Source organism: Zootoca vivipara, chromosome 14 (genome assembly GCF_963506605.1).
Source record: "Zootoca vivipara chromosome 14, rZooViv1.1, whole genome shotgun sequence".
Lineage (NCBI taxonomy): Eukaryota > Metazoa > Chordata > Lepidosauria > Squamata > Lacertidae > Zootoca > Zootoca vivipara.
Window position 1 is genome coordinate 31,161,429 of NC_083289.1, and position 72,089 is coordinate 31,233,517.

Genomic DNA, 72,089 nt, shown 5'->3' on the forward strand with positions numbered 1-72,089 from the left:
TTCATACTAGTTAATGGGAGTTACAGAAAAAAGCTACCTCCTTATATCAGGTCTCCATCCTCACCTTGTCAGTTCACACCATTGCCTTTAAAGGAATAGCGGAATAGTTTCAATGCCACCAAATAGTTTCTCAGCCAACTGCCGCTTGCCTTGCTTCTGTCATACAACCATTCCAAGTGGGTGGCCCTGCCTGCCTGCCAGGCTCTTCTGCCCTCCTTAGTCTCGGAGTTGCTGCTTGCAGAACTCAGCAGAGAGGAAGCCAAGGACAAAACTAGAATTGGTTAGCTCTGCCTGTCATTGGCTCTGGCACCACCTACCGATGGCCTCCTGCCTCGCATCCTACCAGCCCCAACGGGCACCAGCCAAAACTGGCTCCTAGATCAGGCACCCCCAAATTCAGCCCTCCAGATGTTTTGGGACTACAAACTCCCATCATTCCTAGCTAACAGGACCAGTGGTCGGGGATGATGGGAACTGTAGTCCCAAAACATCTGGAGGGCCAAGTTTGGGGATTCCTGCTAGATCAAACTTGCAGCCCTCCAGATGTTTTGGACTACAATTCCCATCTTCCCCAACCACTGGTCCTGCTAGCTAGGGTTCATGGGAGTTGTAGGCCAAAACATCTGGAGGGCCGCATGTTTGACATGCCTGTGCTAGATGATGCAGATACATAAGAAATTACTCTAGCTGCTGGGGCAAACTTTGCACGTTGCCTGCTGCAGTCCTACAGCACAATTGGATGTCAGAGCTAGATGGGCCACCACAGGCCACCACCACTGTTCATGTCCTGAAACTGAACTCTTCATCCTGCAGCTCAGGCGACTGGTGTCAAGATACATGGAAGAAGGGGGCACCCTCACGGGCCCATTACTTGACATGCTGGGGGGGACATACCTCTGCTTTCTGGACGAAGATCAGCTGAAGCAAATAAACCCAGAAGCAATTCGGTAGGATGCTGCCTTGGGTGGGGCGGGGGGCTTTACTGCTAGAAACAGATATGGAAAGTTCTGACTCAGAGCCCAGGGTATTTCTTTTCCTGGACGAGAGCATTCCCCACAACTATGGCTTCAAACAATTGGCATTTGCAAGGTTTTCTGCCTCCAACCGTGAAGGCCTCCATCATGGGTTGCAGCCACTGACAGACTTGTCATTAAAATGCCAAACCAAATTTCTTCTCCATCCCTTGTCAAGATACATATTTTTTAATGGAAGGAGTTCACTTGTTGAGCTCACAGGCAACTATGTGATAAAATGCACCCCATAGGAGCCATTTCATGCCCTCTCAGCCATGGGAGACTTGCTTTCTCAGCAGAGAGACTCCTGTGTGACTGAGACAGCGTTTCAACGATCCAAAGTTCTGGCCAGGGGTTGACAATGTGGGTCTTCTCAGTGGAATTGGCACCTTGCCTGATCCCAGGGTGCCACCTTCATAGATGAGACCCAAGTTGCCAGCCCTTCTACTCAGGCATTTGAACATGTGGTTTGAGCATCAAGGCAAGCACACAGGGGCTGCTCCTGGAAAATGGGCAAAGGTTTCAAGGTCCCTTGAACCAGCTATTATTTTGTGTCAGCAGCTAAGTTGCCTTTCATGTCGATTGAAGCTTTTAAGCAGTTGTTTTGTCCAGTCTCACCCCTTGTATTTTACTTTGTGCAGGCATGCTGAGAAGTTAGATATTTCTTCCTGTTCCCAAGGCAAGAAAGACACCCTCTATGAAAAAGCACGCACAGCCTTTGCCAGCCAAAATGGAACCAGCACATATTATCCCCTAATTCAGCCATATCTAGGTGGGTACCTTAATTTCCCTGCAATTTTCCTCCATTCCACCATGGGCAATTAATTCCATAATTAAGGGAATGCATTCCCAGTTTTTCTCATATTTTTATTTTAAAGGCAGCCTTTTTATTATTAAAAAAGTGGTTTTTGGGGTTTCCATCCCACCTTGTTAAGTAAATGAGCTGCTCTGTTTCCCATTTCCTTTTCCTTTTCCCTTTTTAAGGTGGAGCACTTGCTGAGGACCTAAAAAGGCTGGCTGGATCTCATGTGGCGATGGATATTGCCACCTTTGTTAATCTGAAGCCAGAAGAGCTACAGGTGAGTTGCTGCAGTTGGCTGAACTGTGTGGATTCTAAAACCAGCCTTGGGCAAGACTTTGCCACATCACCATTTCCCCCCATCCATTCCATCAGTTAGGAAGTTTAAGCCAAAACGTGGAACTATTTGCCAGACCAACCTTCCCCATACTGGTGCCTTCCGGATGTTTTAGGACTACAGCTCCCCATCAACCCCAGCCAGGACAAGCTGATGGGGATTGTAGTCTAAAATGGCCGTGCTGGCTGGGGACTGATGGGAGTTGTAGTCCAAAACATGGCTGTCCTGGCTGGGGCTGATGGGAATAGGGTTGCCTTTAATTGCCCTGCTGTCTTTTAAGTCTGGAAACCTTAAAGAGAAATCAGCTTTGCTTGGAAATTAAACAAAGGGTCTGCTGGTTTCTCTTTAAGGTTTCCAAAGAGAGCAGGGCAATTAAAGGCACAGAAGTCCTGTCCTCTGGCAACCCTAGATGGGAATTGTAGCTCAAGACATCTTGAAAGTACCAGGTTGATGAAGGCTGTGCTAGATTCTTACAAGCGTAAAAACATTACAGTGTTATTTGTTTATTAATTAAATTTGTGTGCTGTCCTTCATCCGAAGAACTCAGGGTGGTTCACAGAGTATAAAAAATACAAACTAAAAACACAAAATACTTAATAAAAACAAGAACAAGCCAAACCAACCCCCCTCCCACAAACACATATAAAAGGACAATTAAGCAGAATTAACCATTACTTACCCTTTTCAGGGAACACTGCAGGGGGTGGGTGAGGAATAATTCCATGATAAGGGGTGCAGGGTCTCTAACAGAGGGTTCTCATTCTCACACCACCCTCATCAAACTGTAATAGGAGAGGCTACGATAATTGAAGAGTATTGGAACTGATGCTGGCTTGTAGTGTAGACCCAGGGTTGCATTTCTTATGCTTTTAAAGTGGAGAGAAATAAGAGCAGACTAGAAAGGTCATTTTCTGGGGGAAATCGTAATTAAAACACAGGGACCTGCCCGAATGAGCAAAGGTATCACAAATGTATTGCAGAAACTGAGCGTCCAGGATGTGAAAGGGTTGCTTGGTGTAAATTTGCCTGATTTGAAAGAAGTTGAGAATGATCCTTCGGTAGCCCTGTGGATCAAGAGCCATTTTCAGTCTGAGCTGGACACTCTTGAGATTGGTCTGAGAGGAGGGATGACCTCTCTGTCCTCCACAGCAACCAGCACCACAGTAGCAGATGCCTCCGAGTCTACAACACCCATTGACACTCCAACAGCTGATCCTCCTACTTCTCCCAGTACGGGGTCAACCTCATTTGCCACAAGTGACTCAGTGACCTCTGGTGACAATGCAGCAGTGTTCTCCAGCAGCAGTGCTGCTATGCAACCCCTTTCAACGCCACTCTTTGAAACCAGCACTGCGGCCAATGAAACCTCTTTTGTCTCCACCAACATCACCCGCACAAGGATCTCCATAGATCCCAGAGTTGCTTTCTCCACCCAAGTCCCAGCTATCTCATCCAGTGTCACAGCTACTTCAGATGATACCACCAGTGGAACATCGGCCCCCACCACAGCAAGAGATGTCAACGCAACTACCTCTGGCAGAGGTTCAGCAGATTCCAGCGGCACCAGAACCGATAGCACAACTTTTCCTACCATTCCGATAGACTCCACCATTGCAGTTTCCACCAAAATAATAGCTACTTCCTCCAATGTCACAACTGCCTCAAATGATACTGCCAGAGGAATACCTGACCCTACCTCTGCAACAGGCATCAACGTGACTGCCAGCACCACACCAGCCTCCAACACCACCACGATCAATGATACAAGTCTCCCTACCACTGCAACGGAGACCAACCTGACTGCCGCCACCAACACCACACCAGCCTCCGGCACCACCACGATCAATGGTACAAGTCTCTCTACCACTGCAACGGAGACCAACCTGACTGCCGCCACCAACACCACACCAGCCTCTGACACCACCACGATCAATGGTACAAGTCTCCCTACCACTGCAACGGAGACCAACCTGACTGCCGCCACCAACACCACACCAGCCTCTGACACCACCACGATCAATGGTACAAGTCTCCCTACCACTGCAACGGAGACCAACCTGACTGCTGCCACTAACACCACACCAGCCTCTGACACCACCACGATCAATGGTACAAGTCTCCCTACCACTGCAACGGAGACCAACCTGACTGCCGCCACCAACACCACACCAGCCTCCGACACCACCACGGTCAATGGTACAAGTCTCCCTACCACTGCAACGGAGACCAACCTGACTGCCGCCACCAACACCACACCAGCCTCTGACACCACCACGATCAATGGTACAAGTCTCCCTACCACTGCAACGGAGACCAACCTGACTGCCGCCACCAACACCACACCAGCCTCCGACACCACCACGGTCAATGGTACAAGTCTCCCTACCACTGCAATGGAGACCAACCTGACTGCCGCCACCAACACCACACCAGCCTCTGACACCACCACGATCAATGGTACAAGTCTCCCTACCACTGCAATGGAGACCAATCTGACTGCTGCCACCAACACCACACCAGCCTCTGACACCACCACGATCAATGGTACAAGTCTCTCTATCACTGCAGTAGAGACCAATCTGACTGCTGCCACCAACACCACACCAGCCTCTGACACCACCACGATCAATGGTACAAGTCTCCCTACCACTGCAATGGAGACCAACCTGACTGCCGCCACCAACACCACACCAGCCTCCTTCACCACCACGATCTATGATACAAGTCTCCTTACCTCTGTCACCAATGTGACTACGGTCATCAGTGCAACTGTTTCCCACACACCTGCCAACAGCACAAACCACACTTATAGTGCAAATGCAACCACAGCTGGTGCCAGCAGTGGAACTTCCACTACGCCTGGCATGACTGCTACATCTTCTGAAAAGCCTTTGGCACCACCTAAGCCCATGCCAAATGCCACAACCCCAGCACCCACCAGTGCATCCACAAAAATGAAGGAAACGATGTCAACTGCTTCAAGCAAGACTACCGTTCATGTCCCAGAAGCATCCCCTAAGACAGGAGTCTCAACAGGGCCCGTCTCACCTCAAACCACAAGGAGAGCCACCAGCAGAACACCTTCAAGAACGAGACCACCATTGCAGCCAACACCAAATGGCTACATCAATGTTCAGCCACTAAGTGGTAAGTGCCCGTGATTTAAGTATCTGCTAAATATCTATCATGTCTAAGGGCCTTAATAGCACCTCGATGGTGGAATGAGCTCTGTAAAGGGACTAGACTGATTTATCTGGGGGAAACCATTTCTAAATTATGAGGAAGGGCCATGGCTCAGTGGTAGAGCACCTGCTTTGTATGCAGAAATTCAGTTCCCAGAATCTCCAGATAGAGCTCAGTATGTCCAATGCCTAAAAACCCTGGAATGCTGCTGCTAGTCAGTGTAGGCAATACTGAGCTGGATGGTCTGATGTGGTGCAAGGCAGATTTCCTCCCACTGAGAAGGCTGTGGCTGAACAGACTTACCTAACAACACTAGGCATATTAGCAGGGGAGGGTGGGAAAGTGCATTCAAGTTCATTCAAAATTAGATATACATCATCTTTCACAGAACAGCTCTTGTGTTCTTAAAACAACATCCCTTAAGGCTACATATGTGATATTTGGCCCAGAAAAGGTTGATTTTGTCCCCCTCTGAGGCCTAGTGGGTCTGTGGTATGGAGGCTCCTCCAAAGTGTCTGAAGCTTAGAACAAAACCCTAGGTTATGAAATCTGATCTCTATTTTGTACATTATTTTTTTGCATAATCCATGATGAGGAAAGGGCATTTATAGTGTAGAATTTCCAGTCCTCTAGCAAATCTGAGGATCTTGAATGCAAAAACAACAGTGGCTCACTTGAATTACCCCTCTGCTTTCTCCATCTAGCATCACCTTCCAGCTTAACCTCCAGCTGTCTGCTTCTGACGTTGTCCCTTGCGGTTGGAATCCCACTTCAGAGGAGGCTTCTCTGAGAGTCTTGTTGCAAAGGCAAGAGCTCCGAAGTTCTACAAGGGGAGCCGTTTGGAACCCATGGATCAAACGCCAATGCTCTCTGGACTGTGGGTGTCTTCTGACTTTTATGTGCATAGTAACTGCCCTGTGCCTAATGCAAATTTTGCCTGCTGCAAAGCTGCTGTGTTTCTCTCTACCCTCATTTTGTTATGGCGACACTTAAACACTCAAGGTAGTGCTGAGATCCAGCACTATCTTTCCTGTCCTCTACAGTGTGCAAGCTGGATCCTGGTCTGTTGAGCCTCCTGGAACAGCCGTACCCCTGGATTCCATTCTGGGCCTATATTAGTAACCAGAACTGCACCATCAGCACCTCAGTTTGGTTCCGAGCAAGGGGAAGCAAGAAGACTGGTTTGCTCAGCCCACCCATCAGTCAGCGTGAAGAGTTGGGAACCTAGCAGAAAGCAAGCTGCTTTCTCGGCCCCTTGGCTACTAGCCATGATGACTGTCTTCTCCTTCTCTACTCTTGGAGACAGTCTGCCTCTCTGAATACCAGTTGCTGCAAATCACATGTGGAGAGTGGACTCCTGTATCACTTAGGCCCTGCTTGTGGGCATCCTATAGGCATCTGGGTGGCCACTGTGAGAACAGGATGCTAGACTGGTTAAGTGGCCAGGCTGTTCTATTCAGAGACCCAGTTCTGTTTCATTCAGTTCACATTTAAAGGCAAACCTACTTAGTCTGCACTTTCTGAATCAATGCAAAAACTGAAACGCAGCCATCCTTTGAAATTTGCACTTATCTGAATTTTGCAATCTAGTGCTCCAACCGACTCACGTTTACAAAAATGCATCTCTTTTGGAGAGTTGTACATTAAAATGAAACTAACAATAAAAAATGCATTGTATTAGGGAAAATTGCTTGCAAAACATGTGCATGAATCAAAGCTGCATAGAAAAATGTGTTTATTAGGATAAATGCACAAAAAGTACATTAGTTGTGGTTTTTTTTAAAAAATGGCAAATTTCTGTAGAAATGTGGACAATTGAATTTAAGATTGAAAAAAATGAGAACTGAGAGAACTAAAATTGGCATGTCCCTTCTCAGTTCTTCCTTTCCTTTTTGGGCAACCTACAGCACAAGGTCTGAGTCCCAACCATTTATAATCGCACAACCTGAATTTTCTGGCATGTGACTGAATCTCATCTGAAAACAGAAACTGCTTGGAAGCATCCAGTGTCTTGAATGCTGGGGGAAGTTGATAATCGTGCAGCAGAGGCACTACCTTGAAAGGAAGGAGGCATCTTAATCCTATGTTAACCCTAAATAAGAACTCTGTATATTTTGTGCTATACTGCATATTAGCAATAGGTATTTTCATTGGGTTTGGCTGGAGCATGTTGGCCAAAGTTTCAGGGAACATCAGGTACCCATCACCAAAACCAGAAGCTTGAGAAACTTGCAGTGGCTGATTAAAAAAAAACAGATTTCTCCCCAACTGATGAATTCAGATGGTGGGAATTTTGAGTGTGTCCTTATTCAAAACTGCCATGATCCAGACTCCCTGGCTTCTTCAACATTAGTCACATTGAAGAACGGGAGACAAATGTGATTCAGTTTGCATTTAAAGATGAAGCCACTTACTTTGCATTTTGCAAAACAATACGCAAACGGAAACACAGCCATCCTTTGGAATTCACTTTTCCAGATTTTGCAAAGCAGTTCTCCAGCCAAGTAATATGTACAATGATGCATAAACAAGGGTAAAGTGTGAATAAAAATGCATATATTATCAGAAAAATAACGTGGAAATGCGAGGGAGAAATAGCTTTGCAAAAATATGTATGTTCGGATAAATTAATATTACGATGCTGAAAAAATACTTTGGAAAAATAATTGCAAACCGATATGGAAATGTGGGGAACAGAACTTGATTAGAAAAATGAGAAACTGATGGAATCCAAAATGACAGATATCATCCCTCCCTCATTACCACTGAAAGAGTTATAGGTTCTGATGAAAAGCTCACCCAAAGCTCTTAATTGATATAATTTCTGGACTCCATTGTATACCTCTCTAAATCTCATGTTCATTGATCTTAAAAAGTCCAGCTGTTTCCCCTCTCCCTCCTAAATTGTTCAAGTTCCTTAATGTCACAAAATTGCTTTCTGTGGAAATGACTTTCTGTTTAATTTTAATAACATGTTAAAAAATAAATTAAAAAAATAGGTTTTAATTTTGAGCGGCTTTGATGTTTACACATTTTTTTCTTCCTTTTTTCCTTTGGAATGTTGGGGTGGGAGGCAGAAGGGCTAGAGAGTGGGGGAAATAAACTGAATACAGTGGTACCTCTACTTACGAATTTAATGCGTTCCAAACGTACATTTGTAAGTAGAAAAAATTTGTAAGTCGAATCCCATAGGAATGCATTGGGAGAAAAAAATCGTAAGTAGAAAAAATCCTATCTAAACCACATCCAAGATGGTGGACGGAACTCCATTCGTAGGTAGAAACATTCGTAAGTAGAGTTATTCGTAAGTAGAGGTACCACTGTACTTATATCAACACAGTTTTCAACACAATGCCTACACAGCTATGCAAACTGAGGCCCAAATGAACTTTAACAACAACAACAACCCCTAGCGGCTAAAGTTAGAGTGAAGGCAGGGGAAACAATTAAAATGCAGAATTATGTTCCTCCTAAGTCAAATTATACTTATGCATTATACAGTAGTGCCTCGCAAGACGAATTTAATTCGTTCCGCGAGTCAATTCGTTTTGCGAACAATTCGTCTTGCGAATTGCAGTTTCCCATAGGAATGCATTGAAATTTCTTTTTTCTTTTCCTCCCATAGGAATGCATTAGTTAAATTTCAATGCATTCCTATGGGAAACCGCAATTCGCAAGATGAATTTTTCACAAAACGAATGCGTCTTGCGAGTCACCATCAGATCGCAAGACGCATTTGTCTTGCAGGGCATTCGTCTTGCGAGGCACCACTGTATTTTGACAGCTTCTAGAGTGCTGGAGGTTCTCCGCTCCTCCTTTCAAGGGAGTTCCCAAAAGCCAACTCCAACACAGGCAGTGAGGAAGGCGGGAAGGTGAGCGGCAAAATGTGGGCCGGCCAGAAGAAAAAGTGGGCACAGTGGTGGATATGACCCTTTGTACTATAGGCTACATTCAACACACCCACACACCCACTCTCACGCTCTTTCCTCCATCCAGGCAAGCAAGAGGCATTATCAGAGTTCAAGGACACATTCCAGTCATGCCAAAGCACTGGAGGGTGTGAGGCAGGGGAGCCAGTGGGTGTGGCCTAGGGAGAGGGGGTGTGGTCTGTGGAGGCTGGGAGAATCCTGAGATCCATCTAGAGAGGCATGAGGTAGGGGGCGCACACAGGTGACCCTGTACCTGAGGTTCCCCAGCCCTGTTTTGGAAGTCAGTCTTACACCAGGAAAGTCAAAGACACAGCAGCCATATTAGAGAGGATGACCAGATGTTTATTTTGCACAATACATATAAGCCATTTATATGAGTCAAAAGAACAGGTTATATAGCATTGGGTGTCCTTAACCTTCCCCAGCAGATTTTCTTGCCGTACCCTTTTCTAACACTGATCCCCAACCCGCCTGCCTTTGAGTTGCAGTCCTTTCACATTTCCCCAGCAAACATTTTATGAAGCAAGCAGGCACCTAGTCCTCAAGAGAAGCCTCCCCTGCTAGACTGACGTGAGCCCCTCTCTTCCCGGGGCTAGAATCAGCTTGCAATGCTTGTCCAGAAGGCTGCAACAATGCCTTCCAAGTCCATCTCACTTGCTTCCCCCTGGCTAGAAAGAAGTCTTGAGCTCAGCAGGTTCTTCTTCATGGCCAAAGACAGTTCGAACCACAGCATTTCCTTTTCCTCTCCTGGTTAGCTGGACTGACTATGACATTTCTGGAGACTTCTGGACGTCTGCTGTGGTGAAGGCACTTCTGGTCAGCTGATTGATCATATGACTGCATAACGTGCATTCTGTGTATCAACAATCATACTGCAAAGATTGGGTGTGGCATTAGGAAATCCAATGGACTCATTCAGGGCTGAACCACCTATGAGGCAAGTTGAGGCAACTGTCTCAGGTGGCAGGATCCAGAGGGGCAGTGATCCCAATATAGAACTTTAGCTCTCCTTTGTTCCTGATGTCAATCTTCACTCCCATCTTCTTCCCCAATGGGGAGGGGAGCGCCATTTTTTTTGTTTTGCCTCAGGTTTCAAAATGTTTGGGGCCGGCCCTGGACTCATTGGTCTATTATGGAAAGTTTTATCTTTCTTGGTAGCTAAAGGGGATTTTTGCTTAATGGACACCATGGAGGTTCTCTTCATCTGCAGTGGGGAAAGAGGCCTGAAAAATACAGCTTTTGCAGGTTTTGCAAGAAAAACAGACTTCACGTCACTGGAGTTAACTGGGCAGAAGCAGCCTTGAGGAAAATAATGGGTTGTTTCTGATTTTTAGGATGCTGATAATGCTTGGAGTAACCTACTGCCTTTCTATCTCTTCTCTCTGTTAATAAACTGAAATCAATTCACACTTCCTGAAGCAAGATTTGAACTGAAACAAAGCTAGATTTCAAAATTTGCTGCTGCTCTGAATTTAGTTCCCCAAACAAAGATGCATATATAAGTGAAATAACAAGCCAGCGTGCATCATATTACATAGGAAGCTACCTGATACTGAATTGGTTCATCTAGCTCAGTATTGTCCACACTGACTGGCAGTATCCCTCCAGGGCTTTAAGCAGGGAGTCTTTCCCAGCCTAATCTGGAGCTGCCATGGGGATCTAACCTGGTACCTTCTGCATGCAAAGCAGATGCTCTACAATTGGGCTGTGGTCCTTCCCCATATTAGGTGAAACTGCATTTCTCATATTTTTGCAAGCAAACTAAATTCTGACCATATATATATATATATATATATATATATATATATATATATATATATAAAATCTGATGCAGAAATGCAATAAATTGAACTTAAGACTGGAAGAATGAGAAATAGAGGGAGGAAATGGAAACTGACGAATTCATCTAGCTCTAACCTCAGAACAACACATCCGTACTCTCTCCTCTGAAAGAAAAGCAACCCTCTAAACCTGCTCCTGAAATTTCTTTAGAGCTCAGAGGAAGTGAGAAGTATGCAACTCTGTGTTGCACAAAATCCCAAGGACTGCAGATTTAATTCCCTTATCCTGTTTGTCAGAGGCAGAGGAACTTAGCTCAGACTACTGGTCCAACTAATTCATTATTCTATACACTGACTAGCAGCAGCTCCCCAGGATTTTTTTCAGACGTGGTTCTCTACTAGCCTTGCTTAGAAGTGCCATTCAATCTGGGATCTTCTGTGTGCCAATCATCCACTCTACCCACTGAGCCTTTCTGCTTGAAAATATTTGGGCATTGCCTGGTTAAGCTTAAAGCCTAGGGACTGTGTGGGATGAGCAGCCAGCACTTCAGAAGGTGGTGCTTTAGAGCTCAATGTTGCTCCTTGTTGCACCTCATAGCTTACAGAAACAAACCATGTAAGTTGGACAAAAGTAGCTAATTCTATGTTATTTGCATAATTTATACAGGTCCTGGTGTCTCATCATAGCTCAGGCTATGAAGCTCCTACTTTGCAAATGATATTGCTGCATGAATGAAGCATTCTACATATTATTATTATTTATTAAACACCCATCCTTTACCCTAAGATTTCAAGGTGGCGCGCGCGCGCGCGCGCGCGCGCGCACACACACACACACAGTTGTACCTTGGATCCCGAACACCTTGCGAGTCAAACGTTTTGGCTCCCAAGTGCTGCAAACCTGGAAGTGAGTGTTCCGGTTTGCGAACGGCCTTTGGAACCCAAACGTCCAATGCGGCTTCCGAACGTTTTGGAAGTCGAATGGACTTCCGGAATGGATTCAGTTTGACTTCCTAAAATAATCTCCTTCACCCACTTCCCTAAGGGTATTCTTGTTCTCCCCACCACAGGCAAAGTTGAAAGTTGATAGAAAACTGTAGCAAAATGAGATCAATCATCATTACCACATTGCCCGTTTTTTGATTAGAGCAGGAGAGTTTCATGAAAGGAAAGAAGCCAACGACAGAGTCAGGAGGAACGCAGGGAAGAGGTGCAGGAGATGGGCAATGGTGGCGGCACGGGGCGCTCCGGATGTCTCTGGAGAAACAAGAAACAACATCGTTATGACCCTATAGTCAGATTCCTCATCTTCCAGGAGAAAGGGTGAGAACACTGAAGCAGAAGGGGACAGGCAGAGGGACCCAAGAAGAGCCTGATGGATCAGGCCAATGCCCTGTCTAGCCCAGCATCCTGTTGTCATGGGGCCAACCAGATGCCTCAATGTGTGGCCCACAAACAGGACCTCTGAGTGCAACAGCAACTCTCCCCTCCAGCGGCTTCCAGTAACTGGTGTTCAGAAACATGGTGGTAAAGCACAGGCAGGCCCGTCTTACCCATTGAGGCTAGTGGCGCGGAGCGCCAAGTTCTGGAGGGTGCCAGATGAGAGCCCGGGGAACACCGAACGAGCGCATTGAGTGAGCGAGGGTGTGTGTGCTGCTCCCACTGAGTGTTGGCTTGGTTTTTTCCCTTTTAGCCTGCAGGCGCTGAATTCTGTGGGGCACCAGAAGGCTAAAAGGGGGAAAAACTGAGCCAACGCTTGGCGGGAGCGGCGCACGTGCCCTTATTCACTCGGCGCAGGCCCGCTCGCTCAGTGTGCTGCCTGGCGTGGCCACCGGCACAAAGCAGCCAGCTGAGCCAGGAGGCGCCGAGTCCAGCCTCTGCCTTTTTCCCGCTGGAGGAGCTGCCTTCCAGCCACTGCCTGCCTCCTCCAGCCAGAGGGATCTTTGCACCACGGTGCTGGATATGCTTAAGACGGCCCTGAGCACAGCCATCATGGCTAGTAGTAATTAATAGCCCTTGTCTCCAGGAGACAAGTCATACATTTGAAGCACATGGCTCCCACCCAAAGAATCCTGGGAACTGTAGCGTACCCCCACCCAAGAACTACAATTTCCAGCACCCTGAACAAACAGCAGTACCCATGCGGTTTTGAGAGAGGCAATCTGATTTAAATGAGATTTAAGTGCATGGTGTGTACACAGTGTTTAACTTGGAGAAGACAGAACTGAGAGGCGATATGGCAGCCATCTCCAAATATTCAGAAGAGTAGTCAGTCATAGTGATGATGGAGCAAAATAGCTTTTTGTTGCTCCACAGAGTAGGACTCAAACCAATGGGTTTAAAGTACAAAAAAAACCAATGGGGCGGATTGGGGCGGAGGGGGCATTTTTGGTTAAACATAAGGAAGAATTCCCCAACAGTTTTAGTTGGTTGACAGTGGAAGTGACTCGCTTGGGAAGTGGCCAGTTCTCCTTTGTAAGAACTTTTTAAGCAGAACCTGGATGGCCATTGATCAGGGATGCCTATCAATGGCCTTTGGGATAACCTTTGGGATCCTTTCTAACTCTGTGGTGGTTTTGGGCTGTGTTGTTTAGTCGTTTAGTCGTGTCTGACTCTTCGTGACCCCATGGACCAGAGCACGCCAGGCAGCACTCCTGTCTTCCACAGTTTTGGGCTAGTCACCACCTTACTGTTGTTGTGCAATTAAAATGGGGGCAGGGCGGGGAATGTGCACGGTCTGAACTCCTTATAGGAAGGGCAGATTGCAAAAATAAATAAATGATGACTAAATAAAGTAGCACATATATCTGAATACACAAAAAAAGACACATGGAGACATTTTCATAATTCCTGCATACTGATTCTCAAGCTGGAGAGCTTTTATTATTGTTGCGGGTCATCTACCTCCTACACCACTGGAATTTAAACCCCCTCGAAAGCAAACACCCCCCGTTTCTTACGGTTCTTTTCTTCGCGAGGCACAACAATATATCCGTCAGGGATTCCCCCTCGGAGCCCAAGGGCCAGGCTGTCCAGCTCGGACTGCTTCTGCTTCACGATCCAGTCTCTTATGAAGGGATCATTCTGTTGAGTCTTCAGCTCTTCTAAATTTATCCCCAGCAAGTGTCTGACATCGGTGGGCGTTAGTTCCTGTGAAATGAGTCAGAGGGAGATAGTTATAGGCAAGTGTCTACCCTGCTGGGATTCAAAAGCTCCAACTGCGAATGTAAGCAGCAAAGGATATACAGTATGTACATGTGTGTATGTGTTTGTGTGGCAATGTCCCTCCCTCCCCAGGAAATAAGATCCAAGACACAGTGAATTTATTTTAAGTGGGTGAAAAGGCCACAACTTTATTGGTTTCGGATGTTGAGCGGTATTGGCTTAGGCATTGGAACCTAACCGGCTATATCTGACTGTAACCCGTGTGTTACAGCCTGGGAGAAATTAACCACCAGAAAGGAGCCCAATGATGTACATCTACTGAGACACCTCCTGTGGCCACCGTTGGGGGGTGCAATAAGGCCCTGACCTCCGTAGGCCCAGGACAAAGCTACCGCCCCCGTTTGTTAGCAACACCACTCCCGGTACAGTTACATGAGGAGAAGGCTGGGGTGTGACCTATAGAAACCCCCCAGGGACTGGTAGAGAAGCCCAGTCAAAGGCTGAATTGTGCTCTGATAAATTTCATTTCATTTTATTTCGATGTTCTTTCTGAAGGTCGCTTTCCACAGCCAGCCCAGGATGTTTTGCCGCTTCAGGAGAAACAGAGAATGCCACCCTCACCTCTTCCTCATCTTCCCCCACAGCCCTCCCGCACTGTCGCCTCCTCCTCTGAAGCCACAACTACCCTGTGCTGAAGGCAGGAGCAAAAGGAGACCAGAGATATTATCCTAGATACTGTTGTAACATCCTAGCTATTGATCCTGTCATAACATTCAAGGCGGCCAAGTTTTGTGCAGCAGCGATTAAAATACGGCGTACAATGATTAGCACCCAGGCTTAGTGTAATGTACCGACCGATGGACGTTCCTAGGTCAGAAGGTTTCCTTTCTGACTGAAAAAAGGATGACCTAGAACGGCCTTTTTTGTGTACTGTATATGTGATTTTACATCAACTTATCTTGTCTTGAGTTTTTAAATTTTGTAATTGGTGTATTTGCCTTGATACTGGTCATTGACCGTAATAAAATGACTTGTACTAGGTGGTGGCGGGCATGGAGGAGGAGGCAGGGTGTGGAGGAGATGGCCGGGAGCTGTATCTACTGTCTGAGGCAACTGCCTCACCTTGCCTCATGGGCAGGCCAGCCCTGTCAATGACAGGGTGTCATCTTCAGCCCTACGGCATTATCCCACTCACCATCACGGCGTCGTTTCGCAAGCCCTTGAAAGTGTTGATGTCCATGTTGACATTATTTTTGCTGAGCGCCCTCAAATCGTCACCCGGAGCACCTCCTGGAAGAAGAAAACTTGGTGAAAACTTGATGCTTATACATTGCCAACCTTTCTTGAGTCAATGAAAGAGATCTTTTAGTTATGTTTAGAACTGAATTGCCAAGTTCCTTAATAAAGGCAACACTTCACGGTGTCTTTAACTTCTCCAGCAGTCCCAGCTTTTGATCCAGCACAGAGCAAGCATGTCTCTGTGTCTCCAGCTTCTAGCCTGTTCCCAGTTCAGCCACTCTGGCTCTTGTTTTCCTGACTAGCAGCTAAACTTGTCTGACCAGGCCAGCAGCCTCTGCTCTTAGATTCTATCCCTCATTGAGTACAGCACCCAAAAAATTGGAAGGGGCTCAGGGTTTTATCCAGACTGACCCCCATGAAACCCACAACATTGTTTTTAATTTTCTCAGTCCTGCAAATAGGGATGGTGAGGAAATAAAATTGGATCCAAACCAGAAATAATGGTGGTGATCAGGGAAGGACAAATATACCAATTTCGGTTCTCTTGGTCCCCCATTTTCCCAAACCGAAATTCTCTACATTTCTGCATCAACTTGTGGGTTTTATTAAAAACAAAACAAAACACCCTCATAAAAATTAATCAGAATTTTAGTGCAAAATTCTCTTGCATGCAGTTGTGACAACTACAGGTATATGCATACTTGCAAGCAAATTTCTCCAATCTAATGCATCTTTGTATCTTGTTTTCACTATGCTGTTATGCACATACCCTAATATGTGCATTTTTTAAAAAATAGGCAGTTCCTTCCATCTCTAAGTAAGAAGGTGGGTGGGAGGGCAGATTGAGGATGGTGGGGCAGTGTCCCAATTTGCCCTAATGGATGAGCTGATCTGCTGCTTTCAAGCTGCATCTCAACAAACTGCAATGCTCAGCCTAGACTGCAAAGGTGTTTCCGAAAATGATGCTGTGACTTACCCAGGAACGGCTTGATGAGGTTATAGTAAGCAGGGAACTCGTTGTGTCGGTCAGAGTAAGCCCTCTTGGCTTTTGGGTACAGGATAACCTTGGTAGTCTGAGGACACCCACCAATGTTGAGGGTCTTGGCACTCCTGTCAAGAAAGGCAAGGAGGGAGAGGGAAGAAGAGGCGAGTGAGTCTCCAAGGCCTTCCACATTTCTCTCAGCTTTGCTTATTATTCACTGGAATGAAGGGGTCCAAGAGCTGAGCTCACTAGGTCATACAGTCATAGAAACATAGAATTGTAGGGTTGCAACGGATGCCAAGGGTCCAACCCCTCCATTCCAGGAATCACAGCAAAAGAATCTCTGACAAACAGCCACACGATATCTGTTTATAAACTTCCAGGGCCCCCCAAACTGTGGTCCATGGGCCACCAGTATTTTGTTTATATATTATTTCATTTATATCCCACCTTTTTCTCCAAGGACCCCAGGGCAGGGCTGGTTCAATCCCCAAATCAACCCTGTGAGGAAGCTTAGGCTGAGAGGCAGGGATTGGCCCAAGGCCACCCCAATGCACTTTATGTTTGTGGATTTGTGAAGATAGGAGACTGCACATCCATTACACTGAATATGCATACAGTCATACCTCAGTTTAAGTACACCTCGGTTTGAGTATTTTCAGTTTAAGTACTCCGTGGACATGTCTGGAACGGATTAATCCACTTTCCATTACTTTCAATGGGAAAGTTCGCTTCAGGTTAAGTACGCTTCAGGTTAAGTACGGACTTCCAGAACCAATTACACTCATACCTCAGGTTAAGTATGCTTCAGTTTAAGTACTCTGCGGACTGTCTGGAACGGATTAATTCACTTTTCATTACTTTCAATGGGAAAGTTTGCTTCAGGTTAAGTACGCTTCAGGTTAAGTACAGACTCCTGGAACCAATTGTGTTTGTAAACCGAGGTACCACTCTATTGAATTTTAATTGTACTTTAATTGTTTCTTTTATTTCCCATATTGTATTATGATTGGAATTCTATGGGATTCAAATTATAACAGAATAAAATACAATATGTGAAGAGAAATTGTGCACTATAAAACCGAAGTAATGCACATGACCTTCTAATGGCCGACGCTGGAAGACCTCAAAGCCCAGGATCTTAATAATCAAGTTGCACCCCTGGATTCTGCCTCCCACCTGCACACTATACATGTCAGGGGCTGGTCTGGATTGGAAGATTGGGGAAAGCAATCACAGGGAGATCAGCTCCTAACAGAAGAGGAGGGGGACTATTTCCCCCCCCCCGCTTCCAGCATTTCCAGAAGCAGAGAGACAGACAGATACAGAAGCTGCTCAGTTGAGAGAGGAGCTACCCAGCTATGAGATAGTAGCTAAGCAACCAGAAGGGAGGGAGCAGTTGAGCAATACATCAATCAAGAGTGGGGGAGAAGCCCCCCCCCGAACTCGGAGGTCCGAGCATGTCAGAGAACAAAGGAGACATGGGGGGGAATTCTCGTTGGTGAGCTTCTTGCTGCGGAAGTGGGGAGGAGTTAGAGTAGGCAACTGATATCCTTGAGGAGGGTTGCCTGTTTGTACTTGCAATATAAAAGGTAAAGGTAAAGGGACCCCTGACCATTAGGTCCACTCGTGACTGACTCTGGTGTTGCGGCGCTCATCTTGCATTATTGGCCGAGGGAGCCGGTGTACAGCTTCCAGGTCATGTGGCCAGCATGACAAAGCCGCTTCTGGCGAACCAGAGCAGCACACGGAAACGCCGTTTACCTTCCCACTGTAGCGGTACCTATTTATCTACTTGCACTTTGACGTGCTTTCGAACTGCTAGGTTGGCAGGAGCTGGGACCAAGCAACATAATGCTGTAATAAAAGGACTATAAATCTACCAAATGCTCGTTAATTCTTATTGTTGAGCTACCAGAAGGAAGGGGGGAACTCCCGTACTTGACAATAAATTTAAAATGCTGTGATACCACTTTAACAGTCATGGCTTCACCCAAAGAATCCTGGGAGCTGTAATTTGTTAAGGGTGCTGAGAGATGTTAGAGGACCCCTATTTCCCCTCCCAGAGCTACAATTCCCAGAGTGGTATAACCTTCCCAGGGAACTTCGAGAATTGTAGCACCGTGAGAGGACTGGGGTCTCTTAACAACTCTCCTCACCCTTAACGAACTACAGTTCCTGGTATTCTTTGCGGGGAAGCAATTTGCTAAATGGAAAGTGGACCTCCTTTCTTGCTAAGAGATGAAGGGTGTTTAAGGAGTTTACTCACTTGATAGCGTTCTCTGTGATCGTTTTAAGCTGGTCTTGGGTCAAGGAGCACATGTAACGTCCCCCAACAGCATCCAGAACGGCGCCATCAAACCGGCCTCCATCCTTGCCATATACCTGAATAATCCCCCTGGCCTAAAAGAAATAATTTCCAACCCAAAACAGAGTGGCTTGTAAGTATGTCTTACAGGAGCAAAGCTAAGACACTGCTTAATGAACTAGCCAAAACTCAGTTAAGTGTACTATGTCAACCTTTTACTATTTTGACCATTTCCACCCTTGTCCCAAAAGGAAACATTCTCAGGGGTCTCACCAGAAGGACCATGCACCCCCACTGCAGACACCTGCCCAAGCCTGAGCAACCTTTGAAAACGATGGGTTTCAGGGCCATTCTACAAATGTATCTTTTTGGGGGAAGAGCTATTATTATTATTATATCTATTTATATCCCCGCCTTTCCCTCAGACAGGGACTCAGGTGGCTTTCAGATAAAATAGCCATAGCCCAGTGGTAAAGCACCTGCTTTGCATGCAGAAGGTCCCAGGTAGGGCTGGGAATGTCCTTTGTCTGTAACTCTGGAGATCTTCTGCCAGCCAGTGTAGGCAATAGTGAGCTAGAGGGACATAAGGCAGCATCTATGTTCCTCCTTATGTTCCACAGCAAAGTTGCAGGGCAGCTGCTTGGCATGCAGAAGGTCCCAGCTGCAATCCCCAATGGCATTTCCAGGTATGGCCTGAAATGGCCCCTGCTTGAAACCTTGGGGAGCAATTGCCAATCAGGCAATATTGAAGTAGGGTGGCTCAGTTGTCCGACACATATAAAAGCCAACTTCTATGACTTTTCCAGCTGATGTTGGTCGGCTGAACTAGTCTTAGGAATGCTCTGTGCTGACTCCACATTGTGGCTCATTCTATCAACGTTTTATATATTCTGAATATTCAGAAATCTGGTCTGAGGCACCAAAATGCACTGGGGTGGGCTGAAGGGGAAACAACTCATTAACTTTACCACCTGTTTAAAAATAGTAGAGGTGAACAGAGGCAGGGCCGTCTTAAGCGCCCCTGGCGGCGTGGAGCGACGGATCCCTCCAGCGCCCCCCCCGTTTCCCAGCGCGGTGGGCGGGCGGGCGCAGCGTGGCGGGTGGGCAGGCACAGCGCAGTTGCCTGTGCCGCAGCTGTGCGTCGAACCGGCCGGCCAGCGGGCGGGTGCAGCTCGCGGCGCCCTCCTGGCGGGCCGGCGCCGTAGTGCCCTGCGCCACCGGGGGTCTACCTAGAGCCGGCCCTGAACAGAGGCATCATAAGCTCTGTATATTTTAGCGCCGTCCCTCTAAAACTTTGCAACCAAATGCACCTCTTTACGCATGTAAAATGTTTTCTTCATGTTTTCCTTCTAGGAAGCGATTCATGAATGAAATAATGGATGAAAATCAAAATAAACTTCTAGTTTGGAAAAGGAGGGGAAGAAGAAAATCAGGGGAGGCTGTGCTTTTAAGGCTGACGTTACCACTTCGTCATTGGGCGCGTTGTCCAGCAAAGTAATAAGGGTGTCTGGTGAGTTGAACTTCCATTTCTTAATATCCTCAGGAGTCATTATGCTGAGGATGCCTCCCATGTCACGGATAACCGAATCGGGATACCCAGTAGGATAGATCTGTAGGGATTGCAAAGTAAAAATCAGTGTTTGAGAACACTGCTGGAACATTTCCTGTCCTTTCTCAGAGCACACATCCATCTGGAGACAGATTGCCTTAGTGTCTCTCTCTCTCTCTCTCTCTCTGTGTGTGTGTGTGTGTGTGTGTGTGTGAGAGAGAGAGAGAGAGAGAGAGAGAGAGCTGGTGACCATCAGGATTGGAGGGGAGGAATGCAGAGATCAACAACAGGCAGCACCAGAGGCCATGACAGGCAGAGTCACCCCCTGACAGGTTGGAAATAAGAAGCAGGAATGTTAGGAGATTCTGGTGACTAAGAAAAGGGGACACTGGAAGGACAGATCGTGAAGCTGAGGCTCCAATACTTTGGCCACCTCATGAGAAGAGAAGAATCCTTGGAAAAGACCCTGATGTTGGGAAAGATTGAGGGCACTAGGAGAAGGGGACGACAGAGAACGAGATGGTTGGACAGTGTTCTCGAAGCTACGAACATGAGTTTGACCAAACTGCGGGAGGCAGTGCAAGACAGGAGTGCCTGGCGTGCTATGGTCCATGGGGTCATGAAGAGTCGGACACGACTAAACGACTAAACAACAACAAGAAAAGGGGAGAGGAAATGGCTAAATGGCTGGTGTTCACTTTTTCAACCCGTGTGCAGAACAGAAATCAAGTGAATTTCTGGTATTCGATATTTGCTGGTATTACAGCTTTCAATATACAAACAACACATAACTGATTAAGCCCCCCCCCCCGGCAATTTGCATTATCTTTCCTTTGCACTGAAATTAATGGGGTGAAACAACATATTGACAACCTAACTTACACAATTAACTATGTATATTGCATTAGTTACATAATTTCATGACAGCAAGGCAAACAACATGGCATTTCACAGAGGACGAACTGGGAGCTTAACAGAAACGAGGCTGCATGAGACTAAGGCAGGATGGAGGAACAACAACAACAACTTTATCATTTATAGCTCGCCCATCTAGCTATGATTCCCCAGCCACTCTGGGTGGCTCGCAGCAGAATAGTAAAAACATGATAAAACATCAAACATTTAAAACTTCCCTAAACAGGGCTGCCTTCAGATGTCTTCTAAAAGTCAAATAGTTGTTTATTTCCTTGCCATCTGATGGGAGAGCGTTCTACAGGGCAGGTGCCACTACCGAGAAGGTCCTCCTCCTGGTTCCCTGTAACATCACATTTCTCAGTGAGGGAACCAGCAGAAGACCCTTGGAGGAGAACCTCAGTGTCTGGGCTGAGTGATGGAGGTGGAGACGCTCCTTCAGGTATACTGAGTCAAGGCCATTTAGGGCTTTAAAGGTCAGCACCAACATTTTGAATTGTGTCGAGAAATGCATTGGGAGCCAATGAAGATCCTTTAGGACTGTTGTTATATAGTACTGGCAGCCACTCTCAGTCACCAGTCTAGCTGCCGCATTCCGGATTAGTTGCAGTTTCCGAGTCACCTTCAAAGGTAGCCCTACGCAGAGAGCATTGCAGTAGTCCAAGCGGGCGATAACCAGAGCATGCACTGCTCTGGCGAGACAGGTAGGGTCTTGGCTGGCGTACCAGGTGGAGCTGGTAGACAGGGAAGGAAAGGGAATTGGTGCCACTTTACCTCCCTAGCCAGGAGGCAGGCAGGGAGAGGGCTTGCTGAGGGCAGGCTGAGATTGGTGGGGCAGCGGCTCATTCACTTCAATGAATGAGTGGGGGCAGAGTGAAAGAGACAGAGAGAGAGACAGAGAGAGTGAAAGGCCTCAATCTATTGATCTGCTTGGACCAGTCTCCTTTGCCTGCAGTCTCAGATGAGCAATAGCTGAACTCAAGCCCTGGTTCCATGTCTCTCTTAGCAAACTATGAAAGCCAAAACATTGATTACCCGGTCCAGCTTTTCTTTAAGCACCAGCAACTGCTCCTCAGTGAAAGCATAACTTGAGATCTTGTTGAGATTGGCCTGCAGGGTTGTGTCATTCAAGCACTGGCGTAATTCCTCGTTATTGTAATCAAGAGGCATCAGCTCATCATCAAGCACCTCCGGTGTTATGGTCTTATCAGCTGGGCACCCTGGGAAGGCAAGACTCAATAGTTAACCAGGGTTGAAGATCTCGCACAACTGACAAGCCGGTGTGGATGCAAGAACCTCAGAAGAGCCCTGCTGGATCCTATCAAGGTCCTGTCTGTTTAGGTCCACCCCTCTTGCTCCTCAGCCACAGGTGATTCAGAAGCATAGTGCCTCTGAACCAGGAAGTACAGACTATGTATTGTAGGGTGCTCTCTGCTAAATATGTATTTGGAGAGAGGCTAAATTCTGTAACCTGTATTAACTATGCAAGTAATTTAAGGTTGGATGACTGCAATGAACTCTACGCGGGGCTTCCCTTGTGCTTGATATGGAAGATGCAGTTAGTGCCGTATGCTACAACACAGCTGCTGGTGGGAGTGAGGTCCTGTCTGCTCAGAGCAAAGTTCAAGGTGCTAATGTTAGTATATCAAGCCCTTAATAGCTTGGGAACAGCTTGCTGCACTGCAAAATTTAGGGAAGTCTGAGTTTTGAAGGATGGCTATGTTTCACTTTGTGTGTTGTTTTGGAAAGGGCAAATTAGGTAGACTTGCCTTTAGATGCAAGCTGAATTGAATTTCTCCCTCATCCCTAGTAGGAGTTTCTGTTCATATAGGGAAGAGAAGACTTCAGGAATGCCCCCTCTAATCCCCTCACTGCAAACGGAAGTGGTAAAGTCTGGCAATATAAACAGCATCTGTTTCACATATATCCAGGGTCCATTTCTGGTGTCTTCAGGTATGGGTGCAAAACTTTCCTCCCTGAAACCCTGGAGAGCCACTGGTAGTTAGTGTTAAAAATACTGAACTAGATGAACCAGCAGCCTGTCTCAGTATAATGCAACTTCCTACATTTCCCATGTAACAGCTTTATCATGGGATCTGCTGTTTGTGTGAATTTACAAACACAATTGGTTCCGGAAATCTAGGTATACTTAACCTGAACCGTACTTAACCTGAAGCGAACTTTCCCATTGAAAGTAATGGAAAGTGGATTAATCCGTTCCAGACAGGTCCGCGGAGTACTTAAACTGAAAGTACTCAAACCGAGGCGTACTTAAACCGAGGTATGACTGTAGCTCTAGGATTAAAAGCAGTGTTGCTGCATACCTTCACTACGTTTCAGCCTGGAGGGTTGGAGGTTTTTCACAACAGATGCCAGCTGTTCTGTTGGCATATGGGAATGGTGTAAGAAGTCTTTCAGCCATGGCTTTAATACATTCTGCAAAAGGAAAAAGAAACACCTATGTGGTGAAGGATGTAAGATCTAGAAAATCTATGCAATTCTCAATTACTTAAGCTGAATGCATACAGATTCCTTTCTTTCTCCTGGATTTGGGGTTTGGTAGCATGACCATGATAGCTATTTTTCAGAACAGAATACCACAGCAAATAATATGCAAATGGTGATGATGTTAGGTTTATCCCACCTTACCTTTCAAGATGGCTAACAAAGTCATCATTGCACAAAGCAGTTACAAACAGTTCAGTATAAAGTCACTGCAAACACAAGACCCATCATATGAAAGTTGGTTACTGATGCAGAATCATGAGATGTGACCTTCCCCTTGCCTGCTCTCATTTACAGAACTTCAGTGGCAGCACTAGTGATGGAAAATGGAACACAGGTGGAAATTAATGAACAATTTGTGTTCTGGTTGGTTGTTATATATCAGCTGGTTTTTGCTTTAGCAGTCTCCTGCACGGGAAGGATAAAGGTTTGCAGTTGGAAGTTTTGCACAGGAGGGTCAAAAGTTTACAAGGGGATGTTTTGCTCAGGAGGTTTTGCACAACGTTTTTGACTAGGAGCTTGACAAATAAGGGGAAACAGAAATTTAACAAGGTGTCCACTCTCCTTGCATAAAGGTTGGAAGAGAGAGTGTATATAAGTTACAGGTAGGTAGCCGTGTTGGTCTGAGTCGAAGCAAAATAGAAAAATTCCTTCAGTAGCACCTTAAAGACCAACTAAGTTTTTATTTTGGTATGAGCTTTCATGTGCATGCACACTTCTTCAGATTCTTCTATATAAGTTGAATTTGAAAATAGGGTAGAACAAGAAGTTGTGGAGATAAAGACTTGAAGAGACTAGGCTGCTTAGGTTCAATTTATCACATTTGTGACAAGGATAAGTGAGGGCCACAATAATTCCCACTTACAATTTCCCCATCCTATTTTCCTGGCAAACAAACATGACCCAGAGCACAGCACTTCAACAGAGACTTAAATACCATTCTGCTTTCCCTTGATCATGGGGAGTGGGGAGAGAAGAGACTTACTGCAGGAATACTTTGTAAGATGCTGTGATCAAATATATGGAGCAAACCACTCACTTCTTCCAGGGTAGAAGGTGACCATGTTGAAGGAAGCCTGAGAGTGGAGAGAAAGGGGATGGAAACTTATCAGCAAGCTACATATCAACAAAATGGAGCTCTGAAGTAGGGGCATGAGTTTCACAGAGAGAGGATGTTCCAATCAGAAGCAATGACTGTGACATTTAGAATATAATTTCTCCTTCATTAGGCATTGAGCAGCTGCAGAACACAAGGAATTGCACACTTGCATTTTGCAAGCACTAAACCAAAAGGATCCAACATCAAGTATTTGTCATTTAAAGCCTTGGTTTCAGTTGCAGAACCTGTGCGACATTGCAAGATCATAGTTACCCGCTCCAAATCCATTTCTGCATGTGTAAAAAGTATAATTCCATGGGGAAATGAAACCTGTACTGTGTAAATTGGTGGTTGTTTGTGTGAGATTCAGGTTTCTTAGGCAAACCCCAACTTTCAGCTACAGAGCATGGCTTTTGAAGCTGTGGAATTTATGGGCTGTAGCTTAGTGGTAGAACATCTGTGTTTTGTGCAGAAGGTCCCGGGTTCAAACCCTGGCACGTTCAGGAAGGGTGAGGAATGACTCCTGTCTGAAAACCTGGAAAGCTGCTGCCAGTTAGTGACATGGTAATAGCCTAACTCTGCTTTTTAGGTATTATTCTATAATCTGACTCTGTATCATATCTGTCAAGTTCTCCCTTTTTTAAAAAAAGGGAAATTCCCTTATGCTGAATAGGCTTCCTCGAGAGAAAAGGGAAAACTTGACAGCTATGCTCTGTATCCGTGTTAGGCATGACTTCCTCTTAGGGAACCTAGCTTTTGCTGCAAATATAACATTTCATGATGAACATTTCCAGTCAAAAACCCACAATTCTAGCTTTGAAATGCTGTTTGCACTGGCAAATGCAAATGAATTAGCTTCGGTGGCAGGGCCGTCTTAACCATATCTGGCGCCCTGGTGCCAAGATCCCTCCGGCGCCACCCGTGAGTGAGGCGGGCAGGAGGGGCGCGCAGGGAGCTGAGAGGCACAGAGGAGGCAGCCCCAGGCCAGCGCTCCCCACGTGCCTCTGGAGAGCGGCCTGCAGCTGCTCAGCAGCTGAGACAGAGGCGCGGCAGAGGCGGCCCCAGGCTCGCTTTCCCCGCGCACCTCCGGAGAGCTGCCTGAAGCCGCTCAACAGCAGAGGCGCGCGGAGGCAGACACCAGTGTTCGGCGCCCCTTCCACGCCCCTGATGGCCAGGCGCCCTGGCGCCTTGCACCACCCAGCCTGGGCCTAGGGACGGCCCTGTTCAGTGGCAATCCAAACAGATTTCTGACAACCAGTTTTCTTTTCAGGAGAATTCAGAAAACTCCAAAAGAGCAAAAACAAAAAACTAAACCTGCGGGGTGATCCTACCCAAAGGAGGTTCTTCCACTGCTGAGGAGAGTTTGGATTGCTTTGATTTGTTCAGGTGTGAAAGACTGGCACTGATTTAACTGTGTCAGGAAATTGTTGCCGGATGCTGTGATGTAGTCTGCGCCAAGGTCACAGACTAAGTGGCCCAGAATTGCCGCATCTTCCTTAGTTACCTGCAGGTCATGGATGTCCTAAAGAAAATAGTTTGTAAAAAAAATTGTGTAATTTTTTTAAAAAAGAGAAGCTATCAACATCTTAAAATAATTTAGTTGATTAATAACCTATATTTTAACCAAATAATCAAATATATTTCATTAAATTAGTTTCTGTATTTACTGTATAGGTACTATTATGAGATATTTTAGAAACTGGGAGATAACTTGAGACTGAGTAGACCAATACTTGCTGCCTTTCAATTTCTCATGAAAAACACACCAGGACTTCAGAAGTCTAAAAACTGCCCGTAACAATCTGCTTCAACTATTAAAATTGGCCCTCATTGATAAAAATGTCTCTTTAGTTAAAGGTAAAGGGACCCCTGACCATTAGGTCCAGTCGTTACGGACTCTGGGGCTGCGGCGCTCATATCGCATTATTGGCTGAGGGAGCCGGCGTACAGCTTCCGGATCATGTGGCCAGCATGACAAAGCCGCTTCTGGCGAACCGGAGCAGCACACGGAAACGCTGTTTACCTTTCCGCTGTAGCGGTACCTATTTATCTACTTGCACTTTGACGTGCTTTTGAACTGCTAGGTTGGCAGGAGCTGGGACCAAGCAATGGGAGCTCACCCCATCACAGGGATTCGAACCGCCGACCTTCTGATCGGCAAGCCCTAGGCTCTGTGGTTTAACCCACAGCGCCACCCGCATCCCAATGTCTCTTTACAAATACATAAATAAGCTAGAACAGCAGTTGATTCACCTACCAATTGTATTTTTTTTCCAGTCTGGAGAAGAGAGATAAAACCCAGCTTCTATCATGTGATATCAGGTGCTTATTGGCAAACTGATTGTATTTCACATTGAGGTCATGGGCATAAGAGATAAACCTGAAGTCTGTGCTGTGAAGAGTATTCCCCCCCCCTAGGGTGTTTTCGAGTTAAATTGAGAGTTTCTTGGTCCAGATTGCCACTTATTCTGCACAGATGCAAGCTAGAACAAATGCTTTTGCTCTTATTGCCACCTAGGGTGCCAGAATTATACTTTACTTACCAGGCAAGCTAACCCCTCTGACAGAAGCTGTTTACGTTGTGGGGAATCTTTCTCCAGGACACCAATATTGGCTTTTCCGACGCGAGTGACATACTCCTTGCAGTTTTCACCTGCTGCAAGGTCTGAAGGCCTAGAAACAAGAAAGGATTAATGAATGTTTGTGCATATTGATTGACTCTCCCCCCTCTGCATTTAATATACCACTGTGCCACATCACAGTCTCCAAGTGGCAAAAATATTTCAGAGGTTCTAGTGCAGGGGTCAGCAAACTTTTTCAGCAGGGGGCCGGTCCACTGTCCCTCAGACCTTGTGGGGGGCCGGACTATATTTTGAAGGGAAAAAAAATGAACGAATTCCTATGCCCCACAAATAACCCAGAGATGCATTTTAAATAAAAGCACACATTCTACACATGTAAAAACATGCTGATTCCCAGACCGTCCGCTGGCCGGATTGAGAAGGCGATTGGGCCGGATCTGGCCTTAGTTTGTTCTAGTGCTTACTTCTGGTTTCCTTGGAATGAAGATAACTGGAGACTGTGGTGTCTTTTTTTTTAAGATGGTGGTTTTATTTGAACATATATACAACCTGAGCATAGGATGGAGGGGCTCACAGCATCAGTACTCCAACAGATCTTGCTTCTCCATTAGGTTGCTGGGGGAGAGGGTCTCCCCCAAACCATAGCTTTGGGTTCAGCACAGCACAAGACAAGCCTCTCTGTGTCATTCCAGGTCTCGGTATCAGCCGGACTAAACAAAAGAGCATCCCCTGGCTTCTTATTCTATTATCTACAAGACAGATGAGGGGGTGGGGAAGAACCCGCTTCCTCCTGAAAGAGCATCGCCAGCCAGTCATCTCCATAGTAACATGACCACTCTTTAGTCATGTGAAAGCAGGGTGCTTACAAGCCCGGCTAGGGCCAATGTCTTAACAAAGACTTTGGAAGTAGTTCCCTTTGGTGGATTCCAACCTTACAAATACACAATCACAAGCTTGGAAGGAACTCATGGGCATCACTCAACCCCACCACATCTTATAACACTACTCCACATTTACCTTAAAAAGAGAAACAAGTCTTTAGGATAGTTGTTTAAATCCTCTAGGGGTCCACTGAGCAGTACCTTCTTGGCTAAGCAGCTCAGCTGAAAAACAAACCAGAATATTCTGTTAGCAAGTACAAAGAAGTACAAGCAGGTCATTTATTTCAGAAAAAGGCGAGGGGATTTTTCCTTTAAAAAATAAAAAATAAACAACAGCAGCAACAACAACAACACACCCATCTGTGGTGGTTTTGGAGCTGGTTTTGCTGAATTTAAGCCCCCCAAAATTTCCTTTGCATATGCCACCATACCTGAGGGCATTGGGCTGGCTGAGAAGATTAGGGCAGACTGTGGGGACATACATACATACATAATTTTATTTGTATGCCATCTTTCCACAGTTCAAACCATGCTCAAGGCGGTTTGCAACATGAAAAAACCCACTACTTAACTAGAACATAACAAAAGAAATAAAACATTAAAAATACACAACCAAACTGGATAATTCCCACATAAATCATAAGATCTAAAATAAATATACAAAAACCCCACAGCAACAACAGCAATAACCCCTCCAACAAAACCCCACAAACAACACCAAGTTCCCCATCACCTGCTGCCTGAGGTGGCCTCCTTACCCTACCTAACAGTATGACTGGCCCCAATTCTGTTACTTATTTTTTTTAAAAAAAATCTTTATTTGATACCAAACATAAAATACAAAGCAACAAAAATAACATAAATAACAAAGCAACAAAAGTAACATAAGTCAACAAGATCAACACAACACAACACAAATACAAAATTATATAAACTTATATAAACTTGTACAAAATTAAAAAGAAAACTTATAAAAAGGAAAATAAAGGAACAACAAAAGAAAACCACACACAAGCATAAAACTAAATAAACTTCCCAGCTTTCCATATCAGTTCCCTATTTACAAGTAACATCAACTATGCTTTCCTCCTATATAACTAAATCCTTATTTCATATTCCAATTTCCCCCATACACACACTAGATCTAATAAACTTGTACGAACTTATTCGAAGCAAATCACCCATCTGGAGTCTAATCCTTCATTACAAAGGTAATCTTTTACATATTTCCATTCTTTTTCCCATTTTTGTTTAGGGACTTTCCTAACTATCGCTGTTAATCTCGCCAGGTTCATAAACTCTACCAATTTGATATGCCAATCTTGGATGGTCGGTAACTTGTCTCCTTTCCATTTTTGTGCGAGCATATTTCTCGTATATTTCTGTCCAAAACTTACTAATTCTTTCATAACTCCACCAACAATGGTAATAATCCCCTACATTTTCACTGCATTTCCAGCACTTGTCTATCTCATTTTTATATATCCTTGCTAGTTTTGTCGGTGTTAGGTGCCACCTAAATATTAATTTCCATATATTCTCCCTAATTCCCATACATGCTGTAAAATTAATATCTACCCTCCACAATCTCTCCCATTGGTTACTATAGATTACCCTACCAACATCTTGTGGCCCCAATTCTGTTACTATCTTATCCCCAAGAACACACACCAATGATAAAAGCTGAGGTGGGAGATCTAATTCAGGTCTTGGAAAATACTTTCAAATATTGATCTCAAAAAAAGCCCTCAAGATGCATGCAAAGAAACCGACCTGTTCTTCGCTCAGCTGAACGTTCTTCTGCCCCAGAACACTGAGTAGCTGTTGGAATCTCTCATCATCCATATTAGCAGCAACTGCACAAGTAACACCTTGCAGTATGGAAGGGGACAGGCTGGAAACCCAAGGGAGCCCCATAAGCGATGAATGAATAGTAGGAAAGAACATCAGCAGTGGTTTTTAAAAGGTGAGGGGCTCAGTCGAATGTGTATGCAGGAGAGAGGTGGTGATGTATCTCCTAACCTTTCTTCTCCTCCTGCTGCCTTTGAAACACTTAATATGGAGGGCTCATAATTCGATCAGGGGCACTGGTGGCTGGCAGAGCCAACTAATTCTTGTGTTGTGGGTTTGAGGGGTCAGTCTGGATGATGCCCCGAGTCCCTTCCAATTCCAATGCCCAGTGAGGCTTAAAATGGAAGAGAGGAGGTTGCTGGCCTGGTCAGACAAGTTGCTTTGTAAGAAAATGAACTGGCCACTGAAGTGTCCTCGTCAGCATCCCAAAAAGAATGAGCTGGGTTGCAAGAGTTACAACTAAGTGACGGTGCCTTCTAGGCTAATGGGTGGGCCTCTCCTCTTGTCTTCAGACCATTCCCCTCCAAATAAAGCCACCCATTTGAAAGAGTGCTATAATAATAATAATAATAATAATAATAATAATAATAATTTTATTATTTATACCCAGCCCATCTGGCTGAATAAATGTGGCATTTCCTCAAAGACCAAAAAGGGAAAAGAATATTAGGGGTCAGCAATACCTGTGGATTTCAGGGACCCTCTTGATTATATCAGAAAACAACATCTCGGCCTATGGGAATAAACCAAGAAGAACAAAAACAATTTCCGTTAATAACAAGGACACGTGATTCCTCCTCGATGTCCAGGAGGAGTTGGAAATAAAGGCGAGTCATCTCTCTGTCTCACCTGTTCTGGGGTCCATGGCTTGTCATTGAGATCTTGAATGTTGAATGTGTCACCAGGGACCAGCAGCGATTTTGGTATATATTGAACCAGACCATCCGGGGTGTATTTTACCAGGTCGTTAAATCCTGCTGTAGCAGCAACCAGCTAGAAAACAAAGTTATACTTCACGGGGGCAGACTTTTGCTGAACTGGATGACAGGCCCATCTAGCCCATCACGGCTGCTTTGTTTATTTATTTAAAATACTTATTGATGACTCTTCATCTGCATATTCCTGGGCAGTAGGCAAAAGTGCGAAAACAATCCATCGGAATATAAATATTAGGGGTGTGCAGGTGGAGGAATGTGGTTTGGGGGTGCTCTCCACCTTCCCTGAGTCAAAGCACAGTGTCAGTAAACTGTAATACGTTAGATCAGGGCCTTCACAAAACCTCATATCACTTTAATATGAGAACTGAACCAAAATTCTCCCCTATTCCTAACTGGCCTTAGGAAGATCCAGGTTAAAATACCTACTGGTCCACAAAGCTCACCGAGTCACTATTTCCCCGCCTAGCAGGGTTGTTTTGGTTGGAAATGCAACAGCAAGGATCCTTCAATTGATTACTTAAGGTTAATCCCGCTGGTGTTAAAGTCAACTAACAATAATTACAATGTAGGGGTTCCGGTTTCCGCCGGCAGGAATGGCGGACCTGTTTTCCATCCCTCTGACCTTCGTAAGGAATTTGGCGGTTGCTAGGGGAGTAAATGGCAACCCCCTACCCTCTCCGGGGGTTACGGAGAGGGGCCGCTGGCCCGCGATGCCCCCAGGCCCACTCCGACTGTTTATGGAGTGGGGGGAGCTTGGGCTGAAAAGCACTTACGAGGGCCAGGACTCCCGGACGCTAATCTGCATGGCGGGGATTTCCATGGTTAAAGAAGATAATTAGGCTTAAATCTATGGACATACTTCAGAAGGAGGGGAAGAAGCACTGTTTACTGCTGAGAAATCTATGCTGCTGAGGGAGAGGAGTTAAAGGCTGTATATCATCTGGAAGAAGGATTGATGGGGACGGAGCGATAAGGGAATGGAGTTTTATTTTTCTTCATATGAGTTACTTCGTACCTTCCCAGACGCGATGTCCTGGCTTGTTTGGAGTGAAAGAGAAGCAAAAGACTGTGTGAGTTGAACTTTATAAACTGTTGTTACTGAGCATATTTTTTAAAGATGTGGAGTTGCAGATGAGAAAAGCCCCCCCCCCCTAGTCGGACGGAAGGAGTCCTGGACGCGTTCGGAGGATTTATGAGCTGTGACGCACTTTGAATTGGAGCAGCGACCTGAAGCTAAGTTCAGCTATAGGGCAAGGAGATCCATTAATTTACCAAGAGTTTATGGTTTGATGTTTGGGTCTTCTGCCTGGAAAAGCTGTAAATTTTATAAAGATCGTTAATCTTCATGGCTATGAGAGAAAACGAAAGTGATTTGAGCTTTTTAAGATGGCGCTGCTTCGACGCAACAGGGAGCTACAGACTAAGAAGATTTATGGGGAGGCTGGACTGATTAACCCACACAGGAGAAAGAACATTTGTGAAACCTCGTTTGATATTTATCTCAGCAGCGGGAAACAATCGGTTGAAAGTGGAAAACATCTATGTGACTGTAAGGGGAAGATCTGGATTATTATGAACTTGGAGGACGATTTGAACTTTAGAAAAAAGACGGCAGTGGACGGTTGCGAGGAATCCCCAATTTCTTGAAGCATGGGAACCCAAATAAAAAATTCTTTAGATGATTTGGCATAACATTCGGTTTGATTGATATATATATGTGTATAATTTGAAATAATGAATGTGATATAATTGGTTTTAATTGGAAAATTAATAAAATATATTTAAAAAAAAACAATAATTACAATGTATGTGAAGTGCTTTTAAAAACATGAAAGCTGTTATTATTAGGCCTCTCTGTCAGTTCTCATGAAAGGCTGGAGATTTTGAGCTTCCCCTCTCCTTGAAACCTTTCCATTATGACAGGTCAAGGATCCTGTAACTAAGAACTAGTGCTTCAGTTTATTTTCCCCCTTCTCCCTCCCCATCCCCCTTTTCTTTTTGTGCCGTGTCTTTCAGATTGCAAGCTGCTCTGGGGGTTTGTTTTGTCTGAACAGAAGAATTTTCAAAAACCATTTAACAAATAATAGCATCGCAATACTACAATGAGTTAACAGGAAAAACAAAGGCCTCACCTTTTCCACAAATGCTGTTTTCACAGTGGGTGGCATAGTCTCCAGCTGCTTGGCAAAGCTTGGGACTTTAACAGCGTCCAAGACCACCTGGGCAGGTATGGATTCCAGGCTGGTGTGGCTCAACCCAACCACCAAACTCCCAAGTGCTGCAAGGCTCTGGCCATCCTGAATCTGTAAATAGGAAACTCTTAGCTGTAGAAACAAGGTTGGTCATCCAATAGTCAACTTCACCCAGAAGACTGAATTGGTAGCTTGGAGCTGGGAGACACTGCAAGCCCACACTGAGCCATGTTCTTAGGGGACTTCTACATGAACTTTTTTTTTAAATAAAAAAATTAGTTATACTTTTCATTTTACAACAAACACAAAACATAAATTTGAATTATTCCACATCATAATTTGACAACCCTACCCCTTTTTTGTGGTTTCTTACATTTATACTGTTTTTTTTAACTGCATTTCCATGTTAGCCCTATTTATTGTTTATCCCAGTTAGTCAATATATGTTTTCTGTCACTGCATGTTTTTACTTTAATCCTGCTAATGTCTTAATTTGTTTACAATACAGTGGTACCTCTACTTACGAACAACTCTACTTACGAATGTTTCTACTTATGAACGGAGCTCCATCCGCCATCTTGGATGCGGTTTAGATAGGATTTTTTCTACTTACGAATTTTTAGATAGGGTTGCTTCGACTTACGAATTTTTTCTCCCAATGCATTCCTATGGGATTTGACTTACAATTTTTTTTCCGACTTATGGATGTGCATTCGGAACGCATTAAATTCGTAAGTAGAGGTACCACTGTAGTTTTGTATTCTTGATTTCTTATGCTTCCAGCAAGTTTCACCATTTCTGAATATTCTGATAACTTCTGTTGCCATTCTTCTTTAGTCGGGACATTTTTCTCCTTTCTACATGAGCTTTTGACCCATTTCTCATTGGACTGATTTCTTACCAGTCTCATTCTGACCTGCCAGACACAGAGGCCAATGTGCACATAGGAAACTGCCTTCTGCTGAGTCAGGCCATTGGTCCATCTAGCTCAGCACTGTTCATACTGACTGGCAGTGACTCTTCAGAGTTGCAAACTGGGGACTCTTCAGAGTTGCAAATTGGGGTGCTGAACCTGGGAACTTCTGCATGCAAAGCAGATACTCTACCACTGAGCTACACCTCTTTCCCCAAGGCAAGATTTGCAGATGGGCAGCTCCTGTTGGCAAAAAACTTCAACTTTTTGCAGAAGTTCCCTGTACCAGGTGAGATGTTTTTCTTCACTCCCATGTCTCCTCAAGGGTCCTGCTCAGCTGTATGTATTTCATATACAAGGGGACAATGTTCTTCTCACCTGGTATCCAGAACTGAACAGTTTCTCCAGGATGGTGCCAGCCTGTTCAGGGTCCCAGCCCTGAACTTTGCTCAAGGAAGGCAGAGAAGAGGCCAGGACGCTGCCAGGGATGCAGTTCTCAATCTGCTGCACTGAGAGTCTGAGAGCCTTCTGTCCCAGGGAGTTCAGGATTGCTGGAGAGAATGTGTCACACTGGCTGCCTGGCAAGCCAGCAACCTGGTGGCAGAACAAGAATGAATGACCCTGGGCCCAGACTGAGGCAGAGGGGAAATCACATGTGCCCAATGAAGTCATGACCTCCTGAATCCATCGGTGTTCCAAATTAATGGAAGCTTGGGAGCAAGCTTGTTTTCTGCTGCTCCAGAGGGTAGGAACCAAACCAATGCACTCCAATGACAAGAAAGGAGTAGGGTTGCCAGACTCAGTAGAGGACAGGACTTCTGTGCCTTTAATTGCCCTGCTCTCTTTTGAGTCTGGAAACCTTAAAGAGAAACCAGCAGACCCTTTGCTTGGAAATTAAACAAAGGGTCTGCTGGTTTCTCTTTAAGGTTTCCAGACTCAAAAGAGAGCAGGGCAAAGGCACAGAATTCCTGTCCTCTATTGAGTCTGGCAACCCTAGAAAGGAGATATCTACTAAACATAGGAAAGAACTTTCTAATGGTGAGAGTTGGACTCTTCTTCATCAGAGAAGTGGACTCTCCTTCTTTTTTTATTTTTATTTTTTATTTTTATTTTTTTTGAAGTGGACTCTCCTTCATCGGAGGCTTCTAAACACAGGTTGGATGGCTATCTGCCAGGGATTCTTTAGCTGTAATTCCTGCATTGCATGGGGGTTGGGCTGGATGAGCCTTGGGGGTTCCTGCTAGCTCTACAATTCTGTGATTCTATGGATAATGAACCGGAGGCTGCAGGGGCACCAGATGAGGAGCTGGATCCTCCCAGACTATTGGGGCCCATAGATTCAGAACCTGGACTGTCACAGACATCTTCCCTGACCCCGAAGAAGCAGATGCCTCCCACCATAAATCACCAGTCTGGAGACACCAGGGTGCGTGCGCTGCAGAATGAAAGAGGTGTGCGTGTCTTCAGACTAGAGGGTTTGTTTGTTTCATAAAAATTATACACCGCTTTTTGTAAAATAAATGAATCAATCTCAACAAATTTACAGAAAAGATAAAACAATAAAATTATCAATAAGAAGAATTAAGAGCAATAATTTAAAGACCTTTGCTTCTGCTGGCGTGAGTTGCTCATTTGGAGCTGCCCGTGATCCCTTGATCAGCCTTGACCTCCAGCCTTGCTGCCTTCTCTCTGTGGGTTCTGGCTGTCTCACCCATAATATGTTCTAAGCTTCTTTGGGCAAACACCTGGACTCTTTGAAGCCCGCCTACCTTATCCATACCAGCCTTTCTTTTGCACTATTGCAGGGCTGGGGGACATTGGGCCAGATTGGGTTCCAATGTGGCCACCCAGGGCTCTTCAGCTGGTCCCTAAAACTCCTCCCAAGCCCCACCCCAGGCCACACCCCTCACTAGTCGTTCTTGAATATTTTGTCTGTCTGGAATGTGTTCAGCTGTGATGATCCCTTTGTGCTTGGCTGGATGCGGAGGGTGGTATCAAATGAGTGGCCTTTTTTCTTTCTTTTTCAGTATGGTAATTCTGACTGGTCTTCCTTGGCCATCTGTTGCCATAGAGCTGGAACAGTAATAACAGCCTGGATTTTTTTGGTGCTTATTTTACCTGAAGCCTCAATTCTGGACTCCATAAGAACATAGGAAGTCACCTTATTCTGAAGCTACATTCACACGAGTGTGAGACTCTTAATCTCAGAGTTGTGGGTTCAAGCCCCATGTTGGGCCAAAAAGATTCTTGCATTGCAGGGGGTTGGATTGGACTAGACAACCCTCGTGGTCCCTTCCAACTCTACAATTCTATGATATCATGGCTTCCCCCAAAGAATTATGGGAAGTGTAGTTTGTTAAGGGTGCTGAGAGATGATAGGAGACACCCCTGTTTCCTACTGGCTACAATTGCCAGAGTGGTTTAACATGCAACCCTTCTCAGGGAACCCTGGGAATTGTAGCTCCGGGAGGGGGAAATAGGGTTCTCCTATTCCAACTCTCAGTGCCCTTAACAAACGGCAGCTCCCAGAATTCTTTGGAGGAAGTCTACACCGACTGGCAGAGGCTCTCCAGGGTTCCAGGCAGCAGTCTTTCCCAGCCATACCTGGATCGGGATTGAACCTGGGACCTTTTGCATGCAAAACAGGTGTCGTACCACAGAGCTACAGCCCCTCCATAGCTAGAGGAAAGCCCAACAAGTATGCACGAGCCAAGAAAATACTTACTGGAAACTTCAGTGCAGAACTGGCAGTAGCTGCCACCACCCAACCTGAAAGACACATAAGGCTTCAGGGGAAAAATACCACACACCTCTTCGAATCAAATGCAGCTCACGTTTGGAAACCTGGCCCAGCAAATGCCCTTTGTCAAATGCTTCTTTTGCTTCAGCAGCAAAAACAAATAAAGTCCCCAAAGCTGTGATTTGCTCGGCTTGGCACAATCCGGGGCTCTGACAATACAGCACTTAGGTGTGTGATGCTAGAAGATAGGCCTTGGAGGAGGCACATGTTGTGCATCTACCCCTCCCCACCACAGTTGGAAAGGCTGGCATATCCAGTAGGCTGAGTGGGGCAACTTCTGGGCTTGTTAAACTAACTGCTGTCCCAGGTGTGGTGGAGAAGGCAACCTCACCTTTGGAGTTTATTTATTCTGCTATCCTTTGATTGACCGCTCTTTCCTCATTTGTCTGTGACCAATCTTGGTGTCTCAGTAGAGAACTTGCTGCTTTCTCGGCAGGCAGATGCCAGAGCCTAGCAAGCAGCTGCTTGTTCAGATCTGCTTGTCAGACTTGCTCATTTGCGCCTGAGTGACGTCAAATTTTCCATCATCTCCCTAATATGTATTTTGAAGTACAGTGGTACCTTGGTTTACGAACTTAATCCGTTACGGAAGTCTGTTCTTAAACCAAAGCGTTTTTAAACCAAGGCGTGCTTTCCCATAGCAGCGGGGGACTCATTTTACAAATGGAACACACTCGACAGGAAGCGGAACATGTTTGGCTTCCAAGGCAAAGTTCACAAACCAAAACACCTACTTCTGGGTTTGCAGTGTTCTTGATCCAAGTTGTTCATAAGTTAAGCTGTTCTTAAACCAAGGTACCACTGTACTGATAACCAATGACTTTTCTGCTTTTCCAGAGTGCAGTGGTACCTCGGTTTTCAAACGTCTCAGAAGTCGAACGTTTTGGTTTTCGAACGCCGAAAACCCGGAAGTAACTGCTTCGGTTTTCGAACGCTTTTCAGAAGTCGAACATACCACGCGGCTTCCGTATTGAGTTTTCTGGAAGTAAATGGTTATGGAAGTAACCACTTCAGTTTTTTAACATTTCGGAAGTCGAACGGTCTTCCGGAATGGATTACGTCCGAAAACCGAGGTACCACTGTACCGTTAATAGCAGACCAAGCACCCCCTGGATTTACATTTGGTGGGAGACTGGAATTTACTACAGAGTAAATTAATACAGCACAGAACTGGTGGGAGAAGAGCTTTCAGCAATGTACCATACAAATGTGGAAAGTGGTTCTCAGTCAGTCATCCTTAGAATGAATACTGGAGCATTGGAGGTGTCTCCCTCTTTCTCTCCATAAAAAAGCTGGAGGGTTTACAATTAATAACATATAATATAAATAACATGCCCTTCTATCATTTGCTTTTGCATGCTCTAATTTTCTTCTAATTATATGATGGCAACGCCCAGATGTGAATCCATAAAGAAAAGGGCTATAATGAGGCCCAAATTAGATGTTCTCTTGAATGTAGCATGCAGCTGGTTATCTTGTTTGTCCTAAAATAAACTTAGGTGTGCACAGGAAAGGAAGGCTGATCTCTTCACTCCTCACTACAGTGAGATTTCCCCCCAGCCCACACAGCTAGGAGCATTAGGGAAATGTCTAAATGTTTTTTTTAAAAAAGGAACTCTCCCCTTCCCAAGAATTCAAAGGCCCCAATCCTCCCCCATTCCCCAAAAATCTCTCCCATTACTTGTCAAAACAGTTTACTTCCTTTTGGAAGTTTTCCCCAAACCCAAACTGGAACCCCTATTTTTGCTCCTGCTCCATATAAAGTTTTGTGGCGGTTTAGAGACCTGAGAATCCTCTCTTCAGAGATGCCCTTGAGTCTTATTAAGCTACTTTTTGCTTCAACATTCCTATCATATTGCCCAAGCAGGACTCTCTAAAAATTTACCTCAGCGCGTTGTTGTATTTGGTTATTTGTTCACAATTTATAGTTCACCCTTCAGTGGCCAGTCAATATTCTCTAAAATTCACCTCAGTGAATTTGTCTTGTTTAAGTATTTGTTTTTACAATTTCTATTTTGCCTGTCCCTGGCCAGTCAATCTTCTCAGGTTGGCTCAGGTGAATTTCAGTAAAATAAAAAAATTCCTTCAGTAGCATCTTGGGAGCTGACAGCATCCAAACATAACTGTACTCACCAACCATAACAATGGAAGCAAATACTCTTGATCGACGTAGCATTGTTCCAAATGGGTCCCTCCCCATGGCTAAATCTGCTCTCTCTAGAAAAACAACAACAAAGAAATAAATGAAACCTATTTCAGTTTTGGTCATAATTCTCTTCAGGTTTCCCTGATCATCAAAAGAACAGGAAATTCGTTAGAAATGCAGCATCAAAGACATTCCAGAATTTGCAAACACAGAGACCTGAGCAGCGCCGGATTTAGGCAATTATGAGTGGTTCTCCAGCTCAGGGGACCAAGCTAATGGGGTGCAAAATAATAACAATATTGAGAAGATCCATGGCTTTTTTCCAGCTGGAACATACCAGAACTCAGAGAATGAGGGAGGCATTCAGGGTGCATTCCAGCACCTCTTTTTCTAGAAAAATAGCACTACAACGATTCATTAAAAAGCAACTAGACCAAATAGAATTATTCTGAAAATAATAAATAAGGGGGGGGGGGGTTGGGGGCAAATTTTGTCCTCGCTCAAGGCTCCATAATTCCAAAGTCCACCTTTGACCTCAGAAACTGTGTCCGACTTAACAAACCTACAACACTTTTGCTTCATTTTAAGGACTTCCCCCCTTTAATGCTTCTGAACCCCTCTTTGTTTCAACGATGCCAGAGCAGTTCACAATACAGTGCATTAAAAATCCATACCTTGAGTCTATGTGTAGCCCTGTCAGGGCTTTAAATAATAATAATAGTAGTAATATTTATTATTTAGATAGCACTTTAGCTGATTCTCGCAATGTGCGTGAGTTAAAAAAAATGGACAGGGCTTGATGGTGAGCTGCAGTTTAGATGAGAGATTTGTGGAGAAGCAGGAAAGGGCAGGCTTCCCTTCAAGCAATGAAACTCTCCGAACTATCTAGCAGAGGGCAGGAAAGCGGAGCACGAAGCATCTCTTTTGAGCAAAGTACGTACCTGCTTCCTTCTTCTCGTGTGCTGGGCTGATAGTGACAGGCTCCAAGGGCTCTGCTTTTCATTATGAAGGCAGGGTGTGACCCCTCTGCCTTTAATACCTTCATCTGAAGAGAGAGGACACATGTCAAGTGCCAACCACACCCTGTGGTTTGTGGGTTTATTAATTTTATTTTTTTATTATTTTAAAAACTTTTCTTTATTGGTTTTAAATAACGATACAGACAGAAACATGTTCCTTTCCTCGCTCCCTCCACCCACCCCTACAACTCCCCTGACATTGTCCGAAAAAGCATAATTATATAAGACATATTAAAGGCAAAACTACGTCTTCCGTGGTCTATATCCATGTTCCTTTGTTAAAGCAATTTTATTAAACCAATTCTTCCATCAGAATTAGGTCCCAGACTTGTGCCAGCCAGATTTCAAATAAGTCCACCTCCAAGGATCTCCAATTCTTAGACACTGCAAGGTGAGCTGTTGTCCGAAGGTGAATAATCAACCAATAATTTATCTTTAAGGACTTGTGCTTCCATAGCAAAGCCTAAAAGCAAGCTTATTTTTATTTTTTAAAGAAAGGTTTGGCAACTGGATGAGATATTATGTGTGCATCCATCCATTAGTTCTTGCTGTACCACAGGAAACAGAGACTCAACAGGAAGGCAGAGGAAATCCTTATCTAAGCCTCTTTTAAGGCCATCCAGGTTGGTGGCCATCACTGCCTCTTGTGGGAGTGAGTTCCATAGTTTAACTCTGTGCTGCATGAAGAAGTCTAATGTAGGATAGCTCAGTCAGTAGAGCATGAGCCTCTTAATCTCAGGGTCGTGGGTTTGAGTCCCATGTTGGGCAACAGATTGCAGGGGGTTGGACTAGATGACCCTCACGGTCCCTTTCAACTCTACAATTCGATGATTCTATGCGCTGTCAGTGTGAAGACAGTTGGTGATGGAGGATTGCAAGAGGTGATGTAAGGGGCAGAGTGGGAACAGAGAAAGTGACTGGGAGTTCAAGAAAGAGGCCAACAGAAGGCAGAAGATGAGAAGAAGGGCTATGCACCGGATTCATGTCAAGCCATGAGCGAAATTAAGCGTATTTGGAGGGCCTTGGATCAGTGGTGGAGGAAGTGGGGTGCAGTGGGAGCGGCCTGCCCCGGGTGTCACTACTCGGGGGGGGGGAGGGTAACAAAATGCCAGGTGGCACTCACCACGGGATCTGCAGTGCACCTGAGCCACATGTCTCTCCTGGGAGAGATGTGGTGGCTTAGGCACACACAGGCTCCACTTTGCCCAAACAGTCCGCCTGCTGCCTCCCCCCCCCCAGCTGTTGGGCGGCTGAGTGGGAGGAGGCAGGCAGACTCCAGAGGCCCCTATGGGCGGTGCACCCCACTCCTGGGTGCGCCGCCCCAGGCGCCCGAGTGGCTTCCTCCACCGCTGCCTTGGATGAGTCAGGTTTCACAGCCACAGATCACTGCAAGTCGGGTTGGATTGGCAGAGGGTGTTATCAGGGGGAAGCACATCAGGCAGGAAGGAGAAACAGGAATGCCAAGACCTGCCTGATCAGCTGCTGCATCCTCATAGCTGCCAAGTCTCCCGTTTTCCCTGGGAAATCCCCGTTTTTCCAGCTGTTCCTAGCTGAAAAAACGGATTTTTTTGTTTCCCCCCGGTTTATTCTGGCGAGGCGGCCATTTTGGAACTAGGCGGAGCATGCTCAGAAGCGACTTTTGATGCTGCTCTGCCCAGTTCCAAAATGGCTGCAGTGCGACTTCTGGCGCGACGGCCATTTTGGAACTGGGCAAAGCAGCATCAAAAGTCACTTCTGAGTATGCTCCGCCCAGTTCCAAAATGGCGGCAGTGCTACTTCTGGTCTGCTGTTTCCGGCCCGGTCCCTTATTTCTCTGGTAGCAACTTGGCAGGTATGCATCTTCCCAGAAGAAGGTAGGCCCAACGGCGAGGCTCCACTTCATGCCTGATGCCCTTCCTTGCAGGATCAATACCTCCACACTACAGCTCCCTCCAGCATTGGAATCCGTACCATGTTGCATACTAGAGTATTCCACAGGTTGAGTATGCCTCAAGTTCATGGGCATTGCCATTCAAATGATGTGTATGTGCTGTGACTTATAATAGATTGTGCAGGGCAGGGCTTACTTGCCCCCCAATATTTTATTCAAGTTGGCACCGCTGTCCCCATGCTGCTTGAAGGAGTGAACCACTGACTCATCTCACTGCCCAACTTTGCCCTTTCAAAGCACAGGCATCACTCTCCCTATTATCTGTTGACATAGCTAACACCTTTTGTAGGCTTAACATGATGGACCTTTGAACGACTCTTCCCAGTGAGTGACTCAGCCCCGAGGGGGATCAATTGCTCCTGGCAACACCCTCAATGCAAGCGGAACTGTAGTCACTTCCCCAAACTTGAGCAACATCCCTGATCTGGAAGGATCAAAATCAGAAGAGGGGTTGAACAAACAAGTTTATTGACTAGCCCCAAATCTTACCATGATGAAGATAATACAAGCTGCTTTGGCACCAGCATCCAACAGAATCAGGGACTTCTTGAGGGTCCCACCACTGCAAAGATGTTTGCCGTCCCAAACCTGGAGCTGTACCTGCTATCCTCTTCCCAGGCAGCTTGGAAACATCTTTTTATCTGCTCATGAACCCCTCCATATGGTGCCACTACAGCTTTGGGAGAAACTGCTGCTGCTGTCCCTCACCGGAGACAGAGAAACCTCACAGAGGCTGATCGGAAGACCTTTCCTCAGGGCCCCCTCAACCACAGAGATGTCCCTTTTGATGCTGTTTTAAATCTTCGTATTTGTATATGTCCGCTCTCTCCACAACTGAAGTCCTTTCGAGTGGGTTAGATACACCTCTAAGTGCCATGAGTGAATGGGGCTGGGGAAAAGGGAGGTTGAATATGCAGCCTGAGGCCATGTTGTTCAAGGAGGCAAATACTACTCATTCCATGCTATTCATCCTGTTCTCACAAAGTGTGGCACAATTATTTACTCACCACACTGGGATTCTCTGGATTACGCACCAAATGCCTTCTTTTCCTTTACCCCCTGTGTCAGGAAATATAAATATTTGGATAAAATTGTGCACTGTAATGGATGGCGCTAGTTGCTCTGACAGGCCGCTAAACAGTGAAGAATGCCTTGTGAATTCTGGACATGCTCTGGACAGGCAGTAGGAAATGGGGAAAGGAGATTTTACAGTGGGTGAGATTCACAAGGGCCAAAGCTTTGCTCTTGGATTGAAGGAAGAGGCCATTGCAAAAAAGCTTTATCCAGCTAAGTTATTTTCAGGGTAAACTAACTAAGTAACAAGCAACAAAACAAAACAAAACAAAACAAAAGACACTCAGAAGGTCAATGTAATTTTAATCTGCTTTGGTATGTTAACTTTTCTACGGTTTAAAGCATGACTGTGCATTAGTCTTGATTTTATTGTTTTATCTTTTTGTAAACTGCTTTGAGGTTTTTGGTATTTTTACAATCAAGTGGTGTATAAAATTTATGAAATAAATGAATAATGAAATAATTGAGGCATGCCCGTTGTCCATTATTTCCAAGTGCTCCCCTGATTTCTTTTCTCTCCCGACTCCGTTTGTGTTGTATAAGAGACTTTGCTAATGCGAACAAACCACCGTTTAGCAAACCCCGGATTTGTGCTATGTGCAAACCAGGCCACAACTTATTTGTGAAAGCGCCCTCCTCATCTTGAAATGTGATGGTCAAATGATTGCCTTTCTTGGTTACTTCGTTGGTTGGAAAGTCTCATTGGATCTACGTCACAAATATCTCAAGCTCCAGTCTGGCTGGGAAAGCCAAGGTCAGGCCAAAAGAGAGAGCACAAACCAGCTTGAGTTCCGTTGTGCTGGAGGAAAATCTGGCCTGGATGGCCAAGGTGGACTTTGACACTGCCAAAATGTTCAATGTACCTTGCAAAAAAGCATCAGAACCTAACCCACCCATGTCAACCTTTTGTTTTCCATCTTCAGCATAATATAGATTGAAGGCTTGTTGGCCGGACTCTTTCCTGTTATGTCAAAACGAGGGATTATCAACTCTTCACCCCTTTCTTGCGAAGTGTTCCTGTCCAAAGTAAACCAGCAAGCAGCAAATCATAGCCAAACTTGTTCAATAGATCCAAGATCTGTAACCGGAAATATTGTTCTTTGTTCTCTTTTTCCTTGTTCTAATTTTAAGAACACAATAAAATATATTGGGCAGGGGGGAATAAAGCCAAACAGACCCGAGGCAAAGTAGATCAGTGGCCAAGGCTGTATCATATGCCAGGTGTGGGTATTGTTTTTATAGGCATGGAATTGTTCCTTGGCTTAACCTCAAATATCATACCGTCCTATCTTTATGAGCTCTCTCTTCTGGCGTGTTTAAACATCCTTCCATTAGCAGTCCTGGAGGGGATTCCGCCCCAATACTCCCCCTCCATTGGCAATGCAAATGTCCCTGTGAATTTGAAGAGGTAGAATTGATAACTCATGTACTTATGTGTTGCTTTTATTGTGGTACTGGTATGATTTTTATGGAACTTTTTTTTTATTTTACAGAAATTCCCAGGATGATCAGATGCAACTTATGCTTCCTTGACTCCTTTCATTTTATTTTATTTTAAAATAATTTTTATTGGTTTTACAGAAAAACACAACACTTTAAACACAACAAATAGAAACAAAAATAACAAGAAAAAATAACATTACAAAAACAACAATAAAAACACAGAAAATCAAAGTACCATAATCCTTTTCCTTTAACATTGTAAGAGGGGACTTCCTCGAGTTCCCTCTATCTGCGGTTCATTTCTCATTTATCTTTAGCAATTTCCAATTCATTGTTTAAAAGTCCTTGCAATTTCAAATCTCTCATACATCAATTTACTTAACATAATTCTCAAACCCGCAGTTTCTATAAACTTCTAAATCTAATCTCAATATACAATTTTACCATATTTTTTCGAATAAACTTTAAAGTCTTTCCACTCTTCTTCTGTCGCTTCTTCTCCCCGGTCGCGTATTCTCCTGGTCATCTCAGCCAGTTCCATGTATTCCCTTGACTCCTTTCAGGTCAGAAAACATCCTCCTTTTCTAGGGTGGCTAGGTATTTTATGCCTTGTGCTCTATAGCATGATACAGTTACTAGCAGGGCCCGCTCAAGACATTTTGGCACCTGAGGTGAACCACAAAATGGCAGCCCCCTCCCTGCCAGTGGGAGTGAATATCAACATTAGGAACAGGGGGGGGGGATAACAATCTACAACAAGATCCGCTGACTGTCCCTGTGGATCCTGCAACTTGAGGTTGCCTCACGGGTGGGCCAGCCCTGGTTGCTAGTGATTTTATTGATACTGTTTTCTATTTTGTTTTGTATTATTTTATAAATTTGTACAAAGCTTCTGCTTCGGTGACTGTAATAAAGAGAGTGATGGAATTATTTCGATTGTTTTGTTTTTATATATGAAATTTATTTGCTTCTAGTCATACAATTTTTGTATTTTTTAAAATTTGTTTTTACAGTTTTTATCCTTAAGCCACATTCAATGTATTTAGAAGAAGCAATTCATACATGGAAATGAATTCATATGTCCACCCATCCCCCTCAAATTCTTCTCTTCAAAGGTATGTCAGATATATTGGTACCCATTTTCTGCTGATTCCTCATATTTAAACTGGCTGTTCTGGACTGAAAACTTACTTTTTGGGAGGGTCAATAGCTCAGTTGTAGAGCATCTGCTGTGAACATATGAGGTCCCAGGTTCAATCCACAGCATCTCTAAGTAGGGCTGGAAAAAAGATGACTAAAATGGCCACTAACCTTGATAGCTATCCTCACAGTCAGTCATGCTTCTGAATACCAGTTGCTGGAAATCACAGGAAGGGAAAGGGCTCCTGTGCTCAGGTCCTGCTTGTGGGATTCCAGCAGGCTCTCCATATTTCCCCGGGTTCTTTCTCCTGCCCCAAAACCTGCAGAGTTACTGCCAGTCAGTGTGGACAATACTGAGCTGGAAGGACCAGTAATCTGACCATAGCTGCCAAGTTCTGGCCTGAGAAATAAGGGACTGGACCGGAAGTAGCAGACCGGAAGTAGCGCTGCCACCATTTTGGAACTGGGCAGAGCATGCTCAGAAGCTACTTTTGATGCTGCTCTGCCCTGTTCCAAAATGGCCGCCGCACCAGAAGTCGTGCTGCAGCCATTTTGGAACTGGGCAAAGCAGCATCAAAAGTCGCTTCTGAGCATGCTCCGCCCAGTTCCAAAATGGCTGCTGCGCCAGAATAAACCGGGGAAAAAGAAAAAAAATCAGTTTTTTCGGCTGGGAACAGCTGGAAAACTAGGGTTTCCTGGGGAATACGGGAGACTTGGCAGCTATGAATCTGACTTGCTGTAAGACTGCTTCCTATTTCCCCTGGTTTCAACTCTCCTAATGTCAGGAAATAGTCTGAAGCAGAGGATTGGGAAATGCATTCTCAGGCAGAGCAGATTCCCTTAGAAGAGGAGCTGGAGGGGAAAGAAGCTGAGACAGACACAGATACAGATACAGAGCAACTTAGGCAGGAGTTACTTAGCTATGAGATAATGGCAAGAGAAACAGAAGGGAGGGGACAGATAGCAGAGACGTCATTAGAGAGTGTGGGGACCCTCCCTCCCCACAAACTAGGAGATCTGACCGTATTAGAGAACAAAGGATGCAGAGAGGAGGAGGGACTTCCTGTTGGCGTGCAGGATGGCGACGGGGAAGGAAGGATTTAAAGTAGCCAACTGCTCTCCTTGTGGAGGGATGTGGATTTTTTGCTTGCAACCTGATGCCTGAATAAAAGGACTATAAAAAATAAACTGCTTGTTAATTCTTATCTGTGAAGTTACCAAAGGTAGAGGTGGACTCTCCACACATGACACCTAACCGCCTTTACCCAGCACCTGCTGCCTCAGGCAGTCACCTCACTTTGCCTAATGGTTTCATCGGGGCCGGACGTTGGTCTTTCAGTTTTCAGCGGTGCCCATTGCAAGCCCAGAATCCGGCACCCCCTGCCTCTTGCCTCCCATTCTGTTCAATTCACTATGTCAGGGGTCAGCAAACTTTTTTCAGCAGGGGGCCGGTCCACTGTCCCTCAGACTTCGTGGGGGGCCGTACTATATTTTGGGGGGGAAATGAACAAATTCCTGTGCCCCACAAATAACCCAGAGATGCATTTTAAATAAAAGGACACATTCTACTCATGTAAAAACACCAGGCAGGCCTCACAAATAATCCAGAGATGCATTTTAAATAAAAGGACACATTCTATTCATGTAAAAACATGCTGATTCCCGGACCGTCCGTGGGCCAGATATTGGGCCGCATCCGGTCCCCGGGCCTTAGTTTGGGAACCCCTGCACTATGTCATAGTTGTGACACCCTGAAGTGTCCCCCCACCCCGCTGGCTTGGTGCCCAGTGCAAGGAAGCAGTGGTTCTGCCCTAAATCCACCTCTGGTTTCATTCCAGATCACTCCATTTCTCCCTGTGCTGTCCTTAGCTGTGCTTCCTGCATTGCAGGGGCTTGGACTAGTTGACCCTTTGGATCGTTTCCAACTCTACAGTTCTGCGTTTCTGATGCCATGTGCACAGTCATGTTCCCCATCGGCCAATCACAAGATCCATTTGCAGAAACTCAGGCTGCAGAAGCACCTCGTCTTCCTGGCTCTTTGGACAGGTATTCTTAGTCACACCTGTGAGAGGGGAGGACGAAACTTGTCAGGACAAATGCCCTCCGCCGCCACACCTGCCAAAGTGTTCCAGGTAATTACCAGGAGGGTGTTTTTTGTGTGTCTGGGGCTTATTTTTAAAATGGGAGCCACTTGTACCTGTCAAGGAATGTTTCTGACAGAACATGTAGTGACTTCTTCACTTTTTCACCCTTAAGATTCCAGCTGGAGAAGTTTGCACTGCTGTTGTGCATTTAACCTCCTTCTTCAGGCATGGTCGGACTTGATTTGTCATCCACGCTGGTCCAAAACAGTTGAAGAAACTTTATGATTCCCGCCCCCCACTTCAAAGCAAGTCTGCAGCGATTCAAAGGCCTTCCCAGAAAGCTAACAACATTGCTAACATTAATGTGAAAAGGAAGAGCTTTGCATGCACAAGGTCCCAGGTTCGAACCCTGGTGTCTCCAGGTAGAGCTGCAATAGCTACCAGGTCTGAAAGTACTGCAGAGCCACCGCCAGTTAGTACTGAGCTAAGTGGACAAATGTTCGTATTTTCCTTACTCGCATGCAGAATTGGGAGCAGCAGTAGAGTCTCTGATTGTTACTGTACAGTGGAACCTCAGTTTATGAACACCTCGGTTTACGAAGTTTCAGTTTACGAACGCCGCGGACCCATCTGGAACAGATTAATTCACTTTCCATTACTTTCAATGGGAAAGTTCGCTTCAGTTTATGAACGCTTCAGTTTATGAACAGACTTCCGGAACCAATTACACCCATGCTTCGGGTTAAGTACGCTTCAGGTTGAGTACTCCGCGGACCCATCTGGAACGGATTAATCCACTTTCCATTACTTTCAATGGGAAAGTTCGCTTCAGTTTATGGACGCTTCAGTTTATGAACAGACTTCCGGAACCAATTGTGTTCATAAACCGAGGTACCACTGTAGCTGTATGCTTTTATCACTCTCACAGCTTTCTCCCGATTGAAGTGCGGAGTGTTTGAGGACTGGGACATTCGTAGGGAAACCAAAATGCTTGCTAACAAAGCTATTGTACTACCAACCTTACTGTATGCTTGAGAAACATGGACCACTTACAAAGGCCAACTCCAACTCCTCAAGATTCCATCAACGGTGTCTCTGAAATTTTTTACACATCACTTGGGAAGACAGGTGAACCAATGCCAGTGTACTGGAAGAAGCAAAGATCACCAGTGTTGAAGTGATGATTCTTCAACATCAACTTCATTGGACTGGTCATGTTGTGTGGATGCCTGATTATTGTCTTCCAAAGCAACTACTCTATTCCGAACTTAAAAATGGAAATCATAATGCTGGTGGTCAACAAAAGGGGTTTAAGGACTCTCTCTTAAAAAAATGCAGTATAAACACCGATAACGGGAAAACACTGGCCTGCGCGTGCTCCAATTGGACAACGGCCTTTATCAAAGGTATCATGGGCTTTGAAGATGCTCAAACACAAAATGAAAGGGAGAAACATGCTAAGAGGAAGGCACGCTTGGCAAACCCTCACCGTGATCAACTCCCGCCTGGAAACCTATGTCTCCACTGTGGAAGGACGTGTGGATCCAGAAATGGCCTCCATAGTCACTTACAATCCCACTGTTAAAACCGTGTTTAAGGAAGACAATCTTACTCAGCTACGAGTGATTGCCAAACATGCTTTTATTTGTATAGTGGTACCTCGGGTTAAGAACTTAATTTGTTCTGGAGGTCCGTTCTTAACCTGAAACCGTCCTTAACCTGAGGTACCACTTTAGCTAATGGGGCCTCCCGCTGCCGCCGTGCCGCCGCCGCACGATTCCTGTTCTCATCCTGAAGCAAAGTTCTTAACCTGAGGTACTATTTCTGGGTTAGCGGAGTCTGTAACCTGAAGCGTCTGTAACCCGAGGTACCACTGTAATGAAAAATAATACAAATTCATTAAAAACCCCACCATATCTGCCCACTCAAAAATCTTACACACAGGGGAAGAAGTGTCGCTCAGTGGTAGAGCACTGGTGTATCTAGCTTGTTATTGTCTACACTGACTGGCAGCAGCTCTCCGGTGTTTCAGGGGGGGAGTCTTTTCCAACCTCTACCTGGGGATGCCAGGGATTGAACTTGGGAAAAACTTCAGGAAAAGCTGATGTTCTACCACTGAGCTACGCCCCTTTCCAAGGGGGTACTGAGGTCCCTGGCAATCTCCTTTCCCAGGCTGTGGTGTCACAGCTGATGCAGGGCCCAGCCTTGCGCTAGCATTTCGGAGGACCAGCCACGCAAGTAATTGGCTCAGCTAGAAAGGTCAGCAACGGCATAGCACTGAATGCGCCTCTCATAAGCCTGTAGGGCCTGGGGCTAATTTTCCGCCAGGCTGGTTAAACAAGACACCTAGTCATGGCATGAAGATCAGGGCACATTTCCAATGATTGATGGGCCAGGCTGTCTGAGGTTGATAGGAACTGTAGTCCCAAAACACCCAGAGGGGTTGAGTACAGCTGCTTTCGGCTTCCTTCCCATGTAAACATGTATAGATTGCAGAACTAAAACAGTACAGCGCAGATCTGTAAACTGATCTACTAAGGAAAACCCCTCCCATCGCTGAGAACAAACCTGTTTTCCTTCTAACAATGTTTTCTTCATACATACTGTATGTTAATTTTATTGCTGCACATGCATTTTAAATGTATATGTGCATTAGGAAGAACTTTCTAAGGTAAGATCTGTTTGACAGAGGAACCGCCAGAAGCTGGTGGACTCCTTTGTGGAAGGTTTTTTAAAAAACCATCTTCCAGATACTCTTTTGTAGTGATTCTTGCTTTGCAGGGGGTAAACTAGCTGACCCTTGGAATGCTTTCCAACTCTACAGTTTTATGATTCTATGAGCTAATTTTATGATGTCATGTGTTTTATGCACTTGACCAGGCATAGGCAAACTCGGCCCTCCAGATGTTTTGGAACTACAGCTCCCATCATCCCTAGCTAACAGGACCAGTGGTCAGGGATGATGGGAATTGTAGCCTCAAAACATCTGGGGGGCTGAGTTTGCCTATGCCTGCACTTGACTTTGCTGAATGGAGTGCTTCCGAAGGACACTAGGTTAAAGAAATCAGGTCTGCTATTGTTCTATTCATATCACTACCAATAAAGCAGGCACCCCCAAACTTCGGCCCTCCAGATGTTTTGGACTACAATCCCCATCATCCCTGACCACTGGTCCTCTTAGCTAGGGATCATGGGAGTTGTAGGCCAAAACATCTGGAGGGCTGCAGTTTGGGGATGCCTGCAATAAAGCAACTCAAGCAAATGACAGTGAGCAGCAATTCTAAAATGGGAACTAATAAAGAAAAATATCAAAATGGAGGAGGCGTCAAAGCATCACAGAAAACAGCCATTGGAGCTTCTGGAAAACCATCACCCATGAAAAGCTTTGAGCAGAAGGAAAACAGGGGCATCCCAACTAATAAGAGGAAAGGAGCTGAACTATCTCCTCACCTGGGCTTTCCCTCTGAAGAAGAGTTTGGATTTGATATCCCGCTTTATCACTACCCGAAGGAGTCTCAAAGCAGCTAACATTCTCCTTTCCCTTCCTCCCCCACAACAAACACTCTGTGAGGTGAGTGAGGCTGAGAGACTTCAAAGAAGTGTGACTAGCCCAAGGTCACCCAGCAGCTGCATGTGGAAAAGCGGAGACGCGAAGCCGGTTCACCAGATTACGAAACTACCGCTCTTAACCACTACACCACACTGCTTTCCCAGCAAGTACTGAAATGAGCACCTCCCCAAATGCCAACCATATCAGACCCTACAACCAGCAGGTGAGACCTTGCTGGTGGTGCCACGTCACCAGGAGCAGCCTGTTTGGTTCTGACCCATGACAAGGGCCTTTACATTGGTGGTTCCCCATTTGTGGAATGCCCCCCCCCCAGTGAAGCGTGTCTGTCTCCATCAGTGTTAACCTTCAGGGGAAATTTGAAAACATACCTGTTTACCCAGGCATTTGGTAGCGGAATAACACTGCTTCTGGTCACCTTGTAACCACTGGATGGAAACATGTTTTTAAAGCAATTGTTTTTAGAACATTTGAACTGTTTCTAGACAGTATTTGCTTAGTTTTTGTTTTGAATTATGTATCTATTTGCCACTCTAGGGTCTTTGGGGAGGAAGAACAGGATATAAATTCATCAGAATCATAGAATAATAATAATTATTTTATATTTCTTTATACCCCACCTTTTCCCCTGACAGGGACTCAAGGTGGCTTGCAGATAACAACAACAACAACCCCCTAGAAACAGCCATTATTAAAATACAATTATTAGACGGTTTGGAAGGAACCTCATGGATCATCTAGTCCAACCCCTTACCATGCAATATTATATATATATATATATAATATTTTCCTCCAGTAGTTATACTGCTATGGATGGCTTAGAACACAGGTGGGGAACCTTTGGTCCATGGGCCGAATATCCAGTCCTCCCAGTTTGGCTTGCCAGGCCATTTCCCTCCAGCTATGCCCACCTGTCACTCACCTGATGCCATATGATGTGGAATGTGGATCAAGTAAAGCTGTGGCTGCAAAGGAGCAATGAAGAGTGCACTGCATAATAATGTTTAAAAGTGCACCGTAAGGCTTCCATTCAAGGAGAAGCCTTTAATGGGAGCAGGAATGGGTGAGTTGTGGCTGTCCAGATGTTGCTGGACTACAAATCCCATCATCCACTGCCATTTGGCTATGCTGGCCAGTGCTGATGGGAGCTCGAGTCCTACTAAATCTGGAGGGCTCCTATTTCCCCCCCCCATCCTAGCCTTTGTGGGTGTGGATCCGGGAACAAGTCAATCAGTAGCTTTATTGTCTCTCTCAAATGAGAACAAAAAAGGGACAGGAAGCTCCCGATTCCCACCATGATATATTGTGGGCTCACCGCCACCTGGTGACTAAACTATGTAACAACACCAGCCGCCCATCCACCAGGAGAAAACAGCTGGGCATTTTCAAAGGGTGTGTGTGTGCCCAGGTGCGGTGGCTGCTGGGATTAACTTCAGTTCATTCGCAGTGTATGTTTAATAGTCCTTTCCCAACCACCCATATTTTATGAATTCAGCAGCACCTTAGCACTTAGGCATGGTGCCCATCTTGTGTTGATACAAAATAAAAAAAATCCTTCCAGCAGCACCTTAGAGACCAGCTAAGTTTATCATAGGTATGAGCTTTCGTGTGCATGCACACTTCTTCAGATACACTGAAGCAGAAGTCACCAGACCCTTATATATAGTGAGAGGGTGGGAAGGGGTATTACTCAGAAGCAAGGGGTGAGATGGCTAAAGATAGCTTTATCATGTATCATGAGATAAGAATCCAATGTCTTTATTCAGACCAGGTCTCTCCATGGTCTTGAGATCAAACTAGCAGTCTTATTACAAAAATAATAATTCAGAAATAGACTGGAAAGAGAAGTTGCTGAACTGCAACTTATTACCAAGCTTAAAACCATAGAGAGACCTGGTCTGAATAAAGACATTGGATTCTTATCTCATTATACTTGATAAAGCTATCTTTAGCCATCTCACCCCTTGCTTTTTCCTGTAAGACCAATTGCAGTCATTAACAGTCGCCAACAGCTATCAGTCAGTCAATCAATCACCCATTCCCACCCTTCTGAGTAATACCCCTCCCCACCCTCTCACTATATATATGGGTCTGGTGACTTCTGTTTCAGTGTATCTGAAGAAGTGTGCATGCACACGAAAGCTCATACCTATGACAAACTTAGTTGGTCTCTAAGGTGCTGCTGGAAGGAATTTTTTTATTTTGTATCGACTACGTCAGACCAACACGGCTACCTACCTGTAACTACATCTTGTTTTGGTAAAGGTAAAGGACCCCTGACAGTTATGTCCAGTCGCAGATGACTCTGGGGTTGCAGAGCTCATCTTGCTTTACAGGCTGAGGGAGCCGGCATTTGTCGGCAGACAGTGTTTCTGGGTCATGTTGCCAGCGTGACTAAGCCGCTTCTGGCGCAATGGAACACCGAAACCAGAGCAGCGCACGGAAACGCCGTTTACCTTCCCTTCCCTATTTATCTACTTGCACTTTTAGGCATACTTTCGAACTGCTAGGTTGGCAGGAGCTGGGACTGAGCAACGGGAGGTCACCCCGTTGCGGGGATTTGAAACGCCGTCCTTCTGATTGGCAAGCCCAAGAGGCTCAGTGGTTTAGACCACAGCGCCACATGCGGACCTAGCCCTAAACTGAGGCACAGGAAGACGTGTGCTTCAGGTGGCATTTCACAAACAGCAGTGGATTTGTCCAGCACCTGCCTGCCTGCTTGCCATGGAGCACTAGCACCGCTGCATAGAGCACCCATCCTTCCTCACTTGGATGAAAGGGTCCTTCCTCAGAGTGAGGCACTGTGATGGAGAAGGCCACTGAGAGCGCCCATGCTGCTGCCACTGCATTTCTGTAATAGCACCATACACGTTTGAAGGTTGAACACGTTTTACTAAACTTTATTGACATGTGTATGCAGTGTTTTTTTTCTTCCAGGGGGTACCCAAGGGTACGCAGTACCAGACCTCTTTCTTTTTTATTCTTTATTTGTTAAAAAGTGTGGCACTTACTGTAGCAACTTCATGGTGAGTACTGTTCAGGACTGTTGCCTTATTGGCTTAAGCTGGGTTCCTTGCGTTGTGCCCGGCAGGGAGAAAGACAGTCAATAATGACACCGAGGGTTGAGTTCAGAGAAAGAGTTTATTTTCTCTATATAGAGAGACCCTGTAAAACTCAGCAAAGCCTTCAGCGGTACCATCAGCCTTCAGCAAGGCTGGCCTAAGCGTCAAGCTGGAAGTGCATCATCCGCTGATAAGCCCTTCAATCTGTCTTCCAGTCACTGGCCTTGATAGCTAGCAGGGCATCCTGTCATCCTGCCTGTCTCGCACTTTGGCACAGAGGCATTGAAAGACACTTGGTGGAGAAAAGCAAGCATCTAAGGAATACGGGGCTGAGCCACACAATCGGGATTATACAATGCAGGCAATGCAAACTATAGGATCAGATTTAGCTCGATAATACAATTAGCAAACCTCTCCCTACAGGACCACAATACCTCAAGGGGTATTCCATCTTCCCATATGAACCTTCTCGGACCCTGAGATCATATTCCGAGGCCCTCCATCGTGTGCCCCCTCCTCAAGAGGCCTGGAGGGTGGCAACATGAGTACTGGTCTTCTCTGCAGCGGCTCCCTGTCTGTGAAAAGCTCTCCCCAGGGAAGTTCGCCTGGTGCCTTCATTGGATACCTGTAAGAGGGGAAAAGTACAGAGAACCGCCCCCTTGCATCAGAAGTAGCTCCTCCCCAAGCAGCGATGGAAGCAAGGGCTATGAGGAGGCTAGTGAGGGAATGGAGAGAGAGGGCCAGGGCTCCAGCAACATGAGAGAGCCCCGGCCACACAGGACACACAGGAGTGAGGAAAGGGAGGGGGAGAAGGGAGAAAATGAAAGCCTGGAGTGTAGACCCCTTCCTCCGGTTCTGGAATTATGCAGGAGAAAGAGAGGGAGGAGCTTCACTGTCCCGAGGCTACTATATTGGAGAAGATCACGTGGGGGATTCTGCATCGGACTGAGCAGACATGTTGTACATATCCAGCTCACTGTAAATAGCCTGCACTAATAAAAACTGCTGAAAGACAAGCATGTGGAGCGTCGTTACTCTAGAGTAGTCGCAAGAACCCCTGACAATACCATTAGGCGTCAGGCAAAAAACGTTCCTTTTTAACCAGGCCTTTGGTTGACCTGATGGACATCCTATACCCTTTTAAAATGTGGCTCTTTTGGTGTGTGTGTGTGTTATTGGGTTATTGTTCTTATTTTATATATTGTGATCTCTTCTGTGAACCGCCCTGAGATCTCTGGGTATAGGGCGGCATATGAAATAAATAAATAAATAAATAAATAAATAAATAAATAAGGCGCCTATTTTCCCCCGGGGCGGGGAGCACTGTGTGTATGCATGTATCTATAATAACAATATAAGCATGTCATTGCACTACTTGGCCACAGACAGGTGGCACTGCAAACCACAATGTGATGAGAGAAGAAATGTTGCGCTGTGTGTGTGTGTGTGTGTGTGTGTGTGTTTTGCTTTGAGAAAAGGTGAGCAAGAGTCATCATGATGGAAATTTATAAAATCATGCATGGCCTGGAGAAAGGGGATAGAGAAAAGTTTTTCTCCCTTGAAGGATTTGGGAGGGGTAAAAGGAAGTCCTTCTTCACATAGCAGATAGCTAAACGATGGAACAGGCTCCCAGAGGAGGCAGGGATGGCCATCAACTGGGATGGCTTTAAGAGATGATTGGACAAATTCATGGAGGAGAGGGCTCCTCGGCGGTTACTAGCCACAGCCCTCCCTCCACACCTGGAAGCAGAAATACTTCTCAATGCCAGTTGCGAGAAGCCACAGGAGGGGAGAGTGTCCTTATGCTCAAATCCTGCTTGCTGGTTTCCCACAGGTATCTGGTTGGCCACTGTCAGAGCAGCATACTGAACTAGATGGGTTCTTATGTTAGGGGGTAGATGGGTGGGGGAAAGTGGGATATAAATGCAATAAATAAATGTCATTGAAATGCTACTCAATATTGATCTAGAACAGATTCCATCATTTAATTAGTAGAGTAAAAACTTAAACGTGTTGCAGGATTCCCAAAAAAATAGACCAGAGGCAATTGTATTTCATCCAGCAGAGCTTTACTGCTGCTACTGAAGGCAAATGAGCATAATGGTCACAAATCCAATACATTCGGGATTGGCCATAAGAAATTCAGTTGCAGCAGACTTAAACTTACAATAACTTATAGTAAGTCTAAACCAGGCATCCCCCAAACTGCGGCCCTCCAGATGTTTTGGCCTACAACTCCCATGAACCCTAGTTAACAGGACCAGTGGTCAGGGAAGATGGGAATTGTAGTCCAAATATCTGTAGGGCCGAAGTTTGGGGCTGCCTGGTCTAAACCTTAACACTATATACAGTTCTTAACCTGAAACTGTTCTTAACCTGAGGCGCATTTTCGCTAATGGGACCTCCCGCTGCTGCTGGGCCGCTGGTGCGCGACTTATGCTCATATCCCTGGGCAAAATTTGCCCACCCCTGACGCCCCTCCCTGGCCCGCCTCTCGCCTCTGCCCGAGCAGGAAGAAGCAAAGTGCATGCTGGCCGAGCAAGTGAGCAAGCAGCCAGCCGCCGAGCGAGGCATTTTACCGGGCAGTGGCTGACTGCTCACTCGCGGGGGGGGGGGGCTGAGTGTCACCCCCTCCAGGGTGGCACCCGGGGCGAACCACCCCCATCGCCCCCCCCTGCTACGTCCCTGCCCTGCCCCACTGCAAAAAGGAATCATGCTCAAAGTGGCTACTAACAAAGAAAACAGGAATTTAAAAAATAATTTTAATAATTTTTCTGATTCAACAAGGAAGATGTGCCCCGTGCAGGAAATGAACTGATATTGGTATCAGGAAGACATTATAGATGTGCTCAGCTACTGCAGACACGCCTTTTGACGAGGACTGGCAGCTACACCCTGCTGCCATTTTCCCACATTGGGGATTAAGCCTGAAGATTCACACCCAGCAATACCATCTCTGGTATGACGCAGCAACTTAGCTGCCACTGAGATATGTCCCCAGGTCACGCAAGAGGTGCAATCATCCATGGTTCAGTTGCACAGCACCTACCCTGCATGCAGACGGTCCCAAGTTCTATCTGCTGCAAGTCAGTGTATGCAATATCAAGCTAGATGGAGCAATGGCCAGACTCAGCGAAAGGCACATTCCTTTAGGCAAAGGTCATGGCTCAGTGGTTAGAGCATCTGCTCTGCATGCAGAAGGTCCCAGGTTCAATCTCCAACGGCATCTCCCTGTAGGGCTGAGATAGGCCCCAATCTTAAACCCTGCAGAGCCACTGCCACTCAATTAGACAATACTGAGCTATTGTGCATATCTCTCAACTGTCCCAATTTGAGCGGGACTTCCCGGAATTACAGAAAGCAAACTGGCTTCTGATTGGACCCTGGAATGTCCTGTTTTTCGGTCTGGCGCTGTGGCACGTCAGCTGGCTTCTGCAAGAGTTTGGGACCCCCCCCCCTCAAAAAAGCAGGCTTCCCAATTTTGATCAGCAGGATGTCGGAGGGTATGGAAGCGGGTGGCGCAGAAAGACAAAGGGAATGTTCATTGCTCTTCTATGCCACTTTCAATGCCTGCTGAAAACTTTTCTATTCCCCCCAGACATATACAGGCAATTAAAAAATACATCTTCCCACAATAGTTAATTGTTGTCAGAATTTGACTGTTTATATGGTTATTTTGTTTTTATGTACTTCTGTTGTAAACGGCTTTTTAAAAAATGAAATAGCTGTGAATAAATATAAACAGACATAGAAAGCTGCCGTATACTGAGTTTGAGCACTGGCCCACCTACCTCAATTTTGTCTACACTGGCTGGTAGAAGCTCTTGAGGATTTCCGTTCAAGGTCCTTCTCAACCCTGCTTGCTCTGCCACGGAGCTATGGCCCTTCCCCTTAAAGAACAGGAGAACTGTCTTCCTGTACAAACTGGTCCCCCACTTCCTCAAATCCTTTTTGGTTCTCTGACCTTCTTTGCCTTGCCTTCTCCTTCATAGTCTCCTGCCTCTTCCATCCCCATTGCTTAGTCACCAATCCAAAAACATCCACGTGGCAGTTTATTCCATTTCCCTGATGCTTCCCTAACTATTAATTTCTGGATAATATTTGAGCCTTCACACAAGATAAAAGACATTTTCAGAAATCTAGCATAATTCAGTGCATCTGTGTTATTTGATTCCAGGAGGGAAAAAATCCTCTGCAGCCCCCTTAACCTGGAAAATTGTGGGGGCAAAGCAACAAAATGTGGGGCAGTATACCACCATACAGTTCTTTTCTGATGTTTTCATGGGGAAATCGTGGAGGAAGAAAAGCAGGCATGTGCAGAAAGGGTGGGGGAGTAGCAACGTCGTCCAATGGCATTTATTGTTGTGCCACCCCACGCTCACAGGTGTGACTGAAATTTAGTGTGGCATGTCAGTATATGAGCCAGAAAGCCACAGTTCCATAATGCAACAGACACTGCATATTGAAAGGACTATTAGAAAATGCGACAGAAGTGCAAACGTCAGGAATGACCGCTCCACACATCAATGGGAGGCGACTTTTGCGTGGACGCACGCAGTCCCCTGGTCCCAGAGGCGACTCCCTGGTAGTTCGGGGCTGGTATCGCCTTCCCAGGTAGGATGCCAGGGGTCTCCGCCTACCCAAGCCCAGCGTCCAATCCTGCCTGGGGAGGTGTTGCCAGGGGATAGCCAGGTAAGGGGAGCCAAGGTCTCCCTACACCTGAATCTTAATAAAGTTGTGGCCAATTTGAATCCCATAGCAGGTTGTTATGCGTCTTTATTCCACTCAGCGGGTCACCTGGGGGTTTGAGGGACTCCGCCTGTCCACGCAAAACAAATATTCCCCACATCTGAATGCACCCTCAGTTTTCCCCACCTGCAGGTTGCATCCTCCTTGCATGGATGCAAGCACTCTGGGAGGAAGGGATGTCTTCCTGGAACCAAGATTTTCTGTGCTCTGCTTGACACACTTTTGAAGATGAGGATGATTTGTTATGCAAAAGAGGTCTCCAAGCAACTTACAACATATTTAAAAGCATAAGCTAAGGAAGCGGGGGTGGGGGCATAGCTGCCAAGTCTCCCGCTGAAAAATGCAGGATCAGCAGCGGCACGGCACCGGAAGTCGCTTCTATGCATGTCCGGACATGCGTAGAAGCGACTTCCGGTGCCGCGCTACCCACTGGAAATCAGGCGGCGCCAGCACCCAAAATGGAGCCTCTGGCAGGTAGGAAATCCGGGGGATTTCCAGGATTTTTTTCCATTCGAGAGAACAGTGGGAAAGGGATTAAAATCCAGGGGTTTCCTGCGAAAAACAGGAGACTTGGCAGCTATGGGTGGCGGGGTGGATTCACTGCACATTTAAAGGTGAATCTAAAAGAAAAATGTTCCTTCCAAAACTGAAATGCAGCCACCCTTCTCTGATTTTGCAATGCCATTCTCTGGCCAAGTACTGTATGCAAAAATGCATATATCAATAAAGGTGTGCACAAAATTGAAGACATCAGTGAAAACAATGTACAAAAATGCATTGTTTGCATAACATTGCTTGCAAAATGTGAACATTGGTCAAAACTGTACAAAAATGTGTCTGTTAGGAAAAGTTTGCCATAGAATGCAGATGGATTCTCACAAGCATTTTTTTTAAAAAAAATAGTGAATTGTTGCAGAAATTTGGAGAACTGAATCTATGATTGGAAAAATGTATTATTATAAAACCATATATACAGAAAAATGCACACATCTCAAAAAAACCACACAAAGCAACTCTCATAATTATAAACAAATGCTACTTAATGCTTTTTAATAATACAAGGTTTACATTTTTACACTCCCATTGAAATTGGGTTGTCTTGTCACTTTGATTTCAGCCAGGGCTTTGCCTATAGCCATGTCATCACGAGGGGCAGAAGTTCAACAAGGAAAGTGTTTGCAGGGGCAAATGAAGCCACTCCGGCACCCGGAGCGGCAAAAATGAGGTGCCCCTGGGGGTGGGGTGTCACCATGTAGTGTGCATGCGCAGCGTTGCTATGTAGCGACGCTGCGTATGCACGCTATGGGGTGGGTCCCAGCGCCACCGCCCCCCAAAAACAGAGGTGGAGGCTGGCGGGGAGGGGACGCTTCTCCCCGCCAGCCTCCAGCCTCCCGTAAAAAGCCTTGCTTGGCGCGGCGGGTGGCGGCGGCTGCCTGTCTTGCTCGCTCACCTGCTTGGCGCGGTGGGGCTGGCTTGCTCCTCATTTCCTGCTGGGTGGAGCCGCAGAGGCGAGGGGCGGGCCAGGGAGCCCTTGCCTCCCCGGCTCCACCCAGCAGGAAATGAGCATGTGCAAGCCAGCCGGAGCCATGCTGAGCCCGAGCAAGGTTTTTTACTGGGCGGCGGCTTTGGGGCTCGGCTTGGGGGGGGGGTGCGGGGTGGCACCCGGGGTGGCGTGCTCCCATCGCACCCCCCTTGCTATGCCCCTGAGCGTTTGTCTTCATGCACTGCTTTTCCATTCCTGCCTGTGCTGTTAAAGGCATTGGAACATTGGGGGAGTGGGTGAACTGGCCATGCTTTGCTGCAAGTAATATCACACTACACAGATTAGGGAGAAACACATTTGTTGAATGCCAAAAAAGTCTAATAACATCATGAAAGCTGCATTCAAAAGAGCAGAGAGGAGAATCAACCTGAAGTAATGAAATTGCATGGTTTTTGCAATGGACGACTTTTGGGATAGGTAAGAACGAGAGTCGGCAAAAGATTCTCAGAACACTTCTAGTGTGCAGAAAAGGGTGTGGTTCAAAGGGAGAAATTTTGCTCCAGGCCATCTAACCGTCCTAAAGAGAGCGAGAGAAATAAAGAGAGAAGGAGAGAGAAGAGTATGTACTTTGACAACAAGTGCCTTTGACATGCTTCCAAATTCAGACAGTTGGGAAAATATTACATCCTAGGGGGGAAAAACAACTATGAAATTTGAGAGCTGGAGTTTGGAGATGGATTTAGATGGCAGTTTGAATGTTTTCAACAAGAGAACTCCAGTTTCCTTCCCCCACTGCTGATTTTCTTAGCCACTCCCTCTTGCAACCTCCCTTGCTTTACCTTCCCCCATCCTCACACCCATGCTCTCACTGTTTCCCTATTCACTGCCCCATTCCCTTCCTCAGTAGCTAAAACATGACAGTTGTTTTTCTGGGAGGAGGATTTGGACTGAGAAGTGGCAAATGGGAAGCAGGGGATGTTGTGTTTGGCCCTGTCCCTGCCTCCAACTTCATCACCCCCAAATCCTTTCCTGAAAGAGTTGTTCTCCAAGGAGGAGAACACACACCTTGCAGGGGGGACATCCTAGTTTCCATTCTTAGCATCCTCAGTTCCAGTGGATGAGGTGAGACACTTCTTTACCTGAGGCCCTGGAGGGTCATCACTTCTAAACAGAGGAGTCAACATTGATCAGGGTGGATAAAGAATTTGACATGGTATAAGGATGGTTTTGATGGTCTAAGCATACACATGTTTTTGTTACTTGCCCGTCAGTAGACATTGTGGTTGGGCACTGGCTCTCACTTGACCTCCAATCGGCATAGATGCAGCAGTTCAGAGAAGCATGGGGGTGAAGACCCATTACTATTTTTTCAGCAGGTTCCCAGCAGGATTGCTGTCTCCAGCATCTTAGAGCTATCCTATCAGCATGAAGGGGGAGTGTTTTAGCCATTGAGGAGAAGTCTTCTCACCTTTTGGATTGATTGGATCCAGTTGTACCTTGGTTGTTGAATGCCTTGCAACTCAAATGTTTTGGTTCCTGAACGCTGCAAACCCAGAAGTGAGTGTTCCAGTTTGTGAACGTTTTTTGGAAGCCGAACGTCCGACGTGACTTCCACGGCTTCCAATTGAGTGCCGGAAGCTCCTGCAATGAATTGGAAGCTGCACCTTGGTTTTCGAACATTTTCGGAAGTCAAAAAATCCATTAGAGAACCAAAGTATAACTGTATTTCTATACCGCTGTGGTCTAAACCACTGAGCCTAGGGCTTGTTGAACAGAAGGTCGGCGGTTCGGATCCCCGCGATGGGGTGAGCTCCCGTTGCTCGGTCCCAGCTCCTGCCAACCTAGCAGTTCGAAAGCATGTCAAAGTGCAAGTAGATAAATAGGTACCGCTCTGGCGGGAAGGTAAACGGCGTTTACGTGCGCTGCTCTGGTTCGCCAGAAGTGGCTTAGTCATGCTGGCCACATGACCTGGAAGCTGTATGCTGACTCCCTCGACCAGTAAAGCGAGATGAGCGCCACAACCCCAGAGTCGTCTGCGACTGCACCTAATGGTCAGGGGTCCCTTTAACTTTACCTTTTCATTCAAATGACTCCCAAAGCGGCATACAAACAATAAAAAACAATTAACAAGGGAACATCACAAATACAGCATAAATCATATAGGATAATTAACACATTGTTGGGGAAAGAATTACAATCTATAACACACTGTTAACAAAGCAACAACTAAAAAAAAAAGCTAAACATAACAATTAAAGCAAAAGTCATGTTATATGATTAACAAATTGGAGCCAACTAGAGTGGACGGAAGTGCGTCAACCAATGAGGATTGGCTCCTAGGATCACTCTGGAGAAGGCACACAGGAGAAACACCAAGGAGGAGTCACTCTGTGTGCTCCAAGGCAAGGGGTTCCAGTTTCAAGAGAACAGTATACACTGGCACTTTAAGGAAAACAGAATCTAAATCTCTCCAAAAGATATTAGAGCACTCCAAATCATTTGCTTTCTTGTTCTTGTGTTATGAACTGTAGTCTGGTGTTGGGGAGCTTTGCCCAATATAAGCAGCTGATATGCCCCCTTCCTTGGCAGAAATCATTCTGAAGTTACAACAGCAGGCCTGTAATGAGCCGGCTTAGGCTATAAAAAGCTCTTTCCTGGTTTGGAGTGACGGCTTAGTTCTTCAGTACAGAGTGCCAGTTTGATGAATGACTGTCAAGAAAAGATGCACCAATTGGCCCTGGAGATGATCCAGCGATACTCCCTGTGCTTCCCCCACATGACCGCCAAAGCAATCCCCCTTGATGTCTTGTGAATGGCTCAGGAGGACAGATTAGGACTTGCATGGTACGCTAACAGGAAGGGTGGTTGTTTGTGTAAAAATCTGTTTACTCAGTGGGGCCTTGCTCTAAGCATGTGTGGGATTTACTTGCGCCCATTGTTGAATGACAGCTCCTGTGATTGAAATCAGAAGGAAATGCAAGGCAATGTAGGGTAGCTGGTTTCGGAAGACAGTAAACACAATGCAGCTGAGAACAAGAGCATGAGAAGAGCCCTGCTGGTCTTGAAACTGCTAGTGATCGCACCAGGCATGTTTCACTGGGGAGATCACTGGACAAATTCATGAAGGAGAAGGCTAGCGTTGACTGGAAACCATAGGCAGTGGCAGACCTTGGGGTCCCACCCCCTACATCTCTCCTATTGTACGTCACCCCTGCACTGACTGATCTGTGCTTTCTGTCTCTGGGCTTTCTGTTCAACTACCCTCAAGGCACGCCTGGTTCTGGGAAGGGGGGTCAGGAATGCTTTCAAGAGACACTGAGTCTGTCAGCTGTCTCTCCCCTGGTGCGTCCTCTTCCTGCTGCTTCCCCAATATTTCCCAGCTTCTCCCCTCTGCAGCCTCTGAACTATGACCTTCTGCAGACCACTGCTCTAAATCTATACTGTCCTTCTGTTCTTGGGCCCCCACCATTCCTCCTCAGTCCAGCCCCTGACACCCCTGCAACACCAAAATCCGGCAACTCCTGCTTCTCGTCTTCCGTTCTACATCATAGTTGTGTTGCCTCCCGCATCGCCCCCGCGCCCAGTGCAACCAAACCTGTCACACACCCCAAAATCTGCCTAAGGAGGGGAGAGTGTACTTGTGTTCAGATCCTGCATGTGGGTTTCCCATCAGGGCATCTGGCTGGCCACTGTGAGAAGAGGATGCTGGACTAGATGGGCCATTGGCCTGATCCAGCAGGCTCTTCTGATGTCCGTAGGTTCTTAACTCATAAGGAAAACCAGCCACTTCAGAATGTTAAACAGTCAGAGACATAGAACCACTTCTTGACACGTTGCCAGGTTCTAAAACTCTCTGACCTGAGCACGCACATGAGGATTCAACAAAAGATTACCAGCTCAATGGTATCTTCTGAGTTTCTGATTGCCTCCCTAGGTCAACTGGTCTCTCCCTCTCCCCCCACTTTAAATCTTGATTGTCTACAATTTGAGCAGCTCATCAAGAATGCTGATCTGGTTACGCAGCCTTAAAATATGCAATGATTTCTGCCCTTCACCTGACGAAGGACAGGTTGTATAAGAATGAAGGGAGAGGATTAATCAAAGCTCAAGAGAACGTGAGGGAACAGGGAAGCAGAGCCATTCCTCCCCCCCCTTTAAAAAAACCTACTGGCTGTTAGCAGGTTGGATTCTGAAAGTGCTAGGCAGATTTGAGAAAACTCTCAAGGTTTTGATGATTAAGAGGTATAGAAACTGTATTAAATAAGTAACACAAGGGCAACAGATCTTGGCTGTTGTTTCTGGCATGATGTGTGTTAATGGTCCTAATTAACCATGGGTTATAGAATCATAAGGTTATAGTTGGAAGCAACCTCAGAGGTCATCTAGTTTGACCCCCACCCTGCTCAAGGCAGGATTATTATTATTATTATTATTATTATTATTATTATTATTATTATTATTATTATTATTTATTGAATTTATATACACGATGTAGATGCAACGGCAGCAACCATGACAGATGAATGCCCAGCCTCTGTCGAAATATCTCAATTGAAGCAGATCCCACTGCATCTCAAAGAAATATGTCCAATGGCTTCTATCATTAGGAAAGTTGGGTTCTGAGGTTTGTTAGGAGCTGTACTTGCACACACAACAGGGATGTGGAGAACAGTTTTGTAGCTTATTGGGGGGAAATACTGCGGATGTCAATTCATGTATACTTGGCATACCGTATTTACTTTACAATGGATAAGCATTTTTAAGCAATGCTTTTTTTAAAAATGGTGTCCAACCCCTGATCTATTTCGTCCAATTTTAAAGAACAGATTGATATATTGTTCACATTCCATTGCTAATTTTCTCCAAGTTTGGTGGACTCGTCATGGTTAAAGTTTAATAGTTGGGTATGCAATAGGTTAAACCACTGAGCCTAGGGCTTGCTGATCAGAAGGTCGGCGGTTCGAATCCCCACGATGGGGTGAGCTCCCGTTGCTCGGTCCCAGCTCCTGCCCACCTAGCAGTTCGAAAGTACATCAAAATGCAAGTAGATAAATAGGAACCGCTATAGCAGGAAGGTACACGCCGTTTCCATGTGCTGCTCTGGTTCGCCAGAAGCGGCTTTGTCATGCTGGCCACATGACCTGGAAGCTGTACGCCGGCTCCCTCAGCCAATAACGCGAGATGAGCGCCGCAATCCCAGAGTCGGTCACGACTGGTCCTAATGGTCAGGGGTCCCTTTACCTTTACCTATGCAATAGATAATAATTGCTATAGGCTGTTTTGCTATAATTTAGGTTGTTATTATATGTGTGTTTGCATCCATCTTTGATATATTTGGTTATATCCTATGATGAACTAGCATGGGATTGATTCATGAATTGTTTCACTGATTGTCACTTTTTGTGAACATCCACAGTGAAAAGCGGTCTCTAAATAGTGGAATTGCATTCATTTATTTATTTAGCAAAATTGATATACCACTTCTCTGTCCATTTGTTCTCTTTACATTCAGATGCCTTTTGAGATTCCATTGCTAAACTTGGCATGAAGGTTCCTGAGGTGAGGTGGCAGACTCCATTACCTTTTGGACACTAGACGCCATTTTGAATCAAGATGATGGACCAAAATGTCTTTTTGGCACACCTGTGCCATTTTTTGACATAGCTTTGGCCACCTCTTGAGATACCATCACCAAACTCAGCATCAGGGTTCCTTGGAGGGGATTAGGGGCTCTCCGTTGATGCTTGAGTGCCAGGCACCATTTTGAATCAAGATGGTGGACCAAAACATGACTTTGGATTGAATTCCCCCAATTCTTGGTGTGAGTGGTCGGAATTCACAAATTGCACTATCCATTTAAAAAAACCACAATAATAAAAAATACCCAGGCAGCCCCGGGAACTCCTGGCTAGTTAGCAATAAAACAAAAGCAGATATTTGAAAACATTCTAAAATGAATTACAATCAACACCAAGTTAGAGACAGATGAAAACACGTGTAACTTCTACAAGTATGGATAGGTTTGCCTAAACAGAAATGTTTTAAACAGGAGCTGGAAAACAGTACAGGGAAGCCACCCGCCTGATGTCAATAGCCAGGGAGTTCCGAAGATCAATTCCTTACAACTGTGGAACAAACGTTATGTAGCACCTGTAAGAGTGCCAATTCCGCAGCTTGAAGCGGTCGAGTGAACATGCACTGTGTAAGGTGAGCCCAGAAGTAGACTAAACTAAGCAAACAAACAAGTAAAGAATGTTGGCTGCTTCTGTAAGAAAAAACTATGCACCCAAGGGCGAACCAGGTGACGAGAGGCACATGGCGACTGGTCCCCAGCCACTCCATTCCACTGGCTCCCACCGAGGTGAATTTCCTCTGCTATGGCGTGCCCAGCTTTCTGCAGGGGAGTGCAATGTGCCCCAAAGGCCAGGATGCCCCAGGAGGAAGGGTGGGGCCTTTTCTTTTGTTCTTTGCAACTGCATCAAAGCAGCCACCTGTACAGCTTTACTGCATTCCATCCCAGTGGCTTGAGACCTGGGTATAAAAGGAGATGCTACAGGAGGCTGTGACACTCACACTGGTGCACCTGCCAGCCTCCGGAACACATGACGGTGTTTTGACGGTAAGGTGGGTTTTGGAGGGGCAGGGGAAGAGAAGGTGGATGGGGATAACTTGTGCGCACTAGCTGTGATTCCTGCATTGCAGGTGGATGGACTAGAAGACCCTTGGGGTCCCTTCTAACGTTACAGTTCTATGTTTCTGTGCTTTAATTTTTGGGGCGGTAGGAACAGCTGGATGCTGCCCTAAAACAGTAGAAATTAGAAATTCATTGGGAGGACCATTTGTCCACTCCCAGTACCCAGTACTGAGCTATAGGCCACTTTGCTGCTACCAACACTTGGAATATTAATACTAGTTTTTGATATTTAAAATATCCCCAAAATTATTAATTTAGATCAGCAGTCCTTAACCTGGTGCCCTCCATATGTTTCGGACTACAACTCCCAGCACAGTGCCAGACAATGTAGCCATACAATTCTGGGGCTGATGGGAGATGTAGTGCAAACCTGTGACCTTCAGGTATAGGGCGGTATATAAATAATAATAATAATAATAATAATAATAATAATAATAATAATAATACCTGCCATGCCAGCTGTTTCTGATTTTTTTTATTTTTTATTTACAACCAAGCCCATTCTGTATTATAAATGGTTAGGTTAAAATTTCTTAAGTATCATTCCCTTTTTTTCTTATATGACGGGTTGATGATCTATGGTTTTGACACGTCAAGTGATGTGTTGGGCGGCTGAGCCAATCGCCAGATCTCTATACCTCCATGAACTTTCCTGGCAGTGAAATTTTAGCTGCAGATTTTATTCAGTTTTTAAAAACGGTGCTTTGTGGCCTAACTTTTTAGTTAAAAAAAAAACTACACACAATTACATTGATAAAAACGCTTTTAAATAAATAAATAAATAAATAAATAAATAAATAAATACCCAGCTGTTTTCAATAAGTATCCCTTCTATCCCAGTGTTTATATTTCTCTCTGTCCCCCCCCCCTTCCACTTTTAAATATTGAAATCATTGTGAAACTGGTGTTAAAATTGGGCACAGGTGAGTGTTTTAGCACTCCCTACAAAAATGATTAAAAATGGATCAAATTGGTTTGATAATTGTGTACTCAGGTGAGCTGTCCCTTCCTCATCTGCGCTGATAGCCAGTGTGGTGGTTAGAGACCAGGGTTCAAATCCTCATTCAGCCATGAAGCTTGCTGCCTCTCACCCTAAACTACCTCACAGGGTGATTGTGAGCATAAAATAGGGAGGGGGAGAATCATGTATACCACATTGAGCTCCTTGGAGGACCTGAAGGAGCGTCTCCACCCCCATCGTTCTGCCCGGAAACTGAGGTCCAGCGCCGAGGGCCTTCTGGCGGTTCCCTCGCTACAAGAAGCCAAGTTACAGGGAACCAGGCAGAGGGCCTTCTCGGTAGTGGCACCCACCCTGTGGAATGCCCTCCCACCAGAGGTCAAAGAGAACAACAATTACCAGACCTTTAGAAGGCATCTTAAGACAGCCCTGTTTAGGGAAGCTTTTAATGTTTGATGGAATTCTATATTTTAATATTTTGTTGGAAGCTGCCCAGAGTGGCTGGGGGAACCCGGCCAGATGGGCGGGCTATAAATAAATTATTATTATCATCATCATCATCATCATCATTATTATTATTGCAATCAATCAATCAATACTAAATTGCTATGTCATGCAATTTTCTCTGGAGGTTTCTAAACAGAGTTTGGATGGCCACCTGTCATGAGTGATCTAGTTGAGATTCCTGCATTGCAGGAGGTTGAACTGGATCACCACCGGCGGCCCTTCCGAGTCTACAATTCTATGATTCTATGCCTTCTAGTGTTATTGGAACATTACTGGATGAATGCACACAAAAAGTGTGACACTTCTCAAACTGTTGAAAGTTGTTTGCGATTCTGACTGTAGAGCAGAGGAGCAACTATGAGGCCCAGAAGACACCCCTCTGAAAGATCTAATGACTTGTTCCTTCATAACCCTTGTGACAAATCACTTCTGGAATTATGTGGAGTTTCAAAAGGATGCACATGGGTGCTTCAGGAGAGTAAGGAAGGGAGTCTTCGAAGGGAGGGGCTGAACTGGGTGATCCATGGGATTTGCTCCCACAAGATTTAGTGATGGCCACCAAGTTGGTTTGTGTTAAAAAAAGGATTAGATAAGGCCAGTGCTTCCCCCCCCCCTGGGGGTACGCATATCCCTAAACATTTTGTGAATCTTTGTACTTTTCTCCATTTACTGTATTTATTTTTCCCGATTTGAACTACTAAATGGTGATTTTCTTGAGTCAAAATGAGGGAACTCCTAAACATTTTTAAAGGAAAAAGAAAAGCACTGGATAAGGCTACCAATAGTTACTAGCCACAATGGCTGTGTTCTGTTTCCAGTGCCGAAAGCATTATACTGTACCTCTGAATGCCAGTTGCTGGGAATCACAACTGAGGAGAGTCTGTTGCGTTCAGGTCCTGCTTTCAGGCTTCCCAGAGGCATCTCATTGGCCACTGGGAGAACAGGAGACTGGAGTGATCCAGCAAGCCAAGCCCTTCCTATGTTCTTATGAGGTCATATTTTATGCTTTATAGCACTGCAAGGAAGGCCTGTTTGGAAAACTGAGTTGCCATGAAGGAAAAAGAGGGTCCGCCCATTTACGCGATCTTTATTTTGCTACTCATTTCAGGTAGGTTTTCCAGTTCTTATTCCAATAATTAACATAATCAAATGCATCCAAGTAAATATTTACACAGTGAGCAAAACAGGCACATTTTTTTTCTGGCAAGCTTTTGTGGGGCTAGAAGGTGAGTCAGCTTTTGTGGGGCTAGAAGGTGAGTCATCACATTCTTTGAGAGCTAAAGCAGTGACTCATGGCTTTTTATGCAACTGATGAATTGCCCAGTGTGTAATGTCCAGTTGATTAATCAGTTCAATCAAACATTTTTAGCTATTTAGAAAGTCCCTCCTGACAGAGGTAGCTGGTTCTTAAAAAGTGCCTCAAATTACTTTTAATGGAAGTAGTTAACAAAAAATGACGGCTGTGGCAAGCACCATATTGGAAGGAGTCTTCTATAAATTGGGGAATGGGGAACGTCCTCTGAAAGAGAGTTCTGCTGTAACACTTACTTGAATAAGCTAAAATCAAAGCAGCTGTGCTTCTACTTCAGAGTTATTTTTTAATTTTTTTTTTGCTTCTGTGCAAATTTATGCAGAATTGATTACTTGGCTAAAACCAGTCTCCCCTAACCTGGTGGTAGTCTGGTGGATTGGCCATGCCATGACTAGCTCAGCTCCATTCATTTCAATGGGTCTACTCTAAGTCAAACATTGTTAGATACAACTCCATGTGATTAATCCACTAATATTTAATGAGGTGACAGCCTTTGATTGCAATTCTGTACACATGTACATGAGAGTAAGCACCAACAAACACAATAGGAACTACTTCTGTGTTGCACTGTTCAGCTGCAATTCTATACTCACTCACTTGGGAACAAGGCCCAGTGAATGTATTTCTCAGTAGACACGAGCAGACTTGTGCTGTTAGCTAAATTTGTTGCAGTAACAGCAGACCATCCTGGAGATTCTCTTAACTTGTGAGTAAGAAACATTTCTCTCTCTTGCTCATAGCATTAAAATTCAGAGGGGCTGGTGGTTCTGGACTAACAAAAGAAAGGACTGCTATGTCACACCACTAATTAATCTGTGGGACTCCTTGCCACAAGATGTGATGATGGCCTCTAACTCAGATTGCTTTGATTCAGTGGCAGCCAATGTGATGTCCTATAGATGTTGTGAACTACCACCACCGTTATCCTTGACCGCTACTCACAATGGGAATTGTAGTCATAACATCTGGAGGGCGCCATGTTGGCCAACCCTGCTTTAATCCTTAAGCAAACTCTTGGAAGACTAGTCCTTCCACATGTTCTAACTATTTCAAATTGCATTTCAAGGGGGCTGGACGGAAGGCAGCTGGCATGGTTATCGCTCTCGCCGATCCTACCCTATTGCTTTGAATCCAGTAAGTATGGGGTGGGGTGAACAGTGGCAACATGATCCATTTGCTGTTGGAGTTAATTTGCCAGTTTAGTGTCTGTCCTGAAAGCAGCACCATTTATTCAGAAGAAGATCTTGCCAGTTGCATCACAGGTGAACAATGACTGAACAATTCAAGAGCAGTGTTTATTTGAGTACTCTGATGCAACATTTCCTCTCTCTGTGTGTGTATGTGTGTGGGGATTTTCTTTCCATCATTGTCATTTCGACCCCTCCACAGCACTAGCTTTTTAGAATAGATCCAGCTCTATATATGAGCAATATGCAATCCTGATTTTCTGAACACTTGTCTTTTTCTTCTTTTTAATCAGTGTCCGGCCTTTCCAATATGTAAGTAAGATCAGTTTTACTTTTATCTTATCGGCACAAGAATGAGGGTCAGGGGATTATAGCATACTGGTAGTAGGTGGGAAGGAGATAATTATCCAGACCCGTGACCAATATCACACACAAGTTAAGCTGAACTCAGAGCGCTGTTTCAGAATAAGGCATTAACGTAATGATCTATTTATGTGAAAGGCAGTTCCAGCATCCTGGTTCTTTGTCATATGGCTCATCCACCCTTCCACTTGTCTCATGCCTAGAAAGAATGGGTTTGAGTGATTTCCCCCTTGCACCACTTCTTTCCAATGGAAATGATCTACAGGTGTAGGAATATGAGGTGGTAAAATCATTGAATTGTAGACTTGGAAGGAACCCAAGGGATTTCACCCAACCCCTGCAATGTAGAAATCATAGCTAACCCTGAAGTGGAAGTGTGGATTGCACCACTTCAGGTTACAAAATGCTCCTT

The 72,089-nt window shown here is 45.4% G+C and overlaps 2 protein-coding genes across 2 annotated transcripts in view; one reads left to right on the forward strand and one right to left on the reverse strand.

The window, feature by feature from the left end:
• Nucleotides 1-12,201: 12,201 nt before the first annotated feature.
• MSLN (mesothelin) lies at nucleotides 12,202-35,936 on the reverse strand. Its single transcript, XM_060282776.1, has 18 exons — nucleotides 35,928-35,936; nucleotides 34,537-34,752; nucleotides 33,186-33,377; nucleotides 30,965-31,108; nucleotides 30,799-30,848; nucleotides 30,038-30,158; nucleotides 28,401-28,486; nucleotides 27,345-27,474; nucleotides 26,133-26,323; nucleotides 24,688-24,778; nucleotides 23,522-23,633; nucleotides 22,233-22,417; nucleotides 20,200-20,346; nucleotides 18,698-18,831; nucleotides 16,423-16,556; nucleotides 15,403-15,497; nucleotides 14,003-14,192; nucleotides 12,202-12,299 (listed from the first exon to the last, which is right to left on the reverse strand). The coding sequence occupies exons 1-18, from the start codon at nucleotides 35,934-35,936 to the stop codon at nucleotides 12,202-12,204; spliced, it is 2,325 nt and encodes a 774-aa protein (XP_060138759.1).
• A 33,929-nt stretch (nucleotides 35,937-69,865) lies between these two features.
• Nucleotides 69,866-72,089, forward strand: part of LOC118092683 (uncharacterized) — a 10,194-nt gene continuing 7,970 nt past the window's right edge. The window contains exons 1-3 of the mRNA XM_035131061.2: nucleotides 69,866-69,923; nucleotides 71,194-71,261; nucleotides 71,608-71,626. Coding sequence (XP_034986952.2) covers nucleotides 69,866-69,923; nucleotides 71,194-71,261; nucleotides 71,608-71,626 — 145 coding nt within the window. The remainder of the gene's footprint in view (nucleotides 69,924-71,193; nucleotides 71,262-71,607; nucleotides 71,627-72,089) is intronic.

Bases quoted from the DNA above. Each gene is read 5' to 3' on its own strand.
- MSLN (XM_060282776.1), bottom strand. The intron at 30,159-30,798 runs GTATTGCTGACC...TTGGGTTTCCAG, and splicing joins AGGGTCCCTGAAATCCACAG to CCTGTCCCCTTCCATACTGC. The intron at 15,498-16,422 runs GTAAGTCACAGC...TTCTTCTTCCAG, and splicing joins CCTCATCAAGCCGTTCCTGG to GAGGTGCTCCGGGTGACGAT.